We start from the raw sequence: 72,089 nt of genomic DNA, 5'->3' as shown, positions 1-72,089 counted from the left end.
CTGACTATGCCATGTTTTCACGCAACTCTTTACACACACACACACACACCTCGTCACTCACTCCTTACTTACACCTGTCACTTACTCCCATTACTGTCACTCATATCTGTTATTCACCACCATCACTCACATCCGTCACTTACCCCCGTCATTCACCTCGTTATTCACACCTGTCAATCACCCCCTCCTCATGCCCGTTATTCACCACCATCACTCACCTGTCACTTATCCCCGTCAAACACCCGTCACACACCCCGTCAAACACCCGTCACACACCCCGTCAAACACCCGTCACACCCCGTCAAACACCCGTCACACACCCCGTCAAACACCCGTCACACACCCCGTCACACACCCGTCACACACTGTAGGCGCATAACTCCATGAAAACGACACCAATACCTTGAATCCCATTTACTTGGTATTTTAAGCTCTGAAGTGGAATTCCTTCTTCACACACACACACACACACACACACGAGTCAGGGTCAGCACCGCCCAGCAACACCACAAAAGGAGCGAGAGAAGGAGAGAGAAAATAGAGATAATAGAGATAAAGAGAATGAGAGAATGAAACAGAAAAAGATAAAAGATAGAGAATAGAGATAGAGAGATGATGATGGTGTGTCCTTCCCCCCGACAGACACACACACACACACACACACACACACACACACACACACACACACACACACACTGTTAAGTTACAATCACAATAAACATTAACAAAAATCAAAGAATCATCTCACATACATAATTATAATGAATCACTTTACAAACATCTCAAGTCTAATTTAACCTCAATACCAACATTCTCTTAACCTTTCCCCTACAAACTTGTCACAAAATCCCCCCAAATAAATAAATAAATAAATAAATAAGACATTGTAAATATCCAAAGAATGAATCTCTTCTCTCTCTCTCTCTCTCTCTCTCTCTCTCTCTCTCTCACATATGACAGACATAAGCCAAACAGTTAGTAGGCAGTAGAACGTAGGCCTACAAGTGAAAGAAGTTTATCACAGCCCCCCACCTGTACCTCATTAAGACCTCTCCCCTCTCCTATCCACGGACTGCATACCTTTCAAACCAAACTCTGTGAAATTACATTGAAAATATGTGTTACAAGAGGTGTTACTTATCACCTTATTCAACAAACATATGGTGTTATGAAGAAAAGGTTGTGACGACGAATATTCTATCTGGTGGTGGTGTTGGTAGGTGTGGTGGTGGTAGTAGTGGTGGTGGTGGTGGTGGTGGTGTTAGTAGTAGTGGTGGTGGTGGTGGTGGTGGTGGTGGTGAGTGGTGGTGGTGATGAGTAGTGGTGGTGATGGGGAGTGTAGTGGTAGTAGTAGTGGTGGTGGTGGTGGTGGTGATGGTGATGGTGGTTGGTGATGGTGGTGGTGGTGGTGATGTGGTGAAGTGGTAATGGTGGTGGTGGTGGTAGTGGTATGGTGGTGGTGGTGGTGTGGTGGTAGTGGTGAGTGGTGGTGGTGGTGGTGGTGAGTGGTGGGTGATGGTGGTGGTGGTGAGTGATGGTAGTGGTGGTGGTGGTAGTAGTAGTGGTGGTGGTGGTGGTGTGGTGGTGGTGGTGAGGTGGTGGTGGTGGTGAGTGGTGATGAGTGGTGGTGGTGGTAGTGGTGATGTTGGTGGTGATGGAGTGGTGTGGTAGTAGTGGTGGTGATGGTAGTGGTGATGGTAGTGGTGGTGATGGTAGTGGTGATGGTGGTGGTGGTGGTGATAGTGGTGGTGGTGGTGATGTGGTGGTGGTGGTGGTGAGTGGTGGTGGTGGTGGTGATGGTAGTGGTGGTGATGGTAGTGGTGGTGATGGTGGTGATCTTCCTCCAGGGCATTAAAATTTCTAGCAATTCCTCCATCATCACTTGTGCCTCTTCTTCTTCTTCTCCTCCTCCTCCTTCCTTTCCCTCTATCACAACTCTACTCTCTCCTTCTCTTCCTTCCGTCCTCCAATATTAGCCCCTCTTCCACCTCCCTCGTTCTCCCCTTCCTCATCCTCTTCCACCATTCCTCCTCCTCCTTCAACCCCATACCCCTGAAAAATGGTTTTGGGTCCAATTATTCGCAGCTCCTTACTCAAGCCTCACTTAAACCAGCCTGTCTGGCAGCGGAACCCCAATGCTACTTGATCCTTTATTTACTTGTCGTGGACCCAAGATTTACTACTGCTGTTACCGCCCGCTTGCCTGAGGGATGGTGGGAGGAGTGGGGGATGTGAGGAGGGGATGGGTGGGTGAGGAGTGGGGATGGGGTGGAGGGAGTGGGGGGATGGGGAGGAGTGGAGGATGGTGGAGTGGGGGATGGTAAGGAGTAATGGTGGTGATGGTGGTAGGAAGGATTAGTAGTAGTAGTAGTGGAGAGAGAGATTAACACAGTACCGTATATAACACATGAACATACGAGGCAACGTGAGACTACACTGACTACCCCACAGTCGACTCACCCGAGCTACTTAAGTTTACCGGAGAGTTTTAAATGCCCGCCTTCACTCTTTATAATTTTACACACACACACACACACACACACACACACACACACACACACACACACACACACTAGATTGGGTTAGGTTTGGTTTGGTTGGAATAGATTAGGTTTGGTTAGATTATGTTAGATTAAAAAGGTTAGGCTAGATGTGGTTTGGTCCTGATGCATTAATTAGGTTTGATCAGGTGAGCGCGTTCAGGTGTTTTAATAAGCTGGGGTGTCTAATCTTCAGGTTCTCCCGCCCCCTCAGGCCAGTAGACGTCAACCCTCCACCACTGGCTATACCTGTTGTTCTAAATGAATATGTAACTCTCAATTTACATACCTAAATTAATTTCCCAACTCGATATATCGGAATGAATTAGCTGGTTATTTTAAAACACGTCGATAGGAATTTATATTTTAAAACGCCGAAATGAATTTGTGTTTGTATAAATCGAGGTGAATCTAAAACTTTTAATTTGCATCTAAACACGAGGTGAGGTGAGGTGAGGTGAGGTGAGGTGAGGTGAGGCGAGGCGAGGCGAGGCGAGGTTAGATTAGGTTTGATTTGCTCTTGACGGATTAAGTTTGGTTAGGTTAGCGCAAAAGTTGAGTTTGATTAGGTATTGGTCAATGGTCATGATCGATTAGGTTAAGGTACGTTAGGTTTAATCATGATAAATTAACTTTGGTTAGGTTATATTAAACTGGGTTAAAGCAGATTAGACTGGATTAGATTGGGTTAGGTTAGATTACGATAGGTTTAGTTAGTATTAAGGTTAGGTTATATTAACTCCAATTTCGAAATAAGAATTAGGATCACGAGAAAATTTGTCCGCCCCCCCCCAGCTTATTTCACCTCATTCACACGCCCCCTAACGCTACCCTAACTTAACCTATCCCCCTACAGGTAAATTTAGGATGTTTCATCGTCAGGTGAAATAAGCTGGCGGGAATAACATTAACCTGACCCAAACTTGGTAATGGATTAAGTGGGTAAATTACTCCTTAACTTTTAATCTAGATAGTGAGAAGTTAATTTATTATTGTTAATATAGAGTAAGAGGTGATGTGTTACCTACAGTACCAAAAATAAAAACATACAGCACATACAACGCCTCAACAAACATACATACATAAACACATACACACAGATACACATACAACGCCTCAACAAAAGATACATACATAAACACATACACACAGATACACATACAACGCCTCAACAAAACATTCATACATAAACACATACACACAGATACACATACGACGCATCAACAAAAGATACATACATACACACACACAAAGCTACACGTACGACGCTTCAACAAAACATACACACAAAGATACACCAACACAATGCTCAGAGCTTGACAACCAAAACCATTAACCCTTTATAGCACTGTAAACCCACTCTGGTGTTATGAACGGATTCCCATCCATTGGCGAGCACACACACACACACGCACGCACGCACACACACACACACACACACACACACAGCACGCACACACACACACACACACACACACCTGAAGCTGTTTCTCAGAGCAGAAAACTCCCTTTGTGGCACTTCTACGAACGCCAGGAATGGACATACTGTATGCATGCATACATCCATACACGTGTACATACCTACACGACAAATACACACTTCCACACACACACATATACATATACATAAACTATATAGCGCACACACACACACTGAAAGACGCCAAAAGAAAAGTCTGGGTAAATGTATCGTTGGTTGACTGACTGACTGGACTGACTGACTAACTGACCATAATGATGTGAGCTCGGGGTTGGGGGGTCCCTGACCATAGTGTTGTGAGCTCCTGGAGGGGGGGTCAGACCATAATGTGAGAGCTCCTGGGAGGGGGGGGGGTCAGACCATAATGCTGTGATTTAGGTATGCAACTCCTTCATCTGCCAACGTTATCGCCCAGTTAACGGCTGACATAGAACAGGTGAGTGTCAATTCACCTTGTTATACGACCCAGTCAAGTGCCACTAACATAACACAAAATAGTGGCACCCGGTAAAGTCTCTCACACCACCAGTATACAGTGAGTGGCTCCACACCACCATCACCGCTACCACCATTAAACGAAGGGAGGTGTGTGTGTGTGTGTGTGTGTGTGTGTGTGTGTGTGTGTGGTGTGTGTGTGTGTGTGTGTTGTCAGTCAGTCAAAGACACCCCGATAAGCGCGTGTCTATTCAGTACCACCTCGTGAATATGTGCGCGTGTCTCTCCAAAGGGAGTATCTACAATACAACGTAAAAAGAAGATCCCTCACTCACCAGTGTGTGTGTGTGTGTCTACCATCACACACACACACACACGGTCCATTCTCTCCCCCTCCCCTGGCGGTGTAAATGAATGCGTACACAGTGTGGGCCGGGGGAGAGGAGCGCCCTCGTGGTTCCTCCCGCCTCAGTTGGCTTAGTTGTGGCAGGCAGCAGCTCTGAGGGTTGGTGAGGGTGGGGAGGAGGATGAGGATAGATAGGGACGGAAGGACGGAGTGGGATTTGGGATGAGACAGTGTGGGCGGAATGCATAGGCTAAGATGAGATAAGGTGAGGTGAGATCGAGTTGGGATAGAGAGAAAGGTGTGGTAGGATGGTCGGTGAGGGGGAGGTGGAAAGTGAGGTAGGGTGGAGAGGCTTCGGGTGGGGTTGAGTGGTGTGGAGTGAAGTAGTGTTGGGGCAGGAGAAAGAGGAAGAGAAGTGAGAGGTAGGGAGGGGAAGCAAGCGGATGGGTTAGCTTCAGTGAAGGTCTTTCCACTAGGCTAGGGGAAGGGGTATTGGGAGGTCGGGACGGGGAGATGGGTTAAAGTTAGGTGATGCGTTTAGGGGGTGGAGCGTGAGGCGGGCGGTGGGTTGTGGTGGGTCTATCCACTTGGGAGAGTAGCAGTTGTGACACTGCCCATAAACATTTATCCTAGTGTATACCCGGAGGACGGAAGCATGATGATGCTGCCGCCAACTCGCCTCTCTCGGGAGGAGGTGAGACAGGAGAGGTCGGGGTGGAGGAAGAGGTGGTACACTACAGGAGAAAGTGCAGGTCTGTGACTACTGATGGCGCCGGGTGAAGTGGTGTTGGGGGAGAGGAACAAGTGGTATCAGAGATGTGTGTGAAGGACCTCCTGCAGTATCCCACTTTCTTAACACTAAACAGTGTGGCTGTGTGACCAAGACGTCCCCTTCTCCCCGCATACCGCCCATAATGACTCCACTGTCGCGTTTGCTACTTGGCACGCCAACTACTCCTTAACGACTGGACAGACCGTAACCAAACCCTTGGAGGAGAACCCAAGAGTTTGGGGTTGAGTCCCAGCCTAAGATGGCAGTTTTCTTCAGTATATGATCATTACAGACACACCAATACGTCATATACCCTGTATATATACCGACTCTCAGCCTCAAAAACCTTAAATTAAGACGTCGTCAAAAGACCATTTCTACATCCGTCTTCCGCTTCTGGGAAGATTCCAACCGCGCAGCGCTGAGGACCCGCCGGTGACGCCTAACAGGGAAACCCAGGGAGGTCATCCACCTCAAGAGGGGAACTAACCAGGAAACAACAGTGAAAATTTACGTGCATTATTACCTTTTCCCCTCACCCCTGAACCCCTTTAACGTCTCTTCCACAACTCTTCCTTTATTTCTCCCTCCTACTCCTCGTTCCTCCCTACCATCTCTCCCTCCTGACTCACTCTACCCCCATCCTGAACCCTTATCACCCCCCCATTTCCTTTGCACACCTTCCTCCCGACCCATTCTTTTACTTTATCTACCCTTCTTAATTACCTCAACCCCTGCTCCTCCAATTCCTCACCTCAAGCCTCCCCTTCCATCACTCCTCACACAATAATGCACCTCACCCCCACACAATAATGCAACTCACCCCCACACATGCACCTCAACCTCTCCCGCCCACCAGTTTATCTCGTAAGATTCGCCACCCTCGATACACTCAATAAGACTTGGCCCCAAATTCCCAGGGTGGCGGGCGGGCGTGGACCAGGCGGAGCTGTCTTTAAGAAGCTTATACTATTATATGCGACCTGGGTGATAAATTATACTCTGGGGACCTTTTTCTTACGGAGGAACCAATATCGTGACCCGGACCAGAAGCGAACCCGAATTCAGATCTGGAAACTGAACCGGCCTCAAACCTGGAGACGAGTCCTAACCCGGACCAGGAGACGGACCCGGCCTTGGACCAGAAAATGATCCCAAATCCAGAGCAAGATGCGCATCCGAACCTAAACCAGGAACCATTTTTGTATTAATATACAGTGATGAGGGGAGGTGTAGCTTATGCGATGTGTAGGTTAGGTTAACACAGCTTAATGGTAGGTTAGCTCACCTTAAAGTTAAGCTAAGTTAGCTTAGGAAAGTTAACTAGGTTAGCCTAGGAGAATTAGGTTAGGTTAGCTTAGGAGGGTTAGGTACGGATAGCTTAGGAGAGAGTTAGGTTAGGAAGACTAAGCCCATAAATCAAATGTTTAAAGTTTATAGCCTTTTCATCTTAAGTCTTCAGTTTGAATTATGAATCTAAAGCCTTTAGTCTAAATATGAAGTCTCAAGTCTCACGGTCTCAACTCTGAAGCGTAAAGCCTGAAACCCTAAGTGTGAATAGCCACTAATCTCATCTCAGACTTAAGAGCAAATGTGGAGATGAGAACTTGGACTGTGTGTGTGTGTGTGTGTGAGAGAGAGAGAGAGAGAGAGAGAGAGAGAGTGAGGAGAGGGAGAGAGAGAGAGAGAGAGAGAGAGAGAGAGAGAGAGAGAGAGTAGCAGCATGAGGGAGTTAACGTGGGAGAAAGAGAGTCTGGAGAGCACTGTTGGGGGGGGACATGGCATGGAGTGCCTGGGATAAAAGGCAATGTGGGCGGCGTGAGAGCATGGAAGAGAAAATTATGGGTGGGAGACCGGGGGTGAGGTAATGTGGGTGCTAGAACGTGTGGGCGTAAAGGGGAGGGGAGGGAGAGAACGGACAACAAGAAAGCTTGGTTGGTGGGTGGGAAGGAGGGGGAGAGGGAAGTAAGTGGGTGGATGAGCGGGGCGTGGGTGGAGAGGAACATGATGGGATGGTACAACGTAAGCAGGAGGGAGGGCAGTGTGGGTGGCCGGGCACTATGTTTAGGATGAGGGGCTGAGGGTGGAGGAGGACGATTGAAGTATTGTGGGTGGAGTCCTTGTCAAGGGAAGTTTCCGGCTCGACGATGGTGGGAGGACAGTAGGAGGAAGAAGAGGAGGAGGAGGAGGAGGAGGAGGGAGGAGGAGGAGGAGGAGGAGGAGGAGGAGGTGCATGCAGGACGGTATCTAGGTAATAAGGGGGAATATGAGAAGGAGTAGTATTGAGGAGGAAAAGGAAGAATTGGAGTTGCATATATGACGAGAAGGAGGAGGAGGGACCCAGGGAGTGTATTTAGGACCCACTGTAAAGATAATCCTTGGGCTGGAAGATCCCTCAGGCCTGGGCAGGATTAATCAACAGAGTAGCGCCGGGCCATCAGGGGGGGGCGGAGGAGGAGGAGGAGGAGGAGGAGGGTCTTGGCCAAAATGCGGCACGTAATAATCAATACAAGGAGGAGCAGAGGGAGGGAGAGTGAAAAAGAAAAAAAATATATATATATAAATCGGACACCATTATGACCTGACCTAACCCAACCCCTGTACACACTTACACAACCTTGCCCCTGTACACACTTACACAACCTTGCCCCTGTACACACTTACACAACCTTGCCCCTGTACACACTTACACAACCCTGCCTCTGTACACACTTACACAACCTCGCCTCTGTACACACTTACACAACCTTGCCCCTGTACACACTTACACAACCTTGCCTCTGTACACACTTACACAACCCTGCCTCTGTACACACACAAAAAAAAATCTTAAATACACAGAGCTTCGACTATCTTACACAATCCCGCCCCAGAAAATACCTCCGTACACAGAAACATTTCCTCGGTGCATTCAGGACATTCCACTGTCCTACACAACCCCTCCCTCTGTACACCCAACTCCCCAACAATTCCTACACCGTCTTACACAACTCTTCTCTACACTCAAACACGCAGAATATCTTCACTACATTACATGGCTAAGTCTACTTCCCTCAGCTGCTACCCTTACCGTAAATGAGAGTTGTGTAGACCAGTGAGGGTACAAATTAAAAGTTTCACGAGACAGATTAGCTAAACAAATGTTAACACTAACCTAACCTAACCTAACCTAACCTAACATAACCTAAACTAACATAACCTAACATAACCTAACCTAACCTAACATAACCTAACCTAACCTGACACCCTAAATTTTATCGTTAAAAGAAAAATATGAAGATTTAAAATACCAGGTGACAGACACATCACCAATACCTACCGGAGGTGGGGGGACTTCCTCACTGGGTAAACTTTCACGTAATAAGAAAAAAAAATGGCTTCTCATACAACACACAAAGCAAACACAGGTGAAGACAAGGTATATAAACAACTGTGAAGACAATTAAGGTATATAAACAAAGAACACGAGAGGGGATACACATGTTCACTTGTTTATGGTAGTCAGCTGATAGGATCATACTGTGTAGTGTCCCTGTGTGTGTGTGTGTGTGTGTGTGTAGAAGGTGCATATGCTTCTCTTATTTACTCCACCTCCCTGCGGGTCGTTCTCTCGCCTGGCTGGCCACACTCTTCCCTAAAGTATTGTATTATTCAAGACTATTGGCCGAACAAACCAATCCCCACCCCTCCTCCTCTCTTTTCTTCTCTCTTCTCTCATAACCTCATCTCTCTTCCCCTTCCCTCCTCTTCTCTCCTAACCTCCACCCCCCCTTTCCTCTCCTCTCCTATATTCCCCTCCTTCTCTCATCCCAGGAAATCATAAACTATTAGAAATATCAACTGATAAATAGAAAATTATATATATAAATTACGGAGCCGAACTTAAAACTAAATTCATAACAATCTTGTGTCCGGCATCCTTCCCCTCGTGAGCATCAGAGGGTGGGCGGAGCTGGAACCTCGGCTCAGTGACGTCACAGCTCTTATGTAAACCAAGGGACCACCGTGACTGGACACCGTCTCGTCTGGTCACTATGAATGCAAAGACTTTTTTAAGATGGAGGGAAGAATGTAGCTCCCCCCAAGACAGCAGTGAGCTCAGTTGTGTCTCTGTTAGATGACCTTTTCTTTGGGTCGTCTGCCAGAATGTTGAATGGTTCAGCGGGTAAATAAAATTGTCTTATTAATTAGGTCAGATTTAGTTAGGCTCGGTTAGTTTCTTCCCTACTCAGATGTAAACAACCACCATTATCATTACTCTTATATACAGTACAGTATACATGCTGCCAGGGTTGGAAAAATTCCGGATTTAATAAAACCAGCCCACGCGGACTGTGGGTTTTTATTGGTTTTTTACCAACAACCCCTGAAGTATCTTATAGTAACTATTCCCCAGAATATTACACACACAACAGATGGGGAATACATGCACAACACAACTCTTGCTAGCAACTTTGGCAAGTAGTATGGCAATGGCAAATTAGTATTTAAAATATTGATATCATAGTTGGAAACTTAGGAGTAGCAAGTGGCAACGTAGTCCTTCAATAAGGCTTTTAACAACTGTGGTCTAGTTTTGTCCCTGGACAGCACTGACGTGAAATGGACAGGACTGTAACGCGTCCTAGCCGTGACCAAACGAATGGCTGGACGGCATGGTGTCACTGAGCATAGACTAGAGCAGTTTTATGGTGTTCTTAGTGAATAACTTAACAAATTCCGTGTATTATGTTGTTGATCAGTATGATAATTAGTATATGACAAATAAAAGAAAATTACCTGTTTTTGTTTTTTACTTTTTTAGATTTTTTGATGTTTTTTTAAACGCCAGCCCTGCAACGCTGCATGCTACTGATATAATCTAATAAAACTAGAAATGTCCATATAAGCTACTGATTTAATTATATAAATGCCGATTTAACTGTAGCTACCAATTAAAATGTAGACATGCCGATATAACTATAGAAATGCCGATTTACATGTGATGAAATACCAATTTAATATAAATATGCAGATTGGAATGTGGCTCTGGCGATTTAATTGAACCCACACCCACTGTAGGTGTTCCTGTCATGAGCCGGCACAACATATTGTATTCCGACCCACAACGACGTGCTCAAGTTACTGGAGGGAGACAGAACCCTACACGGAGGAATAGACAGACAGACAAACGGACGTAACTCTATATGCCAGTTCCCTCCATGTTGATTGATTGTGTGTGTGTGTGTGTGTGTGTGTGTGTGTGTGTGTGTGTGTGTGTGAAACCAAGATCATCATTCCTATCATAAATATGAAATTTCGTCACCATATTCCATAATTTGAAACATTCCACCCCGCCACCACCTCCACCCCTCTCACGCACCAACCATCACCAACCTCCCACCTAATCCTTCACGCCCCTCCCTCATCTCCCCCACCAATCCCCTCCCCCACCTCCGCCTCCCTAAACATTCTGGATTACTCATGAAATTTTCTACACTAAACTGGCAGCTACTGATTGGGTTAGGCCAGGACCCAAATCCTACTGTATGGGCCAAATAAGAACTCGATACTGATCCTCACAACAGCTTCGATTGACTCTCCTACACACAACACCTTCAACTAGACTCTCTCTCTCTCTCTCTCTCTCTCTCTCTCTTATACACAATTGAATCTCACGACACCTATGATTAGATCTCCCCCCCCCCCTTCTCCCTCTCTCTCAGAACGACAGCCAATGAGAGAGATCCAGCTGGGTGGAGGTAAGATGCGTCATTAGCAGCAGTAACATTTACATACTTTTAAATTGTAATTGAAATCCGATTGGACTCGATGCGCGGCCTGCTGTAATGAAATTCTCCTTGGCAACTTTACAGACAAAAAAATATTAAATAAAGGAAGACACTGGGCTTAGTATGCACAGTATATAATGTTCATATACACCAAAATATAACCCGGTATTATACTCGTACTACTACTACTACTACTACTACTACTACCACTACTACTACTACTACTACTACTAATAATAATAATAATAATAATAATAATAATAATAGCAGCATTTTAATAATCATAAACAAATTAACATCATATTCATTTACTTTGATATTCTAATTATCAGGATCATTTTCTTTCTATGTATTGATGTTCCTATACTAACTTTTTAATTTTTTTTATTGTATTAGAATTACCGATATTTCTTCTTAATAGCATTTTATTATCATCAGCATTATATATTATATTATTAACATAAACATTATTATTAAGACTAGCATTATCCTTAAAACTATCCTCATTAGCACACAACCCTACCTCCATCACAGCTAATTACCTACAGCTGCTTAACACACCTACCATCTATCATAACACACACGACCAAGAGGAAAGTCACCCCCCCCCTCTCTCACACACACACACAGAGGATTCGTACGGTACATTAAACATACAGCACTTCATTATAACATAGTGTCAAGGGTTTTATTTCTTTTATTTATTTTTTTGTGGGGAGGGGTGGACGCTATGAGGCAACAGTGATAAAACCAATATATACAAGAAGCGCAAGAACATAGCCGTTAAAGCAGGTATAAGAATGAATGAATGATAATCAATGAAAGGCAGATAGACAAACAATAAAATAAAATAATTATTTCACACACAACAACATGCACACAAGTACGCCACCAGGTACACCGAGTTAAAAAAAATTGGCAATCTGTCTACCTGGTGAACACCTGTACCCCCAAGTTACGTCACTACTCACCTGCCAAGTCTCCCCCTAAATATCTACCCGAGTATTGGCAGACAGCGCCTTTAAAGCTTCATAAAGTTGTAACATATTGACCCGGGGATGCAACACGACACTTTCCCTTCATCAACCTGTGCAACATGATCCTACCGCTATTCAACATCTTAACCCCCACGACCTAACCCACCCTCCCATATCTGCACCCTGCCCTCACCCCTACTTCGATCCCCAGTTCTTCACCCTTCCTACATTTCCCCCCTTGCACTCACCCTTCCCCCGACCCTCACCCATTGTCTTCACCAGCGTCTAAAACCGGGCAGAAAAAACACCCACACACATTAGGACTTAACGAAAACGGAATCTAATGGAGGGAATAAAGCAACTCGTTGGAAATTTTTCTCGGAACCTCTCTAATTATCGAGGGGGAGGATTTCGGATTATCGGGAATTATGAGATTTTTCTCTGGGCTGTCAGGAACAAGCGTTTCGATTATCGTCAGCGTAAATACAAACTTGGGATATCCAGCGGCGTGAAATGTGTTCGTTTCCTGCATTACCGAATTCTCTTGTTTCTGTATTCGCTTCTCACATTAAAACCTTAAAACTACGGTATATGCGGTGCTGGGATAAAAGACTCTCTCCCTCTCATATGAGCTACCATCATCTCTCTCTCTCTCTCTCTCTCTCTCTCTCTCTCTCTCTCTCTCTCTCTCAGCTAAGCAATGGAATTACGGGTTTTCGCTACCTGATACAAGAGAGACCAATACTTAACACAACTCCCCAAAGGGATTCGCCTTACAAATATTGCCAGAACCCCATCCTCCCTCACCCAGCAACCAACCTGTGAACCATCTTACTTAAGAAGCCTAACAGTAGCCATCCTCCATCTATCCCTTCTCCAGCAACCAAAAGTCAGTCCAGCCATCCTCCATCCCCAAAACATCACCTATCCCTTCTCCAGCAACCAAACAGCAGTCTAGCCATCCTCTTCCTCCAGCCCCCCTCCTCTCCTCCTAGACATGGTCCAGCTGTTCCCTGGGCAGCTGGAGCTGTGTTAAGCCCCCGCTACAACTTTTCTCATCAGCGAGTGTTAAGTGCAGCACCACCAGTCAGCGAGCCTCACACCACTCTATACTTCATCCTCCACCTGCCTCCCCCCCACCCCCGCCTTCACCTATTACTCACTCTTAGTATTTCTTGTTGCTGCTGCTTCCTCCTCCTCCTCCTCATCTCTCGCTTTTTGTGTTCTTTTCTATCGACCTTCTCCCTCTCTCTTTGTATTCTTCTCTCATCTATCTACTACCTCCACCTGCCTCCACTATTACTCATTCTTAGTAGTTCATCCCTCCTCCTCCTCCTCCTCCTCTTCCTCACTCGCTTTGTGTTTCTCTACTTACTTTTTCCTTCTCCCCCACTCACCCCTTTTGTGTTCTTTTCTATTCATCATCTCTTTCTTGTTTTTTTTAAGTATTTCTTCATCAACCTCTTCGTTCCTCAGTTTCTCTCTCTCCCTCCTCTCTTTTGCACACCTCCCACTACCCCATCACCCATCCCGATTCAGTCTCTAGGTGCTGGGCGTAGCGCATGCGAAAGGGGGAGGGATAAGGGAAGGGGGGAGGGTTAAGGGAGGAAGGGTTTGGAAATGAGAGGGGGGGAAAGGGAAGAGGAAGGGAGAGGGGAAGGGGTGAGGGGAAACGGGAGAGAAGAAAAGGGGAGGAATTACCGTGCGTTTGAGGGGGGCAATATCTCAAGACACCTTTTTTGTGTTAGTAAGATGAATTTTGAACACAATAATAACTAAGTGTTTCAACAATAACTACTCCTCCCCCTCCCCCTTTTAACTTTTTTTTACTAATATTTTGTTTATGATATTAGGGGGGGGGGGCGGCGGCGTACCATGAATATACTATACTACTTAAACTAACCCAATCTACACTAACATAACTTAACCTAACCAAATCTACACTAACTTAACCTAACCCAACATACACTAACCTAACCTAACTTAACCCAACCTACACTAACCTAACTTATGCCGGTATTATCACCATCACTTACCCTTAAAACTGCATTACTGTTTTACTAGTTACCGCCTACTATTACTGCTACGGTATATATTAACTAGTACTATCATTACTCACTTAAGAACTATATATATAGGCTACATCCTCATTCCTCACAGCCTCCATTACTAATTTCTCTTCTTTCCTAATCTCTCAACTTCCCCATCTTGTTCTAAAATGTCCTCTCTCTCTCTCTCTCTCTCTCTCTCTCTCTCTCTCTCTCTCGCTCTCTCTCTCTCTCTCTCTCTCTCTTGGGTTCACCACATCCAGTGAATACGACACAGCCCCACCACCCCTAAACACATCACTAATCAACACCTTACACTACCCCACAAAACAACTTCCTCCTCCACTTACAACATCTATTAAAAACAAATAATTCACCAACACCCCAGACCACGACACGGGAGCGGACTGATAAACACAAGGAGTGGTAATTATCTCTCGTAAATAAAGATATATTAAAACTAAATTATTGGAAATCACTGGAATTCAAACGTCAGTATTTTCCTCATCTACAGTATATATGTTATAGGTTACACCAGAGAAGGGTTAAGTGGGTCTGTTTACGAGGGGTATATATCCTTAAGGTGAAACAGAAATGAGTACTGATCTGACACGTTGACTAACATACCGTCCGTATACACACACACGGACTGTAGTGGGTACAGATATTATATACTTCACCAGGATCACCACCAAGAGCAAAAGAAACCAATTTATCGGTTAACACACACACACACACACACACACACACACACACACACACACACACTACAATACCGGCTCCTACTACCACCTGAGATCCCTAGTCCGAGAATTGCTGTTCGACACCACAACCGCATCCAGCCCATACGTGCACGAACTGATCGCTCTTAGAACAGCCCAGTCCCAACCATTGTAAAAATTATCAATAACTTGTAATAAATAGTGTATTCACTCCCAGTTAACACTACTCCTTGTACTGTCACTATGTTGAAATGAACTGTAGTTTGAGCTTTTCCCCATCTAGTTATTATATATCTTATTTGTGTCACTTATGTTACTTGTATATTATTTGTAATTCGTAACCCATTCCCCAAATATGTAACTGTATATTTTCAGCCTTCTGGCTGCCAAGCTCTTTCAATAAACCGTTAATTATTATTATTATTATTATTATACTATTATATTCCTTTATGCTGACGGGAAAAAACAAACACTAATTTTACATCTTCTTTTCCATAGCGATAAACTACATTATGTTGGGTGTAATACAAGAGGTGTACATTGTAACACTGATCCATTTGTTATTTCACACAAGGTAAACAACATTACGACTATTACATTAAGGGGTGTACAGTACATTGTAACATCACCACCTCATCCACCAGATCTCAAAAGTCAGCGAATGAAAAACGTAAACACATCGGGGTATATATAAAAAATAAATAAATAAACACTAAGACAAAACAACAACACTAACCTTTGTTTTGAGTCATCCACCGGTGATGTCCCACGGGGGGGGGCGACGACAGTAGTTGTCCGAGGGGCAGTAGTAGTAGCTGTTGTTGTTGTACACCACACACAGGACTTTCTCCAGTCTGTTTACATATTCGCACTTAATTATAAACCGCACACTATAACTACTCACACTTTAGGACCAGAGCTTTTTCCGTCTCTATATTACTGATAAAGAGATATACTAAGAGAGATATTTTGGGATTATACTTTTACCCTTTTTTTTCTTTTCTATCTATCTATCTCTCTCTCACTTCTCTCCCACAGAGCGAGCACAGAGGCGTGGTGGTGGCGCGTGATGGTATTGAGAGGAGGAAGAGGAGGAGCTTTGGAGGGGCTGGTTATAATCACCACCACCACAACACCACCAGGAAGTGACTGACACACACACACACACGCACACGACGACCACCACCACCACCACAACCACCACTTCTCCTCGACGGGGGAAGGGAGGAGGAGGGGGGAGGAGGGGGAAGGGGGGCTTTTATCACCGCACTTCACAAGCTGCCGACCTTCACCCTCTTGTTCCTGTAACAGAGAAAAAAAAAGAAGAGAAATTAGCATTGTTGTCAGGAAGCAGAAATCATAAAATAGAAATACAATATAAAATAACAAATAATGACAAAATACAAAATAAAATACAAAAAATACAAAATAAAGACAAATACACAATTAAGATACAGATAAGTTACGATACAAAAAAAAATTCTTACACATGGTATTTTTTTTTTCAACAGCCTCCAATATTGTCGAAGGTTTCCAGAGCTACGGTATACAGGTATACTACTATAGTTTCAGGTCAGGAGCGATATATATATATATACGATTAGTTGTTATAAATATTACCAGTGACAATTAAAAACAGATAAATGCGACGCCAGATCTATTAAATTGAGGCTTTCATATCTGACTGCACATGTATCCCCCCCCCCAGAGCTACAGTCCTTTCAAACATACATACATACCTACACACACATGCTAATATACATACACATACTAAAACACACACACACTAAAACACATACACATACCGGTACACTAAAAACCCACATACATACACACATACCGGTACACTAAAACACACACACACACACACCGGCTCCTACTACCACCCGAGATCCCGCGTCCGAGAATTGCTGTTCGACATCCAGCCCATACGAGCACGAACTGATCGCTATAAGAACAGCCCAGTCCCAACCATTGTAAAAATTATCAACAACACGTAATCAACCAGTGTATTCACTCCCAGTCAATCTTACTTCTTGCACTGTCACTATGTTGAAATGCCCTGTAGTTTGACCTTCTCCCCACCTAGTTATTATATATCATATTTGTATCACTTATGTTACTTGTATATTTTTTGTAAATCAAGAGACCCATTCCCCAATTATCTAACTGTATATTTTCAACCTTCTGGATGCCATGCTATTTCAATAAACCGTTAATTATTACTTACACACACACACACACACACACACACACACACACGTCACAATTGTAATCACTAGACAAATAATATCATGTTACACCACCACAACTACCTACTAAATGAATCCCCTGATAACTGGAAGTCAATAGAGTTAATACACACAAATAGGTGTTTCCCCATCCACCACACACACACACACACACACGCACACACACACACACACACACATTACAAACAACATAATCACATGATGACAATTAACCAGCCACACATCACATCAGTTCAATGAAAAATGTTTGACTAGTTGTCGACGCAAGTTTGTGAGGGACGGACTGCCAGACACGGGCACACACACAGACAGACAGACGGATATATACACTTATATACACAGACAGACAGAGACGGATATATACACTTATATACACAGACAGACAGAGACGGATATACACAGACAGACAGACGGATATACACAGACAGACAGAGACGGATATACACAGACAAATAGAGACAGATGGCGACTGACATACATACACATATACACAGACAGACATACACATATAGACAGACAGACATAAATACAGACACACTGACATAGACAGACAAACATGACAGAAACAGATGAGTACCTCCAATAGCGAAGAAACAATTATACAACAGCTACAGCACCAGACGTAAACACTGACCTAAGATGGTTAACTTGTGAGCAGGTAACAAGGCGCTACACTACAGGTTAAGTTAACAAGGCGCTACACTACAGGTTAAGTTAACAAGGCGCTACACTACAGGTTAAGTTAACAAGGCGCTACACTACAGGTTAAGTTAACAAGGCGCTACACTACAGGTTAAGTTAACAAGGCGCTACACTACAGGTTAAGTTAACAAGGCGCTACACTACAGGTTAAGTTAACAAGGCGCTACACAAATTGAAGTTAACAAGGCGCTTCCTACGGGTTAAGTTAACAGGCGCTACCTACAGATTAGAATTAACAAGGCGCTACACAAGTTAAATTAACAGGCGCGCCTGTGAGTTCAAATTAACAAGGCATTACTGAGTTGGGGAATTGACGGGCGCTTTACTGCGGGACCAGAATTAACAAGGCGCTACCTGAATTTAGAATTAACAGGCGCTACTGCGGGTCAGCAACAAGGCGCTACGGAATTGAATTAACAGGCGCTACATTGGGTTAAGTTAACAAGGCGCTACTACAGAGTTAGAGATTAACAAGGCGCTACGGCACGGGTTAATTAACAAGGCGCTACACTACGGGTTAATTTAACAGGCGCTACAGGTTAAGTTAACAGGCGCGCTACATTTCGGAGTTAAGTTAACAAGGCGCTGCACTGCAGGTTAAGTTAACAAAACTACACTACAGGTTTAAATTATTAGCGCTACACAGGTTAAGTTAACGAGGCGGCGCTACACTACAGGTTAAGTTAACAAGGCGCTGCACGCAGAGTTAAGTTAACTGAGCGCTACACAGAGTTAAGTTAGCAGGCGCTACAGGTTAAGTTAACAAGGCGCTACACTACAGGTTAAGTTAACAAGGCGCTACACTACAGGTTAAGTTAACAAGGCGCTACACTACAGGTTAAGTTAACAAGGCGCTACACTACAGGTTAAGTTAACAAGGCGCTACACTACAGGTTAAGTTAACAAGGCGCTACACTACAGGTTAAGTTAACAAGGCGCTACACTACAGGTTAAGTTAACAAGGCGCTACACTACAGGTTAAGTTAACAAGGCGCTACACTACAGGTTAAGTTAACAAGGCGCTACACTACAGGTTAAGTTAACAAGGCGCTACACTACAGGTTAAGTTAACAAGGCGCTACACTACAGGTTAAGTTAACAAGGCGCTACACTACAGGTTAAGTTAACAAGGCGCTACACTACAGGTTAAGTTAACAAGGCGCTACACTACAGGTTAAGTTAACAAGGCGCTACACTACAGGTTGCTAACAAGGCGCTACACTACAGGTTAAGTTAACAAGGCGCTACACTACAGGTTGCTAACAAGGCGCTACACTACAGGTTAAGTTAACAAGGCGCTACACTACAGGTTAAGTTAACAAGGCGCTACACTACAGGTTAAGTTAACAAGGCGCTACACTACAGGTTAAGTTAACAAGGCGCCACACTACAGGTTAAGTTAACAAGGCGCTACACTACAGGTTAAGTTAACAAGGCGCTACACTACAGGTTAAGTTAACATGGCGCTACATTACTCCACCGACATAAAAAACTGAATAAAAAAAAATAGTTTCTCTTAAACCCGCTAAGATATAACACGACACAACACAACATAACACAACACAACACAACACATCATAACACGACACGACACATCTTAACACGACACACCACGACACAACATAACACGACACGACACAACACAACATAACACGACACAACACATCATAACACGACACGACACATCTTAACACGACACAACACAACATAACACGACACAACACACCACGACACATCATAACACAGCACATAACACGACACAAAACACATCACATCACAATATAACACAGCCACCTACAATCTTACACACAAATCAGTACATTACATTAAAATCCTTAACAAAGTATTATAATCTTAAAACAAAAACAAAAACATAGGAGTCATTCATACACAGCGCCAACGTAAAATCATTATTGCTCCGTCAGTGAGAGTGGATGACTTGTTCTCCACCAGTGAGTGAGTGAGTGAGCCAGTAATCATGATAGGTATTTACAGTAGACATGTTGGTGTAGCTGGCATGCGAAGGTAATTCAACAGATGAGTATATAAATTAGTCTCAATGATAATATACTGTATACCGTAACTAAAATAGGAAAAACACTTAACAAATTACTACACACACACAGTACCAGGTCTATAGTTAATCTACATGTTGACTCTAAGTTACTTATCTTTTCGTATTGAAAGCTTTTGTCAATCAAGTGAGCCACTCCCCAATTTCACCATATGTAACTTACCTCTGTTTATTGTATATTTTAAACCTCCTGTCTGTCATGTTATCTTAATAAACCGTTAATTATTATTATTATTATTAGCACACACTTCTTTTAAAAGCCACAAGAAGGTAATCAGATAGAGAAATAAATTGGCTGAAGGAAAAATATTAGTGGTGGTGGAGGTTATGATTGTGGTAGTACTAGTGGTGATGGTGGTGTTAGTAGTGGTGGCGGTGGAGGTTGTGATTGTGGTCGTACTAGTGGTGATGGTGGTGTTAGTAGTGGTGGTGGTGGAGGTTGTGATTGTGGTCGTACTAGTGGTGATGGTGGTGTTAGTAGTGGTGGTGGTGGAGGTTGTGATTGTGGTAGTACTAGTGGTGATGGTGGTGGTGAGGGTAGTAGTGGTGGTGGAGGTATTGATTGTGGTCGTACTAGTGGTGATGGTGGTGTTAGTAGTGGTGGTGGTGGAGGTTGTGATTGTGGTCGTACTAGTGGTGATGAGGGTAGTAGTGGTGGTGGAGGTATTGATTGTGGTCGTACTAGTGGTGATGGCGGTGTTAGTAGTGGTGGAGGTAGTGATTGTGGTCGTACTAGTGGTGATAGTGGTGTTAGTAGTGGTGGTGGTGGAGGTTATGATTGTACGTACTAGTGGTGATGGTGGTGTTAGTAGTGGTGGTGGTGGTGGTGGAGGTTGTGATTGTGGTCGTACTAGTGGTGATGAGGGTAGTAGTGGTGGTGGAGGTATTGATTGTGGTCGTACTAGTGGTGATGGCGGTGTTAGTAGTGGTGGTGGTGGTGGACGTTGTGATTGTGGTCGTACTAGTGGTGATGGTGGTGTTAGTAGTGGTGGTAGAGGTCGTGATTGTGGTCGTACTAGTGGTGATGGTAGTAGTGGTGATGGTAGTAGTGGTGATGGTAGTAGTGGTGGTGGTTGTAGTAGGTGGTAGTAATAGTAGTAGTGTAAGTAGTAGTAGTGGTGGTGGTGGTTGTAGTAATAGTAGAAGTGGAAGTGGTAGTAGTGGAAGTGATGGACGAAGTGGTGTCCCCAAGCGCCCGGCGTCTAAGATAAGAGGCGCCGCCTTTGTTGCACCAGACTAATTAATATTCCCAGGGATCCTCCGCATACCACCAACTTATAAAACAGGGCCGAAGTCTCCCTCAAGCCAGGACTCCACGCTCGCCTCTCACTCCTTCCTCCCTGTTTCCTTAGTGAACCCTCATAATCACAAGTTCGATTTCTGCGGTTCTTAATACTTCTAAGTTCGGTTTCTGCGGTTCTTGATACTTCTAAGTTCGGTTTATGCGGTTCTTAATAATTCTAAGTTCAATTTCTGCGGTTCTTAATACTTCTAAGTTCGGTTCCTGGGTTTTAAATGAGTCGGGCAACTCAGATTTCCCTCTTGGTTCACCTGGCTCGACCATCTCCGCTCCGGGTCCCCTCTGTTCAACCCACCAATGACAACTCTTCCCTCGAGTCTTCTGGCATTCTGTATGGTTGATAAGTGTCATGTTTGATGTTTGTACTATAGTTAACGAATACAGAGATGATATTTTTACAGGTATATTAGCGGGGGTGGTCGGGCTTGATACCGAGGGCCACCAGACATAATTTTTGGGGCGAGTCGCAGCGGTTAGTTTTTAATTTGTTTTCATACACTTCTTTACATCGTTCTTCATATACTGTACTACAAGGAGGACGTGACAGGCTAGGACAGTGGTACAAGGCATGACAAGCTACTAACAATGATTCAGTATACTGTAGTGATGACATTGGTACATAATATAGTGGTCGTCCAACTACTTGACCTCTCCTTTTCGTGACCTGAGGGATGGTAATAAGCTTGATTGCCAGTGCTATTAAGCTTGGCTGCCAGGACCCTCTACCAACGCACAAGCTTGGTTGGCAGGACCCTCTACCAACGCACAAGCTTGGTTGCCAGGGCAGAGCATCAGATTTGGCCGCTGACAGTTCTTGACATCGCAAATGATTTGCAGAGTCCCCTAACAACATAAAGTTAGGTTACAGGAACTCTCAACTTGAAGTCTGACAGCCGAAGCTCTGAAGGCATCAATTCTGACTGACTGAACTCTCAACAATATCAACTTTTGAGTTTCCGACTGCTGGGACGCCGCTTAATGCTCGCTCCTAAGTGCAATAAACATTTTTTTCGGTACGATATTTTCATGATTTTTTTATGAGAATTTTTGGTCTGGATTAATCTGCCGGACTGACAGTAATTTTCACGAGGGATTTTATTTTTTCGAGAGAAGTTTAAAGTACATGGCCGAGTCCTTTTTACTTCGTGATTTTCTTTTCATACATTTATCATTATTATTTACAGTATACTGTATACAACTTCAGTCAGTATTATCACTATCACTGTTTTAAAGGTACTACCGGGAATTCTTTTCTGTTTTCATAGTAATTTATATCATTCATTACTACTGCACTATAATTCCCAATGTATTAGTACGGTACCCCCACGCATGCTTAAAAACGAATACTGTATCATTATCACTACTATAGCCTATTGCTATTTTTACACCGATGATCATTATGTTCGCCAATATTCTAACGCATCAAAATGCAACTTTATTTCCAGTTCACAATATCCAGTATAGTCGCCGCCGCCACTAGGACAGGTGGCGAGGCGGTGGCGGGGATAAGTGAGAGCACAGCAGCAACAGGGCAAGGGAGAAGGGTAGAAGTGGCATGCTCGTAGTGTGGAAGCGTGTGTGTGTGTGTGAATATTTGGGCGAGGGAAGTGGGTGAGGCTCGTGGTGTGGGGAATCTGAGGAATTTCATAAGGTACCAACAACACTTCACTGGGCCAACCAACTATATACTACAGCGGTGGGGGAGGCATCCTGGACACACACACACACCTGATGACTGTATTTACCTGACGCTACAACATTACCTGGCTTAAATACCTGTGTCAGAATCCACATGAATAAATACCACCATCGTTATACCACGAATGAATCGACAGTGGACGACCAACTCTTAATGCTAACGAGATTAATTCTTCCTCCAACACTATGTTAACACGAATTAATTTAAGCTAAAGGCCACCGCGTCAACACAAATTTATTCTACTCAAAGAACTTTTCACGGAGTCAACATAAAATAAATTCTTTGGGAAATGAGCGTTGAGGCTGAAGGTAACCTAATAAGACCCTTGCGACGGAGGGTAATAAGGCCTATACTCTCTCCCCTCACCAGAATTATTATACTCCATCAAGTGAGTGTAATAGACAGAGCTATACTGTATAATTTGTGGGGCTAATATGTCATGTTATAATATATTCTGTTGACCGTGTACCTAAGCCAGCTGACGATCACTTGATGTACACCCATATATCTGAATTATATATGGGCCTTTATATGTCTGGCTATATCAGTAAAAACTATATTAATTTCTCTCTCTCTCTCTCAAACAATATAAAGTTAAGGCGGAGAGAATGGTGTAGTCCTGTGTTATCTTTGATATTTTTAGAAAGTTCTTTGAGTTGAGAAATGACGACCTGTGTTGGATGCTCTAATAGTTGAAGCACCCGCTGATACTAACAGAAAATAAACCTCGCCTTGGGATGACCTATTTACTGACTACAGGGCGACTCCTCAAAGAGTAATTTAAATTGGAAGATGAAATCCTTGGATAATTCTAAACCACAATGTATCTATAGTAAAATGTCTGATTCTGGAGAGTTTCCATGTTACAATACATTTATGATGTTGTATTACTGAGAGTGAATTTGATGTGAAGCCCCCGTAGGTTTTTGTAATAATTTATTCACAGATCTCTACAGTGACCCCTCCTGTTACAACCTAAAGGAAATGTTCAAAGTTGCCCCCTTCTGCCTCACTGCAGGCCTGTACACGTCGTACCATTGATTGTCTGACTCGTTCCAGAATACCTGGACTATGTTTAATTTGCTCGCACCTGTCACCAACACGTGGGCACCTGCAGACTCTGACATTTTACCATAGAGACATTGTGGCTTAGAATTATCCAAGGATGCCATCCTCCAATTTAATGTACTCTTTGCTGAATCACCCTGCATACACCGCTATATACATTTCTTAACGCCGACAAAGAGAAATAAGTAAATTAACACTGTCGCTATACATACACGCAAATACACACTACCACTACCAATACACAAGCACGCACATACACACACGCATGCATGCACATACACACGCCCCCACAAAGTTTTTCAGAGCTGATGATCCTCAAGGGAGGGAACTCAGACGCAGAACTTCGGGTCAATTTCACTTTTTGTGTGAGTTTCTCAACCATCCAGGGCCCCTGGCTCCTGTCCTACACCTCACTGCCCGCTGCCACCATCCACTGTGTACTCGTGTCCTCGGGTTTACTTGCTGCTGTGTTCAGGGTCTTGACCCCCCTGGAGGTCTGGCCGCTTCCCGAGTTACAGCCTCATCACCTAAGTCTTTGCTGCCTGGTACCATACACGTACTGTACTTCTTTGCTGTCTGGTACCACTACGTACCCGGTACTCATAACAATAATGAGTTAACACAAATACTTATATTAAATTCGACGCTCTACTCTTCCTGACTCTCTTCCTCTCATTAACAAGTGATCAGATATATATTAATGTAAAACTGCAAGTGAAACTAAACTGCAAAAAAAGAAATCAGTCACACACAAATATCTTTCTCTCTCCCTTTCCTTTTCCTCCTCAAACGCCACCTCCCTGTACTGGTGTATAGCCGGTCACCGTGCAAGGGTCGTCCCAAACACCAGGACACCCATGCAACATTCCAGGGCCAGGCAGGCAGTTAGTCTAACTCCCAAAGCTAGTCATACCACCCACCCTCCCCCCTCGACAATCAACACAGTGCCCCATTACAAACCAGGCCCTCTCCCAGTACAGTGCCCCATCACCACCACGCCCTCCCCCAACATTCATCTCCACCACACCCTCCTCAACACCCATCACCACCGCCCCTCCCCACCATCACCCATCACCATCACGCCCTCCCCAACACCCATTACACCACCCATCACCACCACGGCCTCCCCAACACCCACCACCATCACGCCCTCCCCAAACCCATCCACCACCACCCTCCCCACCCATCACCACCACGCCCTCCCCACACCCATCACCATCACGCCCTCCCCAAAAACCCATCACCACCACACCCTCCTCAACACCCATCACCACCCGCCCTCCCCAACACACCCATCACCACTCCCCCAACACATTACAACCACGTCACACAGCCTGGACCAAACTCTTAAGGTATTTTCCCCCGTAACTGCGGGTGCTGAAAGAACGACCCTATTTTGTTACGGTAGAGACTTGGTGCAATTTCGACACTATCTTTATGTCGCAGCTTAATTGACCTAGTTAAAGGTGTTGTTGCATTGCCAGGTAAGAGAAACATTTGAAGTAGGAGTCTTTGACAATCTTTTGGTCTTGGTGTAATTTCGACGTTATTTTGGCGACAATCTTTATGTCTGAGCTTAATTGAGCCAGTTCAGATGCCTTCTCCTCTCTCGTCTAGTTAGGTGAAACATTTACCCTGGGAGACTTGACACTGGGGGTGACTCACCACCCAACCAGTCAGCCAACTAGCCACTCAGCCAACCAGTCAGTCAGCCAGCCGGCCAAGACAGCCAATCAGCCAGCCGGCCAAGACAGCCAGTCAGCCGGCCAGCCAGCCGGCCAAGCTATCTGCAGCAACAAACTCGCCTCTGCTGAGAAAAAGTGTTCGAGGCAATTCACTTTGCAAGGCAAATCTTGTGTATTTTACGAAATGGAATTTACTTGGGTCTTCTTGGGCTTTATTTTCTCTCAACTTTTAGAGGCATTATTTCCCCCCAGGCGTGTGATGGACTGCCCACACCTTCCTTCCTCACACTCAGTCACTCGTTAGCGATTTTTCATTAAATACCTAGTTTTATCTATCATTCGTTCAGTCTTATATTAATCCGGATATATTAGTCCAAGTACAGCTACCTTAAGATTCATCACGTTACAATCATCCAATAACTCGTTCAGTCTTACACACATACAGGTAAGAAAGGTTAATTAATATCCACCTAACTCCAACATTACCCACCACCACCAATACACCAAATTAACTAAATCAATAACCAATACTCATTAACCACATCATATATTCACAACCAACAAACAAAACTCATTAACCACACCATATATTCATAACCAATAAACAAATACGCATTAACCACAACATTCAATCAACACACATTAACTACACTATTCACAATCACCAAATACTCATTAACCACAACATTCAATCAACACACATTAACCACACCATTCACAATCACCAAATACATTGTTTTATGTTGTTAACTAGAGATTAATATCACGCCAGCAGTCTTCATAATGGCGTCACTTCTCTCTTGATACTTGCACAGGAATTTTGATACCCAATCCAATTTCATGAACGAGGAAAAGAATGTGTCGTAAAAGACTGGGCCGTGTCTAATTCGCCAGCGTTCAAGTACACCGGAATCAATTTGGCCCCGCGCACTCCAACTGGTCCCGTGTCCTGGCCAGCGACTAGGGGAGGTAAAAAAGAAATAAACATCTCCACGCCCACCACCGATATTCCCACGCCCATCTCACCAGTCTTACGCCTATCACCGTTATTCCCACGCCCATCTCACCATTCTTACGCCTATCACCGTTATTCCCACGCCCATCTCACCATTCTTACGCCTATCACCGTTATTCCCACGCCCATCTCACCATTCTTACGCCTATCACCGTTATTCCCACGCCCATCTCACCAGTCTTACGCCTATCACCGTTATTCCCACGCCCACCTCACCATTCTTACGCCTATCACCGCCCACCTCACCATTCCACGCCCACCTCACCATACGCCTATCGCCGTTATTCCCACGCCCATCTCACCAGTCTTACGCCTATCACCGTTATTCCCACGCTCATCTCACCAGTCTTACGCCTATCACCGTTATTCCCACGCCCACCTCACCATTCTTACGCCTATCACCGTTATTCCCACGCCCATCTCACCATTCTTACGCCTATCACCGTTATTCCCACGCCCATCTCACCATTCTTACGCCTATCACCGTTATTCCCACGCCCACCTCACCATTCCCACGCCCACCTCACCATGACCATGGCGTTCACCGACACACACACACACACAAGGCCACAACAAGTTCACAGCCACAATTTTCACCATCAACACCACACCAACAACACCACACCTACCACAACAACAGCACCACCACACCTACTACAACACCAACTACAACATCTTGTAGTCTTGTGGTGGTGATGGTGTTGTAGTTGGTGTGGTGGTGATGGTGTTGTAGTTGGTGTGATGGTGTTGTAGTTGGTGGTGATGGTGTTGTAGGTGTGGTGGCGTTGGTGTTGTGGTAGGTGTGGTGGTGCTGTTGTTGTGGTAGGTGTGGTGGTGCTGTTGTTGTGGTAGGTGGTGTGTGGTGCTGTGGTAGGTGTGGTGCTGTTGTTGTGGTAGGTGTGGTGTTGTAGTAGGTGTGGTGGTGATGGTGTTGTAGTAGGTGTGGTACCTACTACACCACCACTAGACTACAAGATGTTGTAACCGCTAGACTAAGGTTAGGATATAAGTACCTCTGGCAGTATATCCCTCAGGCAGATGTGAACAAAACTAAATGTAAAGTGTGTGGCCAGACATATTGCCTCACACTCCTGTAGCCTCTATGTACAGAACTAAACAAAGAATGTATTTGAAATACTCTGTAACATTCAATGCCATACCTGACCGCTCAGTTTAGTTATATACACTCTCTGTGACCTCCTCTTTCGTGTAATCCTTTGGCACTGCTGCTCACAAGATGAGTATGGGGGCCACAATAAACTAGCCGGTGTAAGTCGCAAAATTAAATTAAATTTATCACCACCACACCCACCATAACACCACCACACCTCCTACAACATCATCACCTACCACAACACCATCACCAATACAAAACCACCACCACCACACCGACCACAACACCACCACACCTACCACAACACCACTACACCTACCACAACACCATTACACCGACCACAACACCACACCGACCACAACACCACTACACCTACCACAACACCATTACACCTACCACAACACCACACCGACCACAACACCACAACATCACTACACCTACCACAACACCACTACACCTACCACAACACCACACCTACCACAACACCATAACGATAACCTCGACGTATGAAACTGAGGGAACCACCAGAGTTACAACAGCGGGAGAGAGAGGCTGGGACATCTTGACAATACACTCACACACATGGCTTAATTGATGACTTACCTGTGGCTTACGGTGGAACAGACATGAAGACATTTAGTGATATATGTAGGTAGACATTTGCTATTACATATTGGTTGCTGTAGTATGTCTGAATTCTAGAATGTCTCTCGGGCATTTTTACGTCGTGTAAGTGATCAATCATTTACACGGTTAAAGAAGGTGAACTGAACAAGATATTTACACAGTTAAGGAAGGTGAACTGTACAGTAGCTAAAACAACTATCTGTGCAGGTGGGGGTCGATATGCTCCGACATTTTACGTGTGACTAGTGACAGCCTCATATACCCAATATTTATCGTCCATGGTCTCATATTGTTTCCCACAAAGTATGCACGGATAGTTGTTGTAGCTACTGTACAAGACATTGGTTTACACTCACACGTGCCAGGTATATGCCTTCGGATATAATAACAATTGAAGAAGAGGGAAGAAAGTAGAGGGAAGGAAGAAAGAAGAAAATGAGAAAGAAAGAAAAAAAGAAGAAGAAAGCAAGTCTGGTGACACTTGACTTGAAGAGAATGTGAGTTCGTGGAAAGAGTTTTTGTGCAAGTGGAAGGGGAGGAGGAGTTAGAAGGAAGGAAGGAAGGAAGGAAGGAAGGAAGGAAGGAAGGAAGGAAGGAAGGAAGGAAGGAAGAAAAAGAAGAAGAGGCATAGTAGGCAGCTACCAAACAGGGAGGTACTGCCGCCTGGGAAGATATTGGAAGCATAGTGTGTTGTCTAATGGTAGACCCTGCTGCCATATGTGACCAAGTCCCAGGTTGCTGATCTGACTTTCTGCCTCATTTACACACAATTGCAGGGTCTCAATTGTTTCTCTTACTATTGACAACACAACATACATATATTGTCCCTCACTATTGATCTTTTTTTTATTTTTTTATTTATGGTCCTTTATTATTATTATTATTATTATTATTATTATTATTATTATTATTTCATTTTCGCCTCCCAGGCTCCTATGTGGGTCAGTGACCTGTGCCCGGGTGGGCTAATCCCCGTAAAAAAAATAATAATAATTAAAAAAAAATGAACAACGTCTACAAGCCTCTCCCTCCCCCTCCGTTAACTCATACGGCAAAAGCATCTGACGCACAGTACCCCCAGTATCGCTCGCCTCTCCCGTCAGACCTGTAGTGCTGTTTTTATGGTGAGATCCCCAGAAGCTGCTAATTGGCTACGCTGATGCTGCCAGTTTTATGGTCCAGTTCCGGTGGCGTTTTAAGTAATAGAAACTCATTCCTATTGATGCTACTCGCTCAGGTAAATTTTAATTAACTTCTTGAAAATAAAACCCGAAAATAGATAAAAAAAAACTCTGTCCTATATGTTACTTCATGGAGACAGTCATTCTATAATACACATCTCGTCTAAATAGGTAAATAATATACTCGTGCGGGTTCAATATGTAATCAGATGTTTGTAAATCAATAAATTTTCCAATAATTAGGTCAGTTTCTCACTACCGTCTGGACAGGTAAAATCCTAACTTTATATAATTTTAAAGCTTTTTTTTAGGAGGGGGGGGGGTCCTGAGGGGGGGTCCTGAGGGGAGAGAGAAAAAGAACATTCAGGGCTGTAATATTCATTTTTGCTGTGAATATTCAATAACACTTAAGACAATAAATTTCAACATGGATGGTGGACCTTGGTGGTATATACATGCAGTGTCTGGGAAATACTAAACCTTATATCAATCGTACTGAAATGAACACGTGAGAACTCGGATCCGCAGCTGTTTTCACAATAGTGTCGTCAACCCAGCGACATTCACCAGCCACAGTGGAATATGCATATCTTCCGCCAACCTCCGAGAGTCCTGCCACCACACACTACACACGACGAGGTAACAAGTGTCAGTACTGGAGCCAGGAGGACCTTCAACACGACTCACCAGGACAGTATAGAGGGCCTTCAACACGACTCACCAGGACAGTATAGAGGTCCTTCAACACGACTCACCAGGACAGTATAGAGCCTTCAACAAGACTCACCAGGACAGTATAGGGCCTTCAACACGACTCACCAGGACAGACACGACTCACCAGGACAGTATAAAGGGCCTTACTCACCAGCAGTATAGAGGGCCTTCAACACGACTCACCAGGACAGTATAGGGCCTTCAACACGACTCACCAGGACAGTATAGGGCCTTCAACACGACTCACCAGGACAGTATAAGGGCCTTCGACTCACCAGGACAGTATAGAGGGCCTTCAACACGACTCACCAGGACAGTATAAGGGCCTTCAACACGACTCACCAGGACAGTATAGGGGCCTTCAACACGACTCACCAGGGCAGTATAGAGGGCCTTCAACACGACTCACCAGGACAGTATAGAGGGCCTTCAACAGACTCACCAGGGCAGTACTAGAGGGGCCTTCAACACGACTCACAGGGACAGTATAGAGGGCCTTCAACACGACTCACCAGGGCAGTATATACATAATGTGTTTGGTGTAAAAAAACAAAACAGACTTACACTACAACTGACTACTTATAACACAAACACACATACACTACGTTGAATAGTCTGCCATCAACAACACAAGGCCAACAACACAAGGCCAACTGCAACACAAGGTTTTGCAACACAAGGCCAACTGCAACACAAGGTTAACTGCAACACAAGGCCGACTGCAACACAAGGCCGACTGCAACACAAGGCCAACTGCAACACAAGGCCGACTGCAACACAATGTTAACTGCAACACAAGGCCAACTGCAACACAAGGTTAACTGCAACACAAGGCCGACTGCAACACAAGGCCGACTGCAACACAAGGCCAACTGCAACACAAGGCCGACTGCAACACAAGGTCAACTGCAACACAAGGCCGACTGCAACACAAGGCCGACTACAACACAACGTCATCAGTAACACAAGGTCATCAGCAACACAAGGCCGCCAGCAAGACAATGTCGCCAGCAACACTCTTGGTAGAGCGTCTGGGAACAAGACTGTCTTCAACACAAGGCAATGTTTCATCCACCGACTAAACTGCATCTCATATTCACGACATAAAGCAGACACCCACGTCACACCGCCCACCGCTGCCGAAATTTACTGCCGATGCAATCCTATAATGTTGCCTTCCTCAAAGTGCCACAAACACTTATTCCAGGTGCAACTTTGTCTAACCTTTTGTGTTTAAACGCGAACCTGAACCCCCCCCCCCACTATAATTAGGTTCGTTAGCAGACAACACTTCGAAAATTGAAAATCACCTCACTCCACCCTCAGATATTCGTTTAATTAACCCACGGTATTTTTCTAGGACTCAGCCCCCCACAGGTTCTTCTGGCGGCTCTTCTTCTCTCCTAGCTCTACCGGAGGGGAAGGGAGGGGAGGGGGAGTAGGCAGTAGAGGCACCCAGGAAAACGCCACCTTGGTAAAACTTTTGCGAAACTCCTACTACTTTTTTACGGGATTAACTGAGTGCGTTATACCTGGCGCTGGTCTCTAGCAGGTGTATATTCCTGCTTGTATATTCTAAACAAGATCTTGCATCGTTTTGCTCCAGTCTACATTATATATACGAGGCTCACTGTACCACGTCCCGGCAAGTAGGCTGTAACCTCGCTGTTGGTACACGTTCAGGGAAAACTCAAGCAGGTGTATATTCCTGCTTGTATATTCTAAACAAGATCTTGCATCGTTTTGCTCCAGTCTACATTATATATACGAGGCTCACTGTACCACGTCCCGGCAAGTAGGCTGTAACCTCGCTGTTGGTACACGTTCAGGGAAAACTCAACCTCTTCTGCAGAAATAGTGTGGGACAGTATTATACTTGCGTGCGCGCGTCTGTGTGTCTGTGTGTGTGTGTGACCTCCGTACACGCAACGCAGCACATCAAGCCCCCACATATAACACAAGTCACACACAACACAACAAGTCACAAACACAACACACCAAGTCACACACACTTGCGTTCACTTACTTCACCACCTACTTTATATGCTAATAACGCAACACAAACGCAATGGGCTGCCACTTTCATCGAGCAACGGGATAGTTCTTTAAAAATTCCAATTCCAGGCTTATCTCTCAGCCTTAACACGATCATAAGACTCTACCCATAATTTTCTGCGATAACTTTGCCAATATATTTCCCCGGGATGAAGGAGCTATCAGCCATCACGAGTCGGCTCCTGCAGGATCCTCAGACGACGTCGTGGAGCAAGTTAGTGTTATCCGGGATGCCTCGTACCTCTTGGCCAAAGATTATCTTCCTGAGCCGCGGATGGTCGAAAGAACGGGAAGGTAGTCGGAGGAAAGGCGGAAAGAGGGCAGCAGCGGATAGTCGGAGGAAAGGCGGAAAGATAAGTAAATAGTAGAAGGTCAGAATGAAATAAAGGAGCTGTAAAAGAGGAAAAGAGGGAAAAATCGTAGAGAGAAAAATAGTAAAAGCGCAAAAAGCAAAGGCAGGAAGGTGGGAGAGTACACAGGCAGATGAAAGAGAGAGTTATAGAGTAGCTATCACACGGACGGGGTAATACAGCCGCCAACAGAGTGGATGTTCGGAAACAGGGAATACACCAGCCTCGGAACACCTGAAGATTAGACATCCTAGCTTTATTTCTCTATGCAGGTCCAGGTAAATACACTCACACCTTCAAGATTTCTGGCAGAATTTTGTGAAACCTGCGATTTTTTTTTATACGATTTTTGGGGACACGACGCATTTTTGTAACATCTACGAATTTTTGTGAAACTTACAAATTTTCGAGGCACTTACGATTTTTTTGGTGGTGTGTAAACTACTGACTCTGTGATACCTACTAGTTTTCCCCCTCTTTTACCTAGTAAGAGACGACCACCACACATGAACAGTCACACCCAGGCGTCATTCCAACTCACTTCACTTGATGACTAAAAACGTTAAAGTGCAGCTACCTGGAGGGGGCTATGGTAGGCAAGATTTGGTTAATTTGTTATGAAGTTAGGTTAATGTTAGCGTATTTAATCACCGGGTGGAAAAATTCGGGGTGCCTAATCTTCAGGTGGTTCAAAATAAAATTAATGACCATACAATAGACGAATCTGTTATAATAATCAAACACCTATTAAAAACTCCATCAATTTCACACCCTAAGTAAAATGCGAATGATTATTTCTTCTTCTCTGTTAACGCTCCAGTGAGTTATGTTAACAATTAATTATCCTATACACAGGTGAGAAGGTAAACATATATACTGGTGACTCACGCCCGGGATAAAATGCATGAGTAATGTTTAGTAACAAGGTCTCTCAGTCTCTCACACACACAGGTCATAATTATCGAGCCCCTCTTATTAGGCGGTCGGTCGGTCGGGAGATTTTTTTCCCTTACTCTTTACAAGTCATTACCACAAATAGCTACTCCTAATTACCCCTAACCTAACCTCACCTGACCTAAGCTGTTTTTTTTTGCCTTCCATAAGCACATGCTAATTAAACCATACCAGTCAACAAACGCTTATACCGGATTAGTGAAGCCATCCCCCACAAATAAAAGTTAATTTATATACTCACGAACGTCAGAGAGTAATCCCAATCAATAAGTTAAGCAGCTAATCCCAATCAATAAGTTAAGCAGCTAATCCCAATCAACAAGTAATCCCGGTCAATCAAAATGTAATTATAACCAAAGGATTAACTAGTAATTATATACAATCAGGGAGTATGTGTCCGGCAGCGTATATAGAGTGTGTTAGTACAGGTAACATACAGGGGTGTCCAAGCCCTTCCCCTGCCTTACCTATTATGGGTTTTCGGATCACTGGAAGAATAGACGCCCCCAGTTTAACTCACTTGATGATTAAACACCCCCAGGTTACCTCACTTCAGGGGGGGTCTAAATACACTGCTTCAATTCAACCAAACTTTACTCCCTGGACAAGAATCTGATCCGGTGTTTTCCTATCTGTACAAGTGACCCCACAGCAGGTGTCCAAATTAATCACTTCTTACCTAGCATACGCAATTAAATTTCCATCTGCATAATCAACCTCCTAACTCCCCTATTAATTTCCTACCTGGACAATTAACTTTCTAGTTGTACATTTAATCATCGACCCACATAATTAACCTTCTACCTGCATATTTAATCACCCATCTAAACAATTAACCCCCTACCTACATAATTAACCTCCTATCTACACAATTAACTTCCTTCCTGCATAACTAACCTACCTGCTAATTAACCTCCTACCTGTAGTGAAAGAAACATACGAACAGTAACAACAATAGTAAGGTCAGTGTGAGGACGAAGTGGGTCACGTGAAGATTACACACCCCAGCTTATCCCACCTGAAGAGTAACCACCCTAACTTAACCTATCCCGACCTGGTTAGTTAGGGTAGTTAATTTTTAGGTTGAATTAAGTTGGAGTGTCTAATCTTCAGGTGATCCCAAGACGTATATGCAGGAGGAAGTCTTTAGTCTTGTTTCTTAAAGTGTGAAGGAATCAAGTAAGATAAAAGCTAAGTTTCCATTACAAGGTGATTAGTAGAAAGTGCCGATTAGGACCTTCATTTAACTTCATTTCAATTTAAAGGAATATGAGGAACCCCCAGCTTATTTCACCTGATAATTAAACACACTAACAAAGGTAAAATAAGGTGAGGGGAGTAAGAAAATATTCACGTGATCTTTTAGACTAGAAGACAACACAACACTTAAGCTATCGCGTCCTTGCCAGCCGTATATATAATTAATAAGCCCGTGTTATAAATACTGTACAGAATACTCGCTTAGATATTATTACCAACGGAGAAAATTATTACTTTCATCAAACAGTTGTAGCAAATTTATCAACAAGAGGAACGTGATCACTTATTGACAGAGGGATCACACACACGGTCCCGCACAATCCTCCCTCCAGTTGTCGAGTTTCATTTTGTCAGTCTGTAGAGAAATTTTACTCCTCGTTTGGCTTTCCTCTACCGAATTATTAAGAACCATTTCATTAATGTGGCAGATCGCTCATGTTGTTGGCTGACTGACCGGAATATACGGTACCTTACACTCCATCTCGTCAATGTTCGGTTGTTGAAGTCCACGAGGAGGGCTAAAGACTTCACCATTGTTCATTATACTTCAATAAAGTGCTGCAATAATGGAAGTTTTTGTGTAATTTACTCAACTACTATTTTTATTTTTCAAACCATTCTTATTTTCCTTAGGAGGTAAAACACACACACACACACACACACATATATGCTGTCAGGGACTGTGTGTGTGTGTGTGAGTAAATACTAAATACCCATACCACCATGATACGAGTCTCATCAGGGCTACCAACCGCTCTGGGCTAGAATGGGTAAAATAATAAGTAACTCTTCGCTCAGAGAAAAAAAAAAATACATTCTGAGGGCCTGACAGTACAAGTAGCCAGATAAATGACTGATATCTGAAACGAGTAAACTAAGGCTTGTAATAACACACATGTGACAGACAGTAAGGTAACACCTGGCGCTGCTACACACCTAACAGAGGGGGAACGAGAGCTAAATATTTAGGTGGCGACATCAGTTGGAGGTAAACTTAATGGGGTTGTGAGCAGTAAACAGTGAAGACAACAGGGGTCACCTTGATCATCAGTGCCGCCTAACTATACTGTATACACTCCCATACGTTACCCTATGGGAGAACCACACCAGAATTGCTACGTTGGTCACTTTTAGTATACACACAACGATCCCGGAAAGCTAACACCCTGAAATAGCTATCGTATGGGTATTAAACATTAAGCTGCAGCTGACCCGGGTAATAGGATTTTTAAAGAATACAAAGACGCTTCCAAGAAAGACCTACAAATAAAACCTGCCACCGGGAAACACCTAACCAACCAAACAACCTAAAATGAATAACACGTTGGCCCTGACGACTGACTGCAAGCAGCAACAGTCTGGCTAGCTAATCCGGTGATCGCTCGAGGGGAGGGGAGAGGATGGGTAGGGAGGGGGTTAGGATTAGAGGGGAGCTCCCGGAAATCTCTCCTCCAGGTAGACGCCGCAGGTAGTAGAGCTGTGCGAAGCGGCAGCAGGAGCAGCAGGAACAGCCTAGTGGATCAGAAGCGACAGCAGGAGCAGCAGGAACAGCCTAGTGGATCAGAAGCGACAGCAGGAGCAGCAGGAACAGCCTAGTGGATCAGAAGCGACAGCAGGAGCAGCAGGAACAGCCTAGTGGATCAGAAGCGGCAGCCAGGGGAAAGAAAGGGAAGGGGGAAGGACAAGCCCAAGAGAACTTTCCCCCTGACTTTTTCTTCTCTACCTAACTTTTGGACACGCTCCGTCCTTCCACCTCTCACCAGCCTTAACCCTATCTAGACGACGGCCCGGCCAACTATGGCGCCGTGGCTAAACTCACTACAAGGACACCCTGAGACCACCACCGAAATAATCACTGATGTAAAAATTTGATACCCCAAATTCTGTTAATAACTATGCTATGGCTACAACAACCACTCCCTAATTTTATTACTATTTTGGCTAACTTTAATTGCAACTGATAGCTACTACTACTAAACACTACCGTACTGCAATATATTACCAATGTTATTACTATTAATAACTATTCCCACTACTATACCTTCGGCTAACAACAATCCCTACAGCTACCAGCTACTACAATTCTTCCCTCAACTATTTCCTTCATAAACTACTAATACTACTACAACCACCACAACTGTTCCTAATAACAACAACAATAATTACAACCCCATTCCTTAATTACCTTCACACACTTGGAACAAACACACACACACACACACAACTGGACCATGAGTAGAGGAGAATACTACTACCACGACCACCAGAGATAACAGGTTCTGAGGCCCCCGACAGTAGCCAAGTCTCCTCAGCGAAATAGGGAAAATAACGCAATATATATTCAAGCAATAAACGGCCGGGTAGCCTATCGACTCCATGTACGAGGCTACAGTATCCGCCAGCTTGCCTTCACGCCCTGAGAGCCTCCACTCCACGCCTGCCTGTACAATACAACCGGGAGAAACACGTATAGATGGATGGGAGGAGAGTGACGAAATATACTGCATATGGAGATGGTTGGGTGAAGATAGTGACGTAAAATGTAGAGAAAGGACAAGATAGTGGGATAAACACTTGTACAATACTAGCGGACTGGAGATGAACAGAAGAGAAACAAACATAAAATATTCATCTATCTTGCCCCCTCAAAAATTAATCTTAATAGTATCCCAGGAAGAATGTATCCACAGCTACACGTACCAGCCTAATCTCCATGGATATATATATATATATATATATATATATATATATATATATATATATATATATATATATATATATATATATATATATATATATATATATATATATATATATATATATATATATATATATATATATATATATATATATATATATATATATATATATATTTCATGTAGATCCACAATGAAAACGTGGATAAAATAAATCTTGATAAAATCACACGGGAAAAGGGAAACAACGGAGCACCTTAGCTTTCGTCTTTATTCAAGACAGTTGCCTCTGAAGATGTCTTGAATAAAGACGAAAGCTAAGGTGCTCCGTTGTTTCCCTTTTCCCGTGTGATTTTATCAAGATTATATATATACCTTAGCAGAAACAGGAGTACGACAAGACCGTGTTCTGTCTCCAACATTGCATAATATATATTAAGAATTCTTAATGAGAGAAGTTATAAGTGATAATGAAGGAATAAAAGTTAATGGTAAAGTAGTATAAAATATACGCTATGCAGATGACATTACTCTTATCACAGATAGTTAAGAGGCATTACAAAAACCCGTTAACAGATTAATGGAAAATGGTGAACAATTTGGTTAATGAGTTAATGCTGTAAAGGCAAAAATAATGGTTGTTTCCAAATTGGAAATAAATACTAAAATAAAAATTATAGCAGCAACAGGGAACTTCAACAAGTGGAAATTTTGTGTATTAGGGAAGTAACAATAGCTGTAAAGGTAGACGTACGGAAGAAATCAAAACAAGAAGTGGGCAATAAAAACAGCATTTAATAATCTGAACGACCTAATGAGAAGAAACATTAACTTCAATTTGAGAAAGGGCTGTTGAAAGGCTTCATGTGGCAAGGGCTGAACACTTTCAGCAGACACCATAAAAAGGTTGGAGGCCTCTGAAAAGTGGTGTTATAAGCGAATGGCTACACTGACAGGAAAACATAAGAATGGAGGAAACTGCAGCGGGCCTATTGGTCCCATACTGGGCAGTCCCGTTTATACCCAACCCCTATCGCTCACATATCCATCCAACCTATGTTTGAAGCTATCCAGCGTATTTGAGTTAATGATGATGTTTGGTAATTTGTTCCACTCATCCACTATTCTATTTCAAAACCAATATTTACCTAACTCCCGCCTAAATCTAAATTTGTCTAATTTAAAACCATTGCTACGAGTTCGCTCCCGGTTGGATAGTTTGAGTACCTTTGTTATATTACCTTTGTTTAGCCCTGACTTCCATTTATACACCTCGATCATATCGCCCCTCACTCTACCTGAGGGACTGCAAATTAAGACGCTCTAACCTGTCTCTGTACTCAAGGTTCCTAATGCCCGGGATCAGTCTTGTCATTCTCCTTTGAATTCTCCCTTGGGATTCTATATCCATCCTGTAGTACGATGACCAGAATTGAACTGCGCAATCCAAGTTAGGTCTCACAAATGAAGAAGTACAAAATTAGCACAAATTTCAAGAGAAGTACTTGAAATGTACAGAACATTTTAAATGAGATACCAGGGTAATATAATTGGGGATGAGGGAATATTAACAAATATTAATGGGCAAAATTGAGGGTAGGAGGGCCAGGGGTGTGCAGAGACGGATAGATGAACGAAATTAAAAACCGAGTCGAGTTACAACAGCCCAAGCACGTTTCGAGTGGAGGACTGCAGTCGCCAACCCTCAGATACGAGGAAGGTACTCTGATTAATTGAGTGTAGTTTTAACCCCATCTTCCACGAAAAAAATTCTAACCTGTTGTAACATGACCTTCAAGGGAAAAAACAAATCCCAACAAATTTAACTTAATCTTCAGGATATATTGTTATTTTACCCTGAATGTAACTTTTTTGTAATAGAATGTCCGCTCTCTGATAGGCTATCTAGTAAATCACGCGCCGACCATTAAACTACAAAATTCTTTAGTCTACCGGTAAACATTTAATACAAGCTTATATGTACTACAGTTTAAGTCGCTTAATTTATACAATCACATTCTAAAACCATCACTAGCAACCCGACACTGCTGCTGTATATACAAGTCATATATAATGAATGTTGTACAACCACATGACACGCATAACAAACCAGCGAGTTGTAACGAAAACTATGAATGACATTCCATAAATTCGTGTAAATTATGAGAACAAAAAAGAAAGAAAAAATAGGATAGTGTTTTCAGTCGAACAAACCGTCATAATTTTAAACTCTTACTGCAAATAATATCGACATACACAAAAAATATACAGGTTTCTGTTCTACATGAAACTTAAAAGAGCTTCATGCTGTTTTCGTATACATACCACGTAACTAAGTCCAACATGAGAATGGTTCACAGTGCAGGTGGTCCCACTGGTATGTTCTCGCTTCCTTTTAAACACTAGAGAAGTTCCATACAACTACTATGGAGAACCAGTTTCATACTAACACTTTATAAAGGGTCAGTTTTATACTACCGTAAGACTAAAGGGACAGTTTCATACAAACACGAGTCAGCTTCAAACTAACACTTGATAGTGTCTTACTAAAGCTTAATAAGGAGTGAGTTTCATACTAACATTGATTGTTTCATGTTAACACTTGTGTTAATTTCATCTAACACATGAGAAAGTGTTTCATACTATCACTTGTCAGTTTCTTATTAGCGCTAGAGCGTGAGTAAATTTTTTACTAACACCAGAAAAAGCCAGTTCCACCCTTATCCTAGTGACGTAAAACATGGGTAAGTTCCACAGAAGTCCTAAACCATGAGTCAGTTTCATACTCGCATTAAACCATGCGTCAGCTTCACACTAGCTGCAGGGCGAGTCAGTTTAACCGAACACTAGAAAAGTACAGGGATTGAGTGTTTCATGCTGGAATCAATCATTTCTGTACTAACACTAGAACGAAATCACCTTTGTATTAACCAGAACGTAGATAAGTTTCTAGGTAACACTACAGCATATGTGGACCAGGTTCTAACACTACAGCATGTGTGGACCAGGTTCTATCACTACAGCATGTGTGGACCAGGTTCTATCACTACAGCATGTGTGGACCAGGTTCTATCTCTACAGCATGTGTGGACCAGGTTCTATTACGACAGCATATGTGGACCAGGTTCTATCACTACAGCATGGGTGGACCAGGTTCTATCACTACAGCATGTGTGGGCCAGGTTCTATCTCTACAGCATGGGTGGACCAGGTTCTATCACTACAGCATGGGTGGGACAGGTTCAAACACTACAGCATGTGTGGACCAGGTTCTATCACTACAGCATGTGTGGACCAGGTTCTATCACTACAGCATGGGTGGGACAGGTTCAAACACTACAGCATGGGTGGACCAGGTTCTATCACTACAGCATGGGTGGGACAGGTTCTATCACTACAGCATGGGTGGACCAGGCTACAGCTAACACTAAAAGTGGGGTCAATCTTACACAATCTATATAGCTACTGGGCCAGAGACATTGTCACAAAGCAGCTGATGATGATTCACTCAAATACCAGAGTATGGGGGTGAATCCCACTCATACTTTTAAGGGTGTATTAGGGTGTTCCCACTCATACTTTTAAGGGTGTATTAGGGTGTTCCCACTCATACTTTTAAAGATGTATTAAGGTGATCTCAATCATACTTAAGATGTACCTGATTTTGACTAAGTTTACAAGGTTATTCAAACAAACACAAAATTTAAAACCAAATTTCTTCAAATTATGTATCATTGTGAGAATGAGTCAGACTACACCAGAAACGAAGGCCGGCTCCAGCTAACATATCAAGAACTTAGTTTCTCACTTAACACAAATGAGCCTCCAAACACGGGGCAGTAACACACAAACACTGATAAGGAGGAGCACAGAGCCTGCCCAGCATCGCACACACAAGTTTATTAGAAGACTGTGTAACCTCAGGGTCAACTCGGCCAACATGCGTCCCATCCAAAACGTGAAACCTCGTGGACATGGAATCTGATTCTCTTCGGGTTTCTTTCGAAGGAGTTTTTAGTGTTAATTTAAAGTTCAGCTCACTCATACACCTTGTGATCGTGTCAACAGCCCTGTTATCGACAATTCATAGAGCAAAGTGTACGTTACACGGGAACGTGACGGAGCGCTGAACTCAACCACTTGATGGTAAACAAACAGGGGATGGCAAGCGAGGGGCTAACATAAGTTTCTTGTCCTGTGAATTTTACATCCTAGAAAGATTTTTAGCGTAAACTCACCTGGCTGACACTTTGTAGCGAAGTAAATGTGAAATATACCGCACGACACACCGGGTTATTCCTTATATGTATAATATAATCACTGTGAACACCGCGGGCACGAGTTAACCATCCGCTCACTTCCCACTCCAGATGAACACTAGCGGCCTCTGTCAGTCCACACGCGCGCACTCCTCGCTCAGTTGCCATATAGTTACTAGTTTGCAACGGCTGAACAATCATTCCCTCGTTAGAGACAACTGGACCTATATAAGTAATATTTTCAGTAAATCTTTGTAAAAAAAAGTTACGTTGTGAATTTTACACTATAATACTGTACAATAAAGACAGAAGCGTCTAATTTACGAAGGGAGAGAATGTCGATTGTACTATGACGTTAATTTTACCTTTTTTTCCACGTTTTTTGGACAATAGAGAAGACTGGAAAAAAAATCATCAGCGTGAATATTTTATAGCCTCAGCATCAGGAGTTACATTCAACATGGTAAAAATTCCAAATGAATAATTCCAGCTGTCACTGACTAATGTTGATTTACGAGACGTGTGGAAGTAACCAATTATATCCCAGGCCTCATTTGGGAACTAAATAAGCCAGTGGTAGTAAACAGCGCAGGGCCTCAGCGGTGACGACTCTTTACACTCCAGAAATTGAGTTCTGTTAAAAGACTTTCCCTATTTTCAGTTCTAATTACTTCTCTATTTGATGAGAGTAAAAATCACTGAAAGCATTAAATAATATTTTTACCCACTTTCAACAACTCATATCTCCGAGTAATGTAAAAAAAAATATTTAACAAAGTGAAGGAATATTCTACACAGTATTTACACAAGAATGATATCAAGCTCAGTCATAGCCAGAGAAATTATAATTGGTTTTCCAAATAAGTTTTTAATTATTGGACAAACAATGAAAATAAGTGCAATTAGCAAATCATTAGGTATAAATGTATTATGGTGTCAGTTGCTGTGTTTAAACCCTGTGATGAATGATGATGAATAATAAAACTCATCAATAGTGGCAGAATGTTGACAATGAATGTGAGGTGAAGTGCGTTGATAAATAATGCAGAAAATTCTAATGCTGAATTAAAGGGATGGGTAATTATAAGCATACAGATACACACAGGCATGTTGATATATATACTCGTGTAAATAAACCCCGTAATGACATGCTTACTTACACACAGGTAAACAAATATACCCTCATACATGCTAATACACACACATGTAAACATAATATTCATTGCCGTACACACGTTAAGAAGTAAACGCACACAGACACATGTACACTGTTGTACACATGGTTGTAAACGCACACAAGCACCATAGTCTATCCTGATACACACACACACACACACACACACACACACACACACACACACACATGCACACATCATCACAGAGGTTATAAAAAAAAAAACCTGCTAAAACAACGCCCATAACAATAAAAGACTCGGGGTTGGCTACCAAAATCTGGGTCGTTAATTTAAGGACGACAAAATTGGAAACAAACGCATCGACTCGCTAACCTGACCTTTTTTGTTTTGTCAAGGTTCAATATATTTGTGTCTTTCTTTCTTTTTTAAATTTTTCTTCTTCTTCTACTCTTAAGACTAATAAATACCTTCTATTGTCTCGATATGGCATGGTAAGTTGGATACATGGAGGGGACAGGAATGGGAGGGGAAGACATATGGATGGGATGGATAGGGGAAAGAGGTAGGGGTGATGAGGGAAAGAGGAGGGGTGATGAGGGAAAGAGGAGAGGAAGTGTAAGGATGGGATGGATAGGGGAGAGGGAAGGGAAGGGGAAGGGAGAGAGGTATAGGGATGGGATGGATAGGGGGAAGAGGTAGGGAGGAGTAGGGGAAGGGGGAAGGGAGGGGTATAAGAGGAGGGGAGGTACAAGGGAAGGGGAGATGTAAGGAGAGGGAGGGTGTAAGGGGAGGGAAGGTGTAAGAGGAGAGGAAGGGAGAGGAGGTGTAGGGGGAGGGAAAGGAAGTGGATAAGGAGATTGTCTACATACATGTTGAATTCTACACCTGCATTGTTTACATACAGTACAACCTGAATCAACGTAAACTTGTATGAAGAATTTACTGAATATCTATCCATCTATCTATCTATCTATCTATCTATCTAATGTCACAGGATGAAATAACTAGCCTGTCAAACAAGACCATCACACAGTTTTCTTTTTTTTTTGGGGGGGGGGGGAACTACTTTACACTCAAGTTAAAAAGACTCATCACGGCTTTAGTTTAGTATACCCTCGACTGTCACGTACACACTTCAAGCACCGTGTCAGTAGTGTCTCCCGGGCACGCATGTAAGTCACGGGATGATGAGTGCCACGTCTCCACGACCGTCCGTGCCACCTACCCACGCATCTCAACCTCGGGATGAATGGCTCCCACGTCAGGTCAAGTCATACTCGTGAATGACTGAGCCCACTTCAAGACCTCACTCGACACTGACGCTCCTCACCTCACCTCCCCTATGATATCTCGAGGAGGGGAGGAGGGGGGGAGGGGGGGAGTTGGAGTATTGTGGCATGTCTGTTATGAATGCTGGAGGAGTGGGTGACTTGAGGAGTGGGGAGCTATTTGTTTAGTCCCCCTAGAACGAAGGAGACTGAGAGAATTCATTCATTTTTAAAGAAGGTTGAGGCTCAATTACAGGTTTAAGAAGAATCTCCAGTACAATTTGAACCCTTAACAAAAACAACTTCAACAACAACAAGAATATCAATAACCCTAAAATTCAACACCCAAAACAAATACTTCAACAATTATATTACAATACATCAACTGAGTACAACAATACCATTAACAAGACCACTAAAAATACATCAACTCCGAACACATCAACAATACAATACAATACAATCATCACTAAAATACAATGACTTTTATTACAGCATCATCATAACTACAGCAGCAGGGGACAGATTGAACCTGACCTAGGAAGCTTTCAGAGGGCGGGTCACAATAATATGTTCATTTATCTCCCAGCGCCCACTCTACCTCCCTTCTGAACTCCCCACACCCCCTCATGACCTCCTAAACTCCCCCAACCCCCCATGAACTCCCCTCACACCCTCCCACCCGCTCATGACCTCCTTCACCCCTCCTAAACTCTCCCCACCCCCTCCACCCCTCCCACCCGCTCATGACCTCCTTCACCCCTCCTAAACTCCCCCCACCCCCTCACGAACTCCCCCCACCCTCTCGTGAACTCCCCTCCACCCCACCTCAACTCCCCCACCTCCTCATGAACTCCCCCACCCCTTTATGAACCCCCCACCCCTCATGACCTCCCCTCACCCCCTCCTGAACTCCCTCCCCCTTCCCGTCTGGTGCCACTAGTCTCGCGGCCTCTGACTCACCACCGCCCAGCCAACTCTAGTCTAGTGACACAGTGACGGGAAGGCCACAGTGCCACAGTGACGGGAAGGCCACAGTGCCACAGTGACGGGAAGGCCACAGTGTTATAATAACGGCCAGAGTGACAGGGAAGCAATGGTGCCATGGATGCCACAGTGCAACAATGACAAAGGCAACGGTGCCGCAATAACACCATCCACAGTGCCATAATGACAGGGAGGCCACAGTGACACAGTGACAAAGGAGCCCATAGTGACACTACACAAGTTTTTTGCAGTGAAACCCGGCAAAAGCGTGATGGATCAAGATGCAGCAGCCTTACGTGTTCCTGTCCTGGGTCTGAGGAGAGAACATGACTTAGAAAATACTATCACATAATTATCTCCTCAATAGTTCGGTAATTATGGAACACCGGCAGAGTTGTGGATGTGATATATATGAGTTTATAATTAGATGGTGTGTAGTGAATATTAATAACTCACTCACTCACTCACTCACTGACGGAATAAAAGTCACCGAGTCACTCTGAAGATTAGACACCCCTAGATTATTCCACCTGAAGATTAGACACCCCTAGATTAACCAACCTAATGTTAATGAAGAGTTACACTATGTTATGTTATGTTAGATTAAGTTAGGTTAATGTTCGATTGATTTATCTTCAGGCGAAATAAATTAGGGTGCCTAATCTTCAGGTGATCCTTTGCAATACACCATTTCATTTAACAGTGAGCACACACGCTGATATGGTAAGGCAGAACCTTCACTCAAAGGCTAACATTCTATACGAGGTGTCGCGGACATTCAGCAGAAATCACAAGGGATTGTCGGGAACTGGAGGCAGGCATTCAGAGGTATGCGCTGAAGCCTCACCGAGCATCATATTAGTTTCATCTGATTCTCATCTCCGATGTCGCTGCACCAGACTCCTCAAACTCCCTCGAATGCAGCATCATCATCATCGTATTTTTTTCGTGAAACAAATGAACATCACCGAGTGTAAAAGGAAGGTTTCTTCATTTATATTTTCAAAATCTCGTTCGATTATCGCTTCTCGTATACGTCAAGATGTAAAAATGGACAAAATGGAGTAACGCCCAGAAATAACATAACTATATACTGACACTCTACCTTGTTTAGTGTTACTTGTACGCAGCAACATATACTGTACATATAGTAAAATAATCTCTGAATGTCTGGAAGATTCTCTCCGCGTAATTGTCTCCCATGGCTGGTGTTAAATGAAAGTATCTAAAGGTAGAGTATCAATTTAATAATGACACCATATTTGGTATTCGATTTTATGTTTTAGCTTAATTTAACTAATTTAGTATATTATTTTTAGATACGGGGAATATTAACCATAGGGACCTTTGAGTGAGTGTAAAAAAAATAATAATAAACGATTTATTAATAGAGCTGCAGCCGGTGGATGAAAATATACAATCTTACATGTAATTTAGACATAATGATATGCGTTCAGTACATTTACAGGGCTGTACAGTACATAAATTAGGAGCTGTTTAATATTTTAACAATAGATGGAATGGTGCTGTTCTTATATCTATCAGTGCAGGCTCTTATGGGCTGAATTTTTTTGTAGTGGCGGACTGCTCGAGGTGGGCGGGGGACTGCCGGTGGCAGGAGGTGGCAATGACGAGGATGGTGCAGTAGTCCACTGCCAAACCTTGCTAGTGCTTGGTGGTGGAGGTCACTGAGGGATAGCATTTCCAGGGTGGGGAGAGTGTTGGTGTAGCCGGAGTAGTCTGCGCCGAGCATGATTCTGCAAACCCTTTTCTGTACCTTCTCTAGCCGACAACCTTTTGATTGACTGACCGACTATATTTTTCCTCATGAGGGAGTTGTTTCAAATATGAGATCACCTAAAGATTAGCTCCCCACCCCAGTTTATTTCACCTGGTTATTAAACACCTTGACGCTACATGGGGGGTTAGGTTAGGTTATGTAAGATTAGTTTGTTAGTTTATGTTAGGTTAGGGTGTAAAAAGATGGGGAATAATCTTTAAGTGAACCCAAGCGTCCCATGATTTTAGCTGCCAAGGATACGGGGGGGTGGGAAGCTCTATGATAAAGGCTTTGGTTACTCCTATAAGACAAACAGACAGCTACATACGGGCCAGCGAGTCACATAAACACAGTGAGTTGTAGCTCTTGTGACCTACGCCCTTAAAGACCTTGGTTGTTGAGGTGTAGTAATAACTATAACAACAACAAGTCACATAACATCAAGATTGTAATAAGAACACAAAGACCAGAGGGATGAGGCCACTCTCTCGAATTAATATAATCTCATTTAATTTACTCGTTGCCATGGTAACAAGTACCCGCTAACACGAACCTAATAAAGTTGACCAAGAGGTTTTCACTCACTGCGTTAAGCCGCATTAAAAAAAATCCCTAGACGGTAAAAAAAACACTTTAAGTATCAGTACTATCAGGAGAGGCGGAAATTAGTCCGATTAACCAGAGGTAAAAATAGTGCTTAACAGTCATTTATAAAAGAGATGATGGTTAATGAGGTAAGTGAGGGCCGCTCCTCACTCCACTGAGCAGAGGAAAAACTAATTACTCTTCCATCCTCACGCTGGCTGCAGATGTCATAATGGCGCACATGAATAAAAAAATGCAAGTTTGTGCAGATGATGACGTCTTTTCAAACGAGCACATTCTTAACGTCAAGAATTCTGAGAAGTAACAGTGCCAACAAGGCCACCAGGCCAAGGGGCCACAGTGTCTGGGGGCCACAGTGCCAACAAGGCCACCAGGCCAAGGGACCACAGTGTCTGGGGGCCACAGTGTCTGGGGCCTTAGTGTCTGGGGGCCTCAGTACCAGGAGGCCAGAGTGATAGAGGGAAAATGTGTCTGGGAGGCCAGAATGTCTCTGTCAGAAAGTTAATAGTGCCACAACGATACCACAGAACCCGGTAAACTACTACGTCAGAGTGCCAGGAAGGTCAGTGCCAAACGACAGAATGACGTAATACCGAGGAGACCACAGTGAGTAGAGCCAACGTGTCTGGGAGAGAAGACTGTCAGTGTCATGAAGGTTACATTACCTGAAAGACCAAAATGCCTCGGTGCTAGGAACGTCACAGAGCCAGGAAGGCTATTTCGCCATAGTGCCATGAAAGACACTATGCCAGGGAGGCCACAGTGCCAGGGAGGCCACAGTGCCAGGGAGGCCACAGTGCCAGGGAGGCCACAGTGCCAGGGAGGCCACAGTGCCAGGGAGGCCACAGTGCCAGGAAGTTCACAAAACCACGGTGCCAAGAAGGCCATAGTGCCACGAAGGCCACAGCGACACAATGTCTAGGAGGCCACAGTGGCAGGGAGGCTGGTGCGTGAGTGCCAGCGGTAACTGTCCCTCGTTTCTGAAAAACCGACGTCCGATTACCAGAGGGAAAATTTTGTTACGTTGGAAATGGTCAGTTTATGAGGGAATTGTGTGTCCAGGAGCGGTAGGTGTACAGCTCACCTCAACACCTCCACACACACACTGCATGAAGGGTGAAGCAGAGGCAGGGTGGAGGGTGGGGTAGGGTGGGAGGTAGAGGGTAGGGTGGTAAGTAAGGAGGGAGTAGGGTAGGGGTAGGTAAAAGGCAGGATGGATAGGAGATTGACGGGGGGTAGGTGGAGGGGTGGGAGAGGAGGGAGGGAGGGGGGAGATATGCACACGTAGGGTGGGAGATAAGTAGGTACATAGATTGAGAATAGGCAGGTAGATAGGTAGATATAATATGGTAGGTAGGTAGGTAGGTAGGTAGGTAGGTAGAGAATAGGTAGTTAGGAGCAAATAAATAAAGAATACGTAGACAACTAAGAGATAGGTAAAGAATAGGTAGGTAGGTAGGCTAGGCAGGCTAGGCAGGCAGGCAGGCAGGCAGGCAGGCAGGCAGGCAGGCAGGCCAGGCAGGTGCAGGCAGGTGGCAGGCAGGCAGGCCAGGGGTTAGGTTGAAGCCAGCCAGGCCAGGGCTGGCCAGGCCAGGCCAGGAAGCAGGTAGGCTAGGGCTGGCTCAGGCAGGCAGGCAGGCAGGCAGGCAGGCAGGCAGGCTCAGGTGTGTAGGTAGGCAGGCAGGTAGGTAGGTAGGTAGGCAGGCTAGGCTAGGAAGAAATAGGCTAGGGGTTAGGGCTAGGCTGGCTAGGCTAGGCTAGTAGGTTAGGTTAGGTTAGGTTAGGTTAGGTAGGTAGGTAGGTAGGTAGGTAGGTAGGTAGGTAGGTAGGTAGGTAGGTAGGTAGGTAGGTAAACTGGGAGGGGAAAAAGGGCAGGTAAGGTAGCAAAGATGAGGATGTCAGACGGCAAGTGAGTTGACATTCAATTAGTATTATAATTTCCCACAGGTAAGGCTGATCCCTCTCACATTAATGAGTATGGAAGAAATGTCTGGTTAGGGAACTGAATAATTTACGGTGATTTCAACAAGTATATCGGCGACTTTGAGTATGTTTATTTTATAGGTCACCTGAGGATTAGACACCCCAGCTTATTCCACCTGATGCTTAATGACTCTAAGGCTACCCGGGGAGGAGGAGGGGTTAGGTAGTATTGTATGACACAGGTGATGTAGGTATTATTAACACACAAGCTTCATACTGTAACTATTTGTGAAGAATTATCTGTATTTCCTTGAGTTTGGGTTATACACAGCTCGTGAACAAGAGGTAAAGAACTCATTAAACTGACACAAAAACATTCAGCAAGTTACAAAGTCGACCATGTTTACGTGTTCATCGCCAGAGTAATTTTCTCTTAACTCAGAATAAGAGAACACATCAAATGGTCATATACTGTAGTCTCTGTATATGATCAACGCCATTTTGTTTGTTCATGTTTGTATCGTGGGTGAAATGAGCAAGTTAGATACGTTCTCAAATTTCCAGTTACTGTAGATAGGAAGAGAAATTGTAATATACTGTACTGTACGTTCCTGGGTTCAAATATCAGCACAAATACTAAAAAAAATCCGATTTGAGGGAAATTTTTACATAAGAACTTCTGAGAATCCTTCCCTTAGGTCATATCTTAAACTTCAAGCGCTCAAACTTTCTTACATTTCGGGAAAAATTCAACGTACGAAGTTCTGAGAATCCGAGTGTAGTATGACATATTCAAGTGCTCGAGAGTAATAAACATCAAGGCTCATGTCATTTTAAGTCAACAAACAAGTTAAGACAGTTCTATTGTCGTGACGTATACCCCCTGCACATCACTCTCCAACCTTCACTTGTCATTTAAGGCTCGGCGCCAAGTTGCTCGCTAGACCCTCCAAAAGAAAGCCTAAAAGTAGCGAGAAGTTTAAAAGCTTTTGGGAGTCTGGAGGCGTGAAGACGGTCATACCACCGGGCCTGATGTGTGGAGAAAACCCCTGGCGATCTGGGCAACTGTAAGGGATGGGGAGACGCGCCGCCCGGGGACGGGAAAACAAAGCCGCCCTGACAGCTGCGAGCAAACTTATGCTCTGCCGCCCTCCACACGCACAGAAAACGGCACGAAAAAAAATGTCGAGGTAACACGATGCTAACGACTGCTTAAAATCAGTATAATATCCAACGAAATGATTACTGCGACACGAACTGTGATCTACGTTACGGTCGGAAGCCAAACAGAACCTTTAACCGAGTTCTTAGAATTTCACACACGTTAATGCAAACGTTTCGAAGTGACTCATTACCTCAAGGTATAATATAAATAAAAAATAATGGGTGCAAAAATAACGTAAAACACACCCGAGATTCTACCTAATCGTAACTAAATGCAGATCACCTGAAAATTAGACACCCCAATTTATTTCACGTGAAGATTAACCACCCTTTCCTACCTGAGTGGGTAAGGCTATGTTAGATTAGGTCATGTAAGATTAAATCAAGAAAAATTAGTAAGGTTAGATTTGGTAAGGTTAAATTAGATTAGGGTGGGTTAGGTTAGATTAGGTAATTTAAAGTTAGATTATATTAGACTAGATTAGATAAGGTAAGGTTAAGTTTGATTAGGTTAGGTTATGTTAAATAAGATTATGTAAGATTAGGTTAGGTTAAGTGAGGTTAGGTTAGATTAGGTTCGGTTAGAAAAAGTAAGGTTGAGTTAGGTAGGTTAAGTAAAGTTAAGTAAGATTAGGTTAGGTAAACTTAAATAAGAACAGGTTAGATTAGGTTAGACAAGGTTAGGTAAGCTTAGCTTAGGTTAGATTAGGTTACCATGATCAATCATAAGGTGAAATAAACCGGAATATCTAATCTTCAGCTGTTTCCTTAAAAATACTCTTCCTCAGCTACCAGTCAACGAGGCAAATATACTCTAGGAAAGTTTTCAGAGGGACTCTCGACCCTGTTAAGTGATGAGGGGAGGGGGAGGAGGGGAGGGAGGATGATGAGAGGAGGAGGAGGTGTGAGATGATTTAATATTGAATTTATGAACTACACGAAGCACCTGTTTATTTATCAAGTATTATTAAGTTACTTTACACTAAGCGGGTCCTGGGGATTATTTCCTTGAACACAACTTTTTGATACAGTGTACAGTGTTTGTTTTTTTATCTCTTTTGGAAGGTGAATGAGTGAAAGAGGATACAAAGATTGACGAAATGAATGAAGATTGAATGAGAAAGAATGTGAGCTTATTATAAAATTACACTAGTGTGTGTGTGTGTGTAAAATTAAAGAACTTGATAAATAAAGAGCGAATGAAGTTAGGAACACGTACAAAAGCACACGCACACACACACACACACATCCTTCAGCCTTCATAGGGTAAGGATGTGCGTAGTCGGCGCTGCCCGCTAACGCGGCCGTGGTCTCATGACCATGGAGACAGCTGCCAGCCCGGTCTGTCGGGTCTTCCCCATCTCCTCCTCCCCATCTGGATTTATCAACATCTTCCCACCAACAGTACAGTGCAAAGTTTGACGATCAACCCACAACTGATATACAAAAGTGACAATCTCAACTCAAAACAAATGTTAGAGGGACAATCGTGCCTAGCGGTCAATATTGACCTGACGCGGATCTGTCCTCAGTACACTCACCACCACTTGATGAGAAGCCAAGAAAGACTCCATACTACTCCAGGAGAGAAGTGAGGACTCCCTCCTCCACCCAGGCAAATAACTCTAAATTCCTAACTACATCAAACGAGGAAGAAAAACCATCTCCAACACCCTGTGTGAGCTGAAGGACCTACCCGGACCACGCAATGGCCACCCAATGAGGTCACAAGAATGTTTACAAGACCAGTTAACCTATATGTTGACTCTATGTTTCTTATGTTTTGTATTGAAAGCTTTTGTCAATCAAGTGACCCACTCCCCGATTTCACCATATGTAACTTGTCACCTCTGTTCATTGCATATTTTCAGCTTTCGGGCTGCCATGTTTTCTTAATAAACCGTTAATTATTATTATTATTATTACTATTATTATTATTACACACACACACACACACACACACACACACACAGACGAAATTAAAACACGAAACACCTTCTCAACAAAACAAAAGAGAGATTTTGTTACGGTGAAAAGCGGTTAACAGAACACGAGAGAGAGAGAGAGAGAGAGAGAGAGAGAGAGAGAGAGAGAGAGAGAGAGAGAGAGAGAGAGAGAGAGAGAGAGAGAGTAGATAAACTGTATACTGTACATAAGATAGCACAGGTACACAAATAATGGTAATCAGTACCGTAAGTCTATTTGACCAAGAATGACTCAAGAAAGCCACCATCAGCTAATTGTATGTCTATTGTGTTCCCTGTTGTTGAAGAGTACATTTGGTGAGGAGAAGAAGAAGAGCACAGCCAGGCAGGTGCCCAACACCCGTACACTCGTTGACTATTAACATTAACTCAGAAAGTTAAGAAATCACGAGAAAACTTGATGGTATATGTTGTTTTCATGACCACGGGGCGTTAAAATATTACGGTGCGTGTGTGTGTGTGTGTGTTGCGGGCCCTGGAGTAAGGCAGTTTAGGGCCGTAGGGAGGAGGGTGAGGGCCCAGAGAGACGTAGACGAGGACTCTGTGGAAGGTAGGTGAAGGCCCCTGGCTTTAGAAGAGGGCCCTGGGCGAGGTAGTAGAGGAACTTAGGGGAGGCAGGTGAGGGTCTGGGAGGGGGGGGTAGGTGAGACCCCCTGGGAGGTAAGTGAGGCCCCTGGGGAAGGCAGGTGAGGGTTCTGGGAGGTAGGTGGCCGAGCATCAAGTCCATTACGCCTTAAATGATTGGATTATCTACAATCTCTAACCGAGCTACTGCGACGCACAGCCCCCGCCTCCCTGATTGTTTAGAGAGAGAGAGAGAGAGAGAGAGAGAGAGAGAGAGAGAGAGAGAGAGAGAGAGAGAGAGAGAGAGAGAGAGCACAACACCCTTACAACAACGCCTACCACAACAACAATAACCACACCTCTACCACACCATCACAATAACAACACCAACCACTATACTATAACAATAAACAATAATTCGACCACACCACCACAACAACACCATCTTTAAATCTCTACCACACCACTACAACACCATTACAACAACATGATAACACCATCTGTACCACACCATCACAACAACATGATAACACCATCTCTACCACACCACTACAACACCATCACAACAACATGATAACACCATCTCTACCACACCACTACAACATCACAACAACATGATAAAACCATCTCTACCACACCACTACAACACCATCACAACAACATAACACCATTTCTACCACACCACTACAACATCATCACAACAACATGATAACACCATCTCTACCACACCACTACAACACCATCACAACAACATAACACCATCTCTACCACACCACTACAACACCATCACAGCAACATAACACCATTTCTTCCAACCACTACAACACTACCACAACACTTTCTCAACTACACCATCTCTACCACACCACCACAACCAGGCAGGCCAATAATACCACACACTCGTCTTGGGTAAGTTTCCGTTTAATGTCAACCTGGACAAATTTACGGAGCTAAAAGATCCATAAGCAAGACACACCGCCCTGAGCATTGTGTCTGCCAGGGGGAGAGGGCGGGTACTGTCTGCCACTCTCTCTCCTGGTGTCATGCTGCCTGCCACTCTCTCTCCTGGTACTGTCCGCAACTGTTTCTCCTGGTGCCATACTGTCTGCCACTGTCTATCCTGGTGCTATACTGTCCGCCACTGTCTATCCTGGTGTTATACTGTCCGCCACTGTCTCTCCTGTTGTTATATTGTCTGCCACTGTCCCCTCCTGGTACTATGGTGTCCGCCACTGTCTACCTTGGTTTCATACTGCCTGCCACTGCCTCCTGGGGGCATACTGTCCGCCACTGTCTCTTGGTGCCATACTGTCTGCCACTGTCTCCTGGTGCCATACTGTCTGGCACTATCTCCTGGTGCCATGTTTGTCTGCCACTGTCTCCTGGTGCCATACTGTCTGGCACTGTCTCCTGATGCCATACTGTCTGGCACCGTCTCCTGGTGCCATACTGTCTGGCACTGTCTCCTGATGCCATACTGTCTGCCACTGTCTCCTGGTGCCATACTGTCTGTCACTGTCTCCTGGTGCCATACTGTCTGGCACTGTCCCCTCCTGGTGCCATACTGTCTGCACTGTCCCCTCCTGGTGCCATACTGTCTGGCACTGTCTCCTGGTGCCATACTGTCTGCTACTGTCTTTCCTCGTACCATACTGTCTACAGAACTTGTGGTGTCTGCCGGAACGACTCCCGCTCCCAGCCAGTACAGTATATCGACAACTCACTATTTACGTCCTACTGAAAATCGTTCCTGGAATTCGATCTTCTCTTAGAGTCAGGAAAGTGAGAGGAGGAGGAGGAAGAGGAGGAGGAGTAAGAGGAGGAAGAAGAGGAGTAAGAGGAGGAGGAGGAGGAGGAGGAGGAAGAAGAAAAAAGTTTAAGTATGAGGAAAGAGGAGGAGGAGGAGGAAGGAATAACAAAAGTGTGAGGGGTGAGGAGACGAAGAAGGTGGAAGAGCGAGTATAAAGAACCAGGAACAGAAAAGAAAAGGAAATAAAAGGGACAGGAGAATGAAAGAAGAATACATCACAAATAAGACAATGTAATACAATGTTTCCTCTCTCTATCTCTCTCTCCCTCTACCTCTCTCTCTATCTCGCTCTATCTGTCTCTCCCTCTACCTCTCTCTCTATCTCGCCCTATCTCTCTCTCCCTCTCTCTCTATCTCGCCCTATCTGTCTCTCCCTCTACCTCTCTCTCTATCTCGCTCTATCTCTCTCTCCCTCTACCTCTCTCTCTATCTCGCTCTCCTATCTGTCTCTCCCCTCTACCTCTCTCTCTATCTCGCCCCTATCTCTCCTCCCCTCTACCTCTCTCTCTCCTCTCGCCCTACCTCTCTCTCTATCTCGCTCTATCTCTCTCTCCCTCTACCTCTCTCTCTCTCGCCCTATCTCCCTCTACCTCTCTCTCTATCTCGCTCTATCTCTCTCTCCCTCTACCTCTCTCTCTATCTCGCTCTATCTCTCTCTCCCTCTACCTCTCTCTCTATCTCGCTCTATCTGTCTCTCCCTCTACCTCTCTCTCTATCTCGCTCTATCTGTCTCTCTATGACAATGTTACCATCAACTTACGTGTTAAAAAGGAGTGCTAAAAATCATAGGGTATCATAAGCTAATTAATCAACAGCACCTTATGAATGTTCTGCCACTCTTGGAAGGTTACCTGAGAACACCTGTCTAGAGTTACGGTGTTTAATTAGTATTCAGCAACCTAAGACTACCTGGGGGGTTGAGGGTAGGGGGTAGGTTAAGTTAGTTTAGTTCACGTTAGGTTAGATTGGCTTAGGTTAGGTTAGGTTAGGTTAGGTTACATTAGATTATAGATATATTCTAGGAAGTAAAGTATACCCCAGGCAGTAAGTACAGTACAGTATACCCCAGGCAGTAAGTACAGTACAGTATACCCCAGGCAGTAAGTACAGTACAGTATACCCCAGGCAGTAAGTACAGTACAGTATACCCCAGGCAGTAAGTACAGTACAGTATACGGGCAGTAGTACAGTACAGTATACCCAGGCAGTAAGTACAGTACAGTATACCCCAGGCAGTGCACAGTACAGTATACCCCAGGCAGTAAGTACAGTAAAGTACAGTCACAGTATACCCAGGCAGTAAGTGCAGTACAGTATACCCCAGGCAGTAAGTACAGTACAATTATACCCCCGGGCGAGTAAAGTACAATTACAGTATACCCCAGACAGTAAGTACAGTACAAGTATACCCCAGGCAGTGATACAGTACAATACTCACCCCCAGGCCAGTAAATTACAATTACCACAGTATACCCCAGGCAGTAAGTACAGTACAGTATACCCCAGGCAGTAAGTACAGTACAGTATACCCCAGACAGTAAGTACAGTACAGTATACCCCACGCAGTAAGTACAGTACAGTATACCCCAGGCAGTAAGTACAGTACAGTATACCCCAGGCAGTAAGTACAGTACAGTATACCCCAGGCAGTAAGTACAGTACATACCCCAGGAAGAACCTACCAATAGACGAGTCGTCGGTCGGAATTTTTTCTTAAGATGGCAGGTCAATGGGTAAGGAAAAAGCTTAAATTCACTTTGGTAATGATATTTTTAAATAAATTGGGCCCAAAAGTGTAAAAAAAAAAAAAGGGGGGTTAAAGTAGCTAAAAAGTCACGTGACTGCGAAAAGCTCTGTGGTTAGTTGTGACGTCACAGGTTGGCTGGAGTCGCCGAGCAGAAGCCAGGAGGCAGCCAGCTGTGGTGTATGTGTTGTTTCCAGCAGAAATACAGGACTTGTGGCCGTATATAGTGTTGATATACACAGGCATAACTTAGTTTTAGGTTAAAATAAATTTCTGCTCAAGTATCATCGTGTGTATTTACTTGCTGGCTGCCAAAATGATGCAAAAGACCGATAACTCCAACATGGAAGTTTTCATCACTGTTCTCTATTTCATGTCTGGAAAAATTTAAGTTTTAGTCACTGATGTCTGTATTTAATGTTGTGGAAGGATTAGGAACGACCATGACCAGGGAATGGGCTTGGAATGATCAGATGACAGATGTAATTTAACGTGTTTCTCAGCTGGATGGCGGAGTTCTTGATAATACTCTACAATCATAAACACATCTACTTTGGGTAAATTTCTTTCATCTGCCTTGATGAACCCTGGATGTAGTTGTCCAACCTTCTCGGCTGATAGGCTCTGTAAATAAATATTATTAGGTAATTAATTGTGCTTTACTGTGCAACACAGTAATGCTATAGTGAATATATAAATATTACTAAGCACATTAACTAATTCAATGGATATTAGCTGCCCCTCTTACAAATTTCATAGTATAAACATTCCAAACAATATTGGTATTATTTTGGTTTTGGTCATCTGAGGAACCTTAAGATTCTAACTATGGGACTAAGTACTTCAAACAATAAGACGCATTATCTCTAAGGGATTTCTATCTCAAATCATTTTTCGATCGCATACGAAAATACAGGTCATACGTTAGGTTAGGTTCGGTTATGATGAGTTATATTATAAGTTATAAGGTAAGCTTAACATACACCGGTAGGGGCGGGGGTAGTAACTCAAAACTAGTGATTTCCGATAGAAATGAAGGTCAAAATCGTTCATAACACATCGCAAACCACCAGAAAAAACAGTGTGCATGTCAAGTACAGGGACGACCAAAACTTCAAATTTACTTAATATAGCCTGTCTCGAATCTAAACATCCAAATACTTATGGTAGTTAAAGTAAAATTTTACCCATTAATTAATATAAATGATGATATATCCCAATGCATTCTCAAAACAAAGTTCAGACAATGTCACTACTTCTAAATTGACTCGTATCTCCATCTAGTACTGATATACAGTACTCTATAAAGGCACTGGAAAAAGAGAAAGTCTACCAGGTAAGAAAACATGACAGCTGAGGTGGTGTGAACATGGTAGTTTTTATGTCCATAAGCTGCTCTTCACGGCATAATTCTTCACTTACGAAATGTCCATGACTTTGACCATAAAAAAAAACCCTCAAAACTTACCCGAACGTGGCATTTGGGGTCTGAAGAGGCCATCCTTTGTACTACCTCTGACTGTAGGGGTAAGTTGTTGGAGAAAGTCGTCTGCGGGGAAACTGGTGACGTCATTGCAAATGGCGGCCCTGTTTCTAGAGAAATAAACTTATCTCGACTATTATTGCAGGACTTTAAACTTTTATTACAAATTATATATACCGCATCACTCTACGAACGTGACAGAGTGTATTTCTTGTGTTTACTCAGAACCGACAACTCGTCCATTGTTTCCTGATGGCCTCCAATTAAGTGTTTTATTAAATGACCATTACTTCTGTTTTATATCAACTGAACCAACATGAAATACAAACAAAAGCGTTTAGAAGTTTTGTATTAATGTGGTGTACAATGAACTATGGTCATTCACAAGATAAATAAATACACATAGAAATGAATAACTGGCATCACGTGCAGTCGAGCAGTAATAAAAATAAGTTGATCATACCTGTACATAACGGTAAATAACCATACGCCGAAATTCTATTTGTATTATATAACCATAAACCGATATTTCTTTTTCTAATATATAATCGTGGTGGAATAATAAAATATAGCCATAAATTGTATATAAGTACGTGGCAACACGAGACTCAGGGAAAGTTACCAGTTGAGGTATATTAAGTTGGATGGTACATGAACAGTGAACAGAAATTACTATTGAAGCGGAAAACAGACAATAAACATGTGGTAATTGGTGGGTTTTTTTAATATAGACCACAGTGTAGTATGGTATGATAATAAAAAGATAAAAAAAATAAATATATGGCATCGCTATGTAGAGGAGTTGCCAGTTGGGTGTAATGTTGACCAATAAATATCTATCGAAACGTTCACCTTCGCTAGACATGCATATAATATGCACAACGATTGAGTGTTTTATAAGTGTGAAGGAAAAATGAGGTATTACTATAAAATACACAAACAAAACGGTTGTGTTTCGGTTAGTAATGGTGGTGCCAGTGTCGTCTTGAGGTGGGACATATAAATAACTGCTAAAATGTTTATCTTTACTAAACAGAAGCATCAACTAAATCAACAATTCGGTCATAGCTTTACTGATGTAGAGTGACATGAAATATAACCACAAAATGAGCAGATGAAGAAATCAGTAACAGACATCGTGAGCAAGAGAGAGAGAGAGAGAGAGAGTAGCCAGTTGAAGTGTGAGTCTGGGCGAGAGGAGGGGAGGGGAGGCGAGCCAGGTTGCAGAGTGTTTACCACGAGTGATCAAGACGTGTGGGGGCCGTGTGTGTTGACAGTAGGACGTGTTCCACTCACATATTACCCAGCTGGTGATGGATGGTCCAACACCACCGCTATCCTCCTCCTCCTCACTGCTGCCCATTAAACCCGGGTTCTACAGAGGGCAGGGATATCATAGGGCAGGGGTTGGCGGGGTAATGACACGTTAACGTAATAATGTACGCTGTAAGCCGCAGTTTGTGGTTATAAACGTCCTCAAGTCACGGAAGATCTTAGTCAGTAGCCCATACAGTCCTCGCCAAATTATGTGGTTCATTCCCAGTACCTTCTCCAGGCAGGGGCGGAAGGTGGTAATTTGACTATATATTTTTTTCTACAAACGATTTATTTCAAAGAAACTCGTTTCCCTCATGAGGGTTTACGTATTTGATATCGACCTGTTAAATAGGAGTTAATTCCCTACATTTAAGTCATAAGTCATAACGATTGTATAAACAACGCATACATACACACGCGCATACACTTTTACAAACATTCAAACACGCGCGCACATAATTTACTCACACACACACACCTAGTAACAAAGGTGCACAGGCAAAATCCCACTGAAGAAAACTTAACCAGAAATTTTCCCACTGAACAACATCCACCACCTGTATAAAACCCAAGTTGCTGTTATTCTGGAGTTCTAATACCCATTTAGGTCAGGTTAAACTTGATGGGAATTTGGTTTTTACCCAGGGACACAATCTCATATATTCTCTACAACATAAACCTGATATAAACACACTATTGCCCAACTCGTCCCACACACACACACAACAACAGTCCGAGTCTGCCTCTCCCTCCCGCCAACTGCTAAACATTATTTCGCTCTATTTCCGCTTCGTTGCCATCTATCTCCTCCATTTAAACTCACATCGTCGAAATTTCATCCAAGTGAGAAAAATGATACAATTTTTGCCCATTAAGAGAGAGGGTGCGGCGTGCATGCACTATAACTGCCCGTGGTAGTAGTGTTTGGTGAAGCAAGAGCCGCAGTGGTTTGATAGGACCTGCGTGATTGGTCGACGATTATTCTTGATTAAATCCTTCACGCTTATTGGTGAACGACATCATCTATGACTTTTCCACAACTTTTCCAATGGTAATTTTTCTCTATAAAACCAATAAACTGAAAGACAATTGTAATATAAATGCAGTGCTCGAGGATGATCGCCGAGACGGATATTAAGTTTGGGATGCTGATGCCAACACAAACATCCCGGGAAGACCGTACAAGTCACAAACTGCACTGGTTAACAGATACCAACCGGACTACTCGCCTACTGCACTGGCCACCCATTACCCCTGTGACATGATCCGCCAGTCGGCTAATTTCCAGGTTCCTTTAAATGACAGACCTGGTAAACACAGGCAAATGACGTGAAAAAAAATGCTCTCTACTTCTACCTTGTTTGGGGACGAGTAGTGATCGCCTCTACACGCCTCCCTCGTCCAAGGTGAGATGGCCCCACGCCTTCACAAATCACCTTGAACAGAACGAGGCGTGTAGAGGTGGAAGCTGCAAATAGTCCCACGTCTACACACCTGAACATGATCAGAGCTAGGAGGGGCGTGTGGAGGCGTGGTAACAATACATAGACCCACGCCTACACACTACATCATAGTCAGAACAGAGAGGGGCGTGTGGAGGCGTGGTAACAACACATAAGGACCCACGCCTACACACCACAACATAGCCAGAACAGAGAGGGGCGTGTGGAGGCGTGGCAACAAGACATAAGGACCCACGCCTACACACCTCAACATACAGCCAGAACAGAGAGGGGCGTGTGGAGGCGTGGCAACAAGACATAAGGACCCACGCCTACACACCTCAACATACAGCCAGAACAAGGCAATAGCAGGGCGTGTTGAGACTTGGGTGGTGTTGCCGCGCACGGGTCCACGCCACGCCACGCCCTACCACCCACATGCATCAAGTACAGGTAGTCTACAGGAGGAGTCAGTGAACGAGAGGCTGCTGCTATGAGGGGCTGCTGGGAACCTCCTGACGCTGGAGTTTGGAGCTAGATCACGTGAGGGTAATTAGACCCATTAGAGTAAATATGAAGATGTCAGAACAAGAAAGAAGTAACTAGAGTAAGTATAAAGTAACAATAATACATGAAAAGGAATAAAAATAAGTATGAATAAATTAGTATAATGGAAGTAATGTGAAATAATTACAACAACGAAAACTATGACACAAATAGAACAAGAAAAATAATAAAAGTAAGGAAGTAAGCGACAATTAATAAACAATACTTATAAAAGAAACTGGAGTAAATTATAAGTAACCACAAATTACTTACAATGAACAAAGAGGAATGCATAGCGAATGGAGGAAGAGAGAAAGAGGGAGAGAGAGGCAAGAAGAAAGCAGAGGAAGATGGAGAGGAGGAGGAAGATGAGGAATGAGGTGGGTAAACGCAGTAGAAGAGAGACACGGAAAGAGAGAAAGAGAAGAATAATGGAGGATGGGCGAGAGCGACAGAAGACAAAGGGGATAAAAGGAGAAGAAGAAGAAGAAGACAAAGCAGAAACTCAGGAGAATTATAGTGGAAGAAAAAGAACAACAAACGAGAGATTACAATGAAGAAGAATAACAAAAACAACAACAACAACAACAACAACAATAATAATAATAATAATAATAATAATAATAATAATAATAAGAAGAAGAAGAAGAAGAAGAAGAAGAAGAAGAATGACACTACAGGAAAGAATATGAATAAGAAACAAAAAATATATAAAATAAATAAGAAAAAGTCACCGAGGTCAATTAAGTAACAAAAAAAAATTATAAAAGCACTAACATTTATTACCTATATCAGCCCCCCCTCTCCCCCTCCCCCCGAAAGAAAAAAAAAATATTAATATATATTAGAGTGGAAGAAATTAGAGTGAGTGTGGAATTATTACGATGATTCCCAGGTAATTACAACGAAAGTATAATAACCTTAAGTGAATGAAATGTAATTAAGGTAACTACACGGGTATATTCTTCATTAATTATAGGGTCATTTGCGGTGTTCAGAGTTGGCGCGGTACTGATTTCTGGACAGACACAAACAGACAGACAGACAGACAGACAGACAGACAGACAGACAGACACACATACACACACACACACACACACACACACCAAAAAATTATCGTTCCAGTTTAAAAAATAAATAAATAAATAAAATACATTGAAATAACCTCCCATAAATTTGACCGCGAGACCAAAGTGAGTAACTTGTATTTATTGGCGACACACGAAGCGAAAACCAGAAGTGAGAACCAAAACAAAACAAAGAAATATTCCTCACTGCGTAAAACATTCATAAGCCTGGTCAGGTAAGGTCATTGGGCTAATTAACCTGTGGAGATTATACAGGGCCATCGTAAAAGAATACCATGAGCAGAACAGGTCAAAATATTGGCAAGGAAAAAAGTAAAAAAAAAAATGGGTAGGAAAAAAAACCAAGGGAGAAAAGTCACAATTTGCCTACGGAAAAAAGTAAAAATTTTGGCTAGGAAAAAAGGCAAGGGAAAAAAGCCACAATGTTGAACAGGAAAAAGGTCACAGGAAAAAGTCACACAGTTTAGTAAGATTTATTTTCACTTAACTGTAGTTCAGAATTCTCTATAGTTACCTAACCTAAACTAACATAACTTAACCTAAACTAACATAACCTAACCTTACCTAACCTAACATAACCTAACCTAACATAACCTAACCTAAACTAACATAACCTAAACTAACATACCCTAACCTTACCTAACCTAACATAACCTAACCTAACATAACCTAACCTAACATAACCTAACCTAACCTAACCTAACCTAACCTAACCTAACCCAACCCCCTCAGGTAGCTTTAAGGGGATTTATTCAACAGGTGACCCCCAAAAATAGTGTAAAATAAACACGTTATCAACTGACTGGATCAAACCCATTTTTAAGAGGTCACAACATAAGCGGGAAATTGAACTGTTTTTTAGTCTACTGTCGTCCATTAACAACTGATAGACCTGCCTGGGTATTTATGCAACATCTACCGGTACATCAGCCAACTATCCATTATGGCGCATAAAACGTATATTCTGGCACTACTTCCCTATCTATCTATCTATCTATCTATCTACAACAATCTATCTACCTATCTATTACTCGTATCTATCTATCTACAACTATCTATCTATCTATCTATCTATCAATCTATCTATCTATCTATCTATCTATCAATCTATCAATCTATCTATCTATCTATCTATCTACAACAATCTATCTACCTATCTATAACTCGTATCTATCGATCTATCTACTCGTATCTATAACTATCTATCGGGAAAAAACACAACTATCCACTGTTAATATCCGATTGGTGTTAATGCCATCTAGTGGTGCGTCCACACACTACTATGTTAAGTAAGAGGTGACTATTTCACCTGGGAAAAAATCAAGAGGTAAATATTATCCTGAGGTCACTCCCAGGGAAAATAAATTAGCTGTGAGCCTGAATAACGACCGAGAGGTGAGGCCGTGTGCCCCAGCCCGAGTGATGTTGGGAAGATACTCGATTCAAATGTTACTTTTCCTTCAATAAACCTTATATAAACTGGTATTGCACAATCTTCGATATTATTGCACTTGTTGCCACCCAAAGAATTAAAAAAAAAGATTATGGTTGCAATCAATAGTTCAGACAATTGTAAGACTTTTCTTCTGTGACGTTTCCCTCGCAAACTGTAGTAGGCATAACGAAAACTGTGACCAAGTCCCAGGTTGCTGATCTGACTTTCTGCCTCATTTACACACAGTTGCAGGGTCTCAATTGTTTCTCTTACTATGACAACACAACATACATATATTGTTTCTCACTTGTGATCTTTTTGAATTTTTGTATTTATGGTTTTTTATTATCAGTCATTATCATTATTATTATCACTATTATTATTATTACATTTTCGCCCCCAAGGCCCCGACGTGGGTCAGTGACCTGTGCTCGGGTGGGCGAATCCCCGTAAAACAAAAACAAAACAAAAACAAATGCCGGGGTCCAGGGGCGCGGAGCACCCCGGTTGTGAGGTTAAGTTAGGTTGTTTGCGAGAAAAACGTCATACAAGAAAAGTCTTACAATTGTCTAAACTATTGATTACAACCATAAAATTTTGAAAATTCTTTGGGTAGCAACAATTGAAATTTTACCGAATATTGATATTGATACAGTTTATTTATCCAGAAAAATGCAGATACAAAGTGGATAATAATAACAATATTAACATGGCTGAGCCAAGTGAGAGCCTGAGCTCTCTTAGTGGCTCATGATATATACTGTACATTTATCTCAAGGAATTATTGTATAACATTTAGTATCATCTGGATTAGTACACGTAACATGGTGGTAGTAAGAACATATCAGAATGTCATGATATTCACGTTTATTTTATGTTTATTTTTTATTTACATTTACATTATAAGTATATACATATTTTACAGTAGAGTTGATATACAGTAATGTGATAAGTGAGGGAAGCAATACAACATGGGTTGTGTTGGGGTGAAACAAGGGGACAGACAGTCAGTCAAGGTCATGTTGACGGCAAATATATAGTTATTGCAATGGTAATTTATAACTGTGGCAATATAAGATATAATGGTTTTGACGAAAATTAAGTTACGGAAATGAATTGACAAAAAAAGCTCGTTCAAAATCTTCTGCGCAATTGTGCCCAAGGCGCCAGTAGACGACGCATGGCGTAATCCACTTTGCGCATGACGTCAACAACTTGGCGGGAAACACAGGTGCGCCGATCAAGTGACCTTCACCTCTGACCTGGCTAACCAACAATCGATACATGACCTCCTCTGGTAACAGTTGTCACTGACTGAAAATTCCTCATCCTACCATAGTGTACCAATGGCTTTAAAGTTACCAGCATTTGGGTGTGTGTGTGTGTGTGTGTGGATGTCGGCCATTGTAAAACAGGAAAAACACGGCAGACTCAGACCAACTTACACGTGTCTCTTTATTGGGTCGTCGTTACTGTACAACATTCATCATCCACAGAACGTAACAGTGGCTCGGTGTTTCATGTTATTTGTGATAGTGTGGTCCGCCGCCGTCAGGGAGGACCACAGGAGCCTGCTGAGGGCCGCCAAGGTCTTGTGGAGGCCACCCTAGGATCCTGTGGAGGCCTTCTAGGATCCTGTGGAGCCTCCTACGATGCTGTGTAACCTTCAAGGATCCTTTAGAGATCTAGGAAGGATCCTATAGAGCTCTCCTAGGTTAGGTTAACGTTAAGGTGATTAATCACAGGTGAGAAAGTTCGACTTTCATTTTACAATTTTACGAAAACAATTATATAACATTTTGGCAAGTCCAGAAATTTCAACATTTATTCACCTTTCTGACGAGAAAGTTCAACATTAATCTAATATTTTAGCGAGACGAGAAAATTCAACATATATTCAACAGCCAGGTAAAACCAGGCGCTCCGCCCAACACACCGAGATCAACACCACAACACCAGCGCAGGTAATCAGCACCACCTGCCGTCTCCCTCTCTCCAACAACTCCCTCAATTACACACTCAAGGAAGATACGCCACACAAATGTTCCTCGTCCGCCTTATACCAGCAATGACTTTCTTTCTTGGGGTACTGTGAACAGAGAGAGAGAGAGAGAGAGAGAGAGAGAGAGAGAGAGAGAGAGAAGAAAAGAGAAGAGAAGAGAAGAGAAGAGAAGAGAAGAGAAGAGAATATTTTTCGTCCCCTCTTCCCGAGCCACTGATTACGGGCCGACGTTGCTCACCCTCTCATTCTCAAAAGGCTCGTACGCAAAATTCCACACCACCCACCCTCCCCTCCCCTCCCCTCTCTGGAGAAGTGAGAGGGCATTTGACTAACTCACTTTACCTACGAGATGAAGACTGCTGCCACTATAGAGCTAAACACACACACACACACACACACACACACACACGCGCGGAGACTCTATTGCCGTAACGAAATGCTCTCACCCGTTCTCAGTTACGTTCATTTTCTCCCCTTAAATGGAGATGAGAGAACGCATCAGGTTTCAGAACGATCGTAGCGCACTTCCAATTTTTTTTTTTTCCATTTTTATCTTACTTTATTTATTATTTTTTTTTATTTAGCTTTTGCCGTTAGCTTTGATCCGTAACATAAATCAGTTAATTGGATGCGGTCTCACATCACCAATTAGAGAGGGGAGTTTACCGTACCACCAACCTTTGAGAATTTACCTTTAACATGTAGCTTATATGAGCCAATTAGATGTGCTCATGCGTCTCCAGTTTCCGGGGAAAATTTAACGTGGCAAACCATGTTATGTGGTGGGGGGTGGTGGTGGGGGTGGTGGTGGGTGGTGGTGGGGGGGTGGGGGTGGCAGATGTATTTTAAGGTTTTCACTTACGAGGAAACTTTGATAAACGAGCCTCGAGGAATCCATCTTTATGTTGTAGTTTGTATTAAGTCACATGAGGATTACCCCTCCCCCTCCTCCCCCTGTGCCATCTCGTTTATTTAACCTGATAATTAAATGCCCTGAGGGGGTGTTGGGTTAGGTTAGGTTAAGTTCTGTTATGTTATGTTTGGTTAGTGTTAGGTTAGGTTAGGTTCTGTTGATATGTTAGGTTAGACCTTGTTGTCAGGTTATATGTTAATCTTAGGTTAGGTTAGATTATTTTTAGGGTGCTTGATCTTCATGTGATCCTAAGTATGCAGTAGCCACCCAGAGAGTAAGAAGTACTACAATCATCACACACTTTCCTCTCCCCTTCCTCCTCCTGACCACAACCTAGTCCTTGTTACCCTTGACCCCGCCAGCGTAAGGTCATAACAGTGTACAGCACAACTAGCATTATGATGAGGAGGCAACAGGGATGACCGTCGTGGACTTTTTGCTCATCTTTTTCTTTTATTTAGTCTACTTCTTTTTTCATGATGTTCCTTCTCTTCCCGTCACTGCAGGACTCATGACTGATATTATTAACGTGGGGTTGTACGGTAATAAAAATTCCACACGTAATGAAAATAAATCCAAAACATATATTATAGTTTCTCCCAAAAGGTTAGGTTAGGTTAGGTTTAGTTTGGTATGGTTAACTTATGTTAGATTTGGTGTGGTTAGGTTAAGTTAGATTAGGTTAGGTTTGGTGCGGTTAGGTTAAGTTAGGTTAGGTTACGTTAGGTTGAGTTATGTTATGTTAAGTTCAATGATTCCTGCACTAGTGTGTTAACCCGTAAAAAAAAGAGGCAGATCGACAACTTAAACCCAAGCCATCCACACAAGACACTCAATAACCATACGAAGACATCATACTTCACTCATTATAAACTTCTCCATAACACTCAATAACCATACGAAGACATCATACTTCACTCATTATAAACTTCTCCATATCAACGTTTCTACCTAAAAAGAAATCTTCCTGAATGTTGAACACCAGAAATGGAGGCAAACTTTTTTTTGGGGGGGTTCAATTTAATGTATTCATCTCTGACCTTCTGTGGCCGTTAATGAATTCCTCCTTAGTGATCTACTATTCCCAGGAGGAGGAGGAGGAGGAGGACGTCAATCTTCCACAAATATATGCGTCTAACTCAACACTACAGGAGGTTGGGTGTGTGTTTCCCACTCTGATGGTACGTGTGATATTTTGGCCTTCAAATTAACAAAAGATAAATAAAAAATAACAAGAATGGACGTACTAAATCTAAAAAAAAGCGAGGTTTCAGATCCAAATATTTACTTGGTTCTTTACAGCTTTCCCATGTTTCATACAAATTCCTTTCAAATTTCTCTCTATGGTAAAATGTAAACATCCATCCTACTCCAAAGATAATGTATCCAACCCTTCAAATTACCGCCCAATTTTTTCTCGTCCTGATACAAGACAAGATCAAAATAAATATCAAGAAATAGATTCTCTAAAAATCTTGAAAACAACAATTTATTCTGTGATCAGCAATATGGCCTCAGTGGCGGGCGCTGTACTGCCGACTGACCCTCCATCATTACCCACACACACACTCACTCACTCAATCACTAGGTTACAATAGTGAAGCCCAGGCAGTAACTCTTGACATTTCCAAAGGGATTTGATAGAATTTGGCATTGAACCTTATTTACAAAATTTTTCTCCTCTGGTCTTTCCTCTTTAAATTAATGTCGTCAAAGGATTAAATAATCGTCGCCAGAGTTAAATTATCAGCGTCAGAGGGTTAAAGTTTTAAACCATAGTCGTCAAAGGGTTAAATTATCGTCGTTAATGGGTTAAATAATCGTCGCCAGAGTTAAATTATCAGCGTCAGAGGGTTAAAGTTTTAAACCATAGTCGTCAAAGGGTTAAATTATCGTCGTTAATGGGTTAAATAATCGTCGCCAGAGTTAAATTATCAGCGTCAGAGGGTTAAAGTTTTGAACCATAGTCGTCAAAGGGTTAAATTATCGTCGTTAATGGGTTAAATAATCGTCGACAAAGTGTTAAATCATCATCTTCAAAGGGTTAAGTCCCTCTAATATATTTCCTAACCTCGATATTTGAGTGTGTAGCTGGGCGGTCCTTGTCCACACGATTACTTTATCATCAATGTCAGGTATCATTAAGAGGTCATATTAGGTCTTAATCTTTCCCATCTCTTTCTGACTGATCTTCTCTTACTGACGAACAACCCAGTTTATTCTTATTCAAAATAACTCAACCCTACAAAGACTTCAAACTCAGATTGTCTCTTACTTATAATTTAGTTCCAGGCCTCTTTATCAGGACAGGCAGATAGCACACCCACAGCTAACTAGGGACGGATCAACGTAGTTTTCTTCGCTAATTAATCAATATACTGTACATACTAATTGGCTACGGGAGTGACATTGGTCAGTTAAACATAGAGTTTGAAACCATCACTACATCTCTTAGCATTGAAAACATGATAATACTCTTGCTTCAATTCATATCATGACAGACTCCGTCGAAAATTTAGACCAAACTGCTTCAATGCAGCTTCGACTCAAATTTAGAGTAAGCCCCTACATAACGATGAATAGTTGACAGTTCTAGTCTGGCGGGTATTACGTAATTTCGCCTTCTTGATGCGATACAGAAAAGTCAACACGACAACCAACAATATTGACCTTACCACAAAATCTCAATATTGCACATTCACAAACCTGCCTGTCGTGCAGATACTGTACTTCCATAGCCAGTCTTTTGGGAACCTATTATCCACTGTCATGATCACACACTTCCTTGGCCTACGAGAGGTGGGATGGCACGTGCCTTTTCTGCCAATATTCCAGCTACACAACACCTGCCCGCTAAACTCGGTGTACAGCCCGGACTAGCACTCTGTGGAGTTCCCTGGCCTGCCAGTGTCTTTCCTATCTCATACGGCCTGCAAGCATTCAAAGCTTCTTGTTCCAAATATCTTCAGTCTTTAGCCTGGATGAAGAGTTTTGACAACGTTAGGTTGATGTATCCGTGCGCTATTTATCTGTAAAAAGAAAAAAAAATGACGCGTTCTCACGTTATGGCTTAAATAAGCCAATTTGACGCGTCCTCAGATCTCCAGTTACGGGGGAAAGATTTAATGAACGAACCATTGAGACTCAGGGGCTCGATGCATGAGGAAGAGGGAGGGTGGGAGGGGAAGCCTTCTTGAGTATGAGAAGGCAGGAACATACGGCTCAGAATCTCAAATGTTGACTAAGAAAACACCTTCATGTGAAAACTAATGAACTGACGTGTTTCATATAGAACTACCTCCCTCAGTCTCCTCACATTAAACCAGAGAGAATAATTCATCAGAAGCCAAATAATTTTCAAACATTAGCGACAAATAACTTTTTTTAGACGTTTATCTTTTATTTTTTTGTATTTTAAGTCAGTTATGTTTATCACGAAATTAATTCCGAGAGGAGACTACGATAAGTGAAAACATGTCCTTCATTTAACCTCTTTTCTTTCACCATGTCGTAGTTTCAGGCTGTTTGTTTGTTTATTTATTTTTGTTTTCTTCAGTACGTGAACGCCATAGGGGACCCACGCAGTGATGGTACGAAAAATTGAACACTTATGAATTGTTCAAAGCTCTTCCCCCCCTTCTGTCAGGACGATCCAGCCCAACCAGGCAATATGGCCAACTTTATATCTGTACTTCAGAAAAGTTGTGCATATTGATACAAACATTTACTCACAAATATACTTCCTACGATGATACCCTTATACGTGTACACAAAAGTCACACAAACAGTCTATAACCGAACACACACGCACTGTGATATTACTTCAAGTTAAACAATAAAGATGTAAACAACGGGTGAATGGTAAAGAAGGCAGTATTTTAGGGTTGAGAGGGGCGAGGAAAGCTATTATTGGGGTGGTGGAGGTACTGAGCCCAGCGGGCCGTCCCTCACCTCACTACATCAACCTCAACTATACATAAAGGGACCACCATCCTTGTCTCTTAATATTAAAACAGATGGATGTGTCAGCACCAGCCTACAACCACCCACTCAAATAATCTACATCAACTCCATATTACCGGCAATCTATCGTAAAATAATAAACATAAAGCGATAGAATTTGTAAGAGGAAAGAATAAATCGTTGTGTACAAACTAGGCTACTTCACCGTCAGAATACTCGTTAAGCGATAAATGGAGGTAGTTTAACTCTGGCTATTAACACCGCTGATCGTAAAGTTTGTTTATAATCAGTCTTAAGCGGTAACATGTTCAGATGTCGCTGTGATATTATCTAACTCGTAACTTCTTACTCTACGCTATTAACAATCTCTAGTCGTGTTTTTTCGTTCTCAATACACGAGACGAAAGATAATTCTATACCTCACAATCAACTGTATATTGTAAGCTTACCCTGGAAAGCTATTCGTGTGTTTAACGATATATTAATTTTTCTAATTGAGTTTGGTCAGAATTGAATTGAATTATTTTCCATAATCATGAAAGATGAAAAATGCAGCCGACATTCGATGGTTTATTTGGAACCCAATATTGTGTAATGCACAATTTTTTTCGTTTAATATATTCAGAACCGGTTTGTTGAAAATCACTAACTGAAAATCATTTTGCACTTAAGCAGCAGAATTTACATCACATAATTAAAAAATTTTAAAGAAAAACGTGACTGGCGGGGACAGTGCCGCCAGTACACTGATGATGCAGCCACCCAAAGATCTACATATTACAAAGAATCCTGATAGGTCATACAGCATTAACCCCTTCACCGGTGGGTCTCCTTTCG

At 43.0% G+C, this 72,089-nt stretch overlaps 1 long non-coding RNA gene across 1 annotated transcript; it reads right to left on the bottom strand.

Annotated features, from left to right (window-relative positions):
- Positions 1-16,072: 16,072 nt before the first annotated feature.
- On the bottom strand, positions 16,073-42,220 carry LOC121873030. Its single transcript, XR_006090193.1, has 2 exons — positions 42,076-42,220; positions 16,073-16,393 (listed from the first exon to the last, which is right to left on the bottom strand). It is a non-coding gene; the product is annotated as an uncharacterized LOC121873030 (long non-coding RNA).
- Between the last annotated feature and the right edge of the window lie 29,869 nt (positions 42,221-72,089).

This window comes from Homarus americanus, unplaced genomic scaffold (assembly GCF_018991925.1).
Source record: "Homarus americanus isolate GMGI-L3 unplaced genomic scaffold, GMGI_Hamer_2.0 scaffold11022, whole genome shotgun sequence".
NCBI lineage: Eukaryota > Metazoa > Arthropoda > Malacostraca > Decapoda > Nephropidae > Homarus > Homarus americanus.
Note: the sequence above shows the minus strand (reverse complement) of the source record. Positions and strands in the feature narration are given on the sequence as shown.